The 72,089-nt window shown below is 39.2% G+C and overlaps 1 protein-coding gene across 1 annotated transcript; it reads left to right on the top strand.

Annotated features, from left to right (window-relative positions):
* Positions 1-13,747: 13,747 nt before the first annotated feature.
* On the top strand, positions 13,748-71,091 carry LOC127643438 (hedgehog-interacting protein-like). The gene is made up of 13 exons (XM_052126191.1): positions 13,748-14,541; positions 17,234-17,426; positions 27,391-27,532; positions 29,350-29,551; positions 44,386-44,537; positions 45,435-45,608; positions 46,150-46,293; positions 46,467-46,588; positions 47,950-48,073; positions 48,770-48,900; positions 50,235-50,319; positions 68,132-68,280; positions 68,429-71,091. Exons 1-13 carry the CDS (start codon positions 14,272-14,274, stop codon positions 68,623-68,625), a joined length of 2,085 nt encoding a protein of 694 aa, XP_051982151.1. The 5' UTR covers positions 13,748-14,271; the 3' UTR covers positions 68,626-71,091.
* The last annotated feature ends 998 nt before the right edge of the window (positions 71,092-72,089 follow it).

The following is a 72,089-nucleotide window of genomic DNA, read 5'->3' as shown; positions in this document are numbered from 1 at the left end:
TTTATCAGTTGCCTATGAGTTCAGAAAGGAGTGAGTTTTCTCAGATCAAATAGCGAGAAGCTGGTAAATGCCACATTGACTACGTTTACATGGACACCAGAAAGAGAGTTATTGCGAGAAAGTGGCATATTGTGAGAAAGCAGCGTTCCCGTTTACATGCAGTACAAGCTGCATAAAGCAGTTTGATGGGCAAGGAGGTGGCAAGAACCAGCTTGGCAATATAAATAAGATTTTAATGATGAACTTAAACAAAAGACAACAACACACACATGACGGACATGTCCGTAAACTATCTCTCTCTCGTCGCACCACCGTCTGCCATCAGCCTTTATCGAGTCCCTTATCATCGGCCTGATAAGGGACCGGGGGTGTATAATCACAATCCGGCCCCGCCCTCCGCCCTGCCACACTCTCATATACGTATGGCTCGGTCAGTAACTTCACTATTTTATTCTCTGTTGCTTCGCATTATTTTCAGATATTCCAGAGTAGTTGCTGTGTTTGTTTCCTTACCTTACCTTACCTTTCTATCACGACCTGCAGCGAACTGCTTCAATAGTGGGGTTTCGCTTTATGTAAAGCTCCATATATATTGTGCATATACCCGAGTGTGAGGGTGTCCATATTTTACAGTGGTGTTTATAAATGGGTATAGTTTATAGTGTATGTGCTTTTCCCACTGTACTCTTAGAAATGTTTTGTTGACTTGTTGTTGGGCTCCATCCTATGTCGTTTGTTATTCGGTCTGTTCATGCACATGCGCATTCTTCAAAAACCTGTTAGAATGCCGTTTATGTGTTTACATGGTCACATAAGCAGCTTTCGCTGGGAAAAACCTTGGTGTGTTAAACCACTTTCTCTTAATCCCTTAAACAGCGTAAGAAAATCAGTGTTCTCATTTACATGACATTTCAGAAAGCTGCTTCATGCAAAAACCCTGGAATAAACCGTTTTCTAAAATGCATGTAAACGTGGTCAGTGTTTGTGTTCAGTTCACATATTTGTAAGAGTCACTTTTGGCAGTAGATGTGGTCAACATTTGTCAAGTGTCCTAGCATTTTGGTTTGCACACAAACAGTAGAAGTCTTCCTGATAGGGATTAAAAGAGGCCGAATCGGAACAGATGGGTCAGGCGTGGGGTACTGCTGGGCTCATGTTGAAGGACCACCATCAATGCTACTACGCACAGCACACAAAGCTTGAAGGCCATTCCTCCCTTTCAACTAATTTGCTAAAAAGCCTAAGATGCAAAATCAGAATGAAGCCCCTGCTGCAATTTGCACTGACAGATGGGAGGCAAATCTATGTGTCTACTTTGGGTAGTGCCATTGGCCCCTACTGGAACCGTTTACAAATAATTAGCCTAGGGAAAAAAAAAATCCATCTGTATGCTAACCCTATGCTAACCTTTCAGGATGGGAAGCTTTCTGTGTGATCAGAATGAAATTTGTGAGGCCAAGCATAAAATGGACATAAATGATGTGGTTTATTTGATATTATCCAATCCACTAGACCTCATAGTAAGTAGTGCAGGTTCCTTCTGGTCTGCTGAGGAATCAAAAAGAGATGGTCATGGATGATGAAAGGCATGTGTGAGTGTGCAAGTGATTGGTTGGTGTTGGGAGTGTATGTGGCGGGATATGGTGTGTGTGTGTGTGTGGGGGCTTTGGTTTGGGTGGTTTACGAGGAAATTTGTTTAGGTTACAAACTGGTAATTACAAGGGTATTATGCTATAAATGTGGTTTATGAGGACATTTCTAGTGTCCCCATAATTCAAATCACTTAAAAAACATATTAAACAATGTTTTTTTGAAAATGTAAAAATGCAGAAATTTTATGAGGGTTAGGTTTAGGGGTAGAGTTAGGGTTAGGGATAGAATCTATAGTTCATACAGTAAAAAAATAATTGTCTATGGAGAGTCCTCATAAGGGTAGCCGCACCAACAGTGTATGTGTGTGTGTGTGTGTGTGTGTGTGTGTGTGTGTGTGTGTGTGTGTGTGTGTGTGTGTGTGTGCGTGCGTGCTCTGATGAAAAAACTGCATTGCACACAGGTCAGACAACAGCTTTGGGTATTGGTTTGGCAGAGTCTCTCAAAAGACCTGGTTTTGCCATTCTGATCACTAATCTGTGTTCTTTATAGGTCTAAGGCCACACTGATCCATTTCCATTCCTAGAGCAATACCACCATGCTCCTAACAAGCGGTATCATAGTTTGGCTTTGGCTTTGAAACACTGAAGAACTGAGTATTGTGCTAAAGGTATAGTTGCCCTAATAATGAAAATTCTGTCAACATTCACATGCCCTCCTGTTGTTCTAAACCAATGTACTTTTCTTTCTTCTGTGGAACACAAAAGGAGATGTTAGGCTGAATGATCGCCTCAGTCACCATTCACTTTCATTGCATTATTTTGGTAACATTGTTTAGTTTGTGAAGGGTTTATAAAAGGTTTATTAATGACTAATAAGTCATTTAAAAATTGCATTATTAATCATTGATATGCAGTTATAACAACATTAATAACTAGTGAAACTTTAATGCAATATTTTGCAAATAGTGAGCAATTTAATTTTCTTGTTATGAATGCTTAATAAATACAGTTATTCATACTTATATTAATCGAAATCATAAAATGCCCCGAGTCATGGATTATGTAACAATGCAGCAAAACAATTATTATAGTGAGATTAAAAAGAGTGATTGTGTCATTTTGCTACAGTCCGCTTTGTGTTTATATTAATTACTGTAATGCCTCGACTCACTTGTCTTGTCACTTTCTTTGTGATGTCAAAAGAATGGTGCTACTCTGAGTGGATTCCCAACTTACCCAGTCCTAGTTACCTAAAGTCCTCTGCAAAAACACTTTTCAGGTCCTCATGCTCATTCAAAACATATATCATATAATAAAGCATAATGACCATTAAATCATACAAAAATGTATACATACTGTAGGTTTCTGATGTTGGCAATTCCTTAAATTCTTCATATGTGTCTACTTCACTTAAGGTACATTTTTATAGGTTATTAATGTTGATCATGTGTTATTAAGCATTTATAACATGACAATAAATGGCTCACTATTTGGTAATTATTGCATGAAAGTGTACCTTTTATGCATGTTGTTATAACAATATCAACCAATTTTTAATGCATTAGTAAATTACTTATAATTCATTAATAATCACCTTTGTAACCTTTCATAAAGGAAACTTTAAAAGTGTTACCTTTCTTCCAAACAATGAAAGTGAATGTTGGCCGAGGATGTCATTCTTCCTGACATCACCTTTTATGTACTACAGAAGTCTTACAGGTTTAGATCAACATGAGGGTGAGTGCATCTTAACTTGCTTTTAGTATGTAGGATGTCTTGTTTCACTATCAGTAGCTTTTAAGAGGTAGGGCCTAATGGAAAGAAAGAAAGAAAGAAAGAAAGAAAGAAAGAAAGAAAGAAAGAAAGAAAGAAAGAAAGAAAGAAAGAAAGAAAGAAAGAAAGAAAGAAAAGGTTAACAGAGAATGACAAAAGAATGAAAAGAGAAGAGGGAAAGGATGTGACAGAGAAAGACAAAGGGATATAAAAAGCAAGAAAAGGAAGATATTAGAGAAGGGGAGACACACAGATGCCAAGGTGCAAGATTAAATGGAAGAGGGTAAGAGGAGAAGGCCAGCATTCGGGAAAAGATAACTTTTCCTCTTATTTACCGAACTCTGGTCGCATCGAGAGACGAACAGAGGCCGGGAGTCAAACTGAAGCAGAGTAAAAGGACAGGAATTAAGGAAACTTTGTGTGGTCTAATGGCAAAGGCCAATGATTTAGATGTTGTTGATCCTGGGCAGGCGGCCCAGCAGCTCAGCACAACTAATGACTCACTCACTCTCTCACAAACTCACTGGGAGCTGGCTCACTGTCTAAGTCACTGCATTTAAAACATCCTTATGTGTTTAGAGTCATTGAAGTGGAAACCAGGGCCTGCACCCATTTCTGGAAAGAGCTACTGAATCCCTCTCTCTCTCCTTCTCCAGAATGTTCATAAACAGATGGCCGGACCTCATTAGCCATGTAACAACTACTGAGAACATCATGAACACATTCCATTCTCTCTGAATATGAAAGTCTGTACATGAAATGTTAGAAAAAAAGCATTAGAGTTGAAATAAGAATAAAGGATAATAGGTCATTCACTGTTAAAGACAAAAGCACATGTTTTTGTCTCTTTCGTCAAGGCTGTAAAAGACAAATTAAAATTAAATTATTTCACTGTTAAATTACATTCCGTCCCAGATTAATTTTCAGAGGCGACTTTAAGTAAAGCTAGTTCACGTATGGGCACAATTTTGTCACCTGAGACCATTTTCAGGGATTGTAAAATATTTGTATTGTCGTTGGAAGGGATGGTCAACCCACAAGGCAACATAGGCAATTACCTAGCGAACCATTATTTGGGGGCACTGATCAATTTCAGCATGTGTCAAATCTGTGTCAAGCGAAGTGCTTCGATATCATGTGGTGCTGCTCTCCCCAGAAAATCCTCATTTGAGCAGGGACTGTGTCAGAACCAGCGATGCCCAATTCGTGAATGAATGACTCTTTTGAGTCAGTTCATTTTTATGCATTGGTCTGCCGTGCTGGACAAACATTCAGAATCATTTAGGAATTTCATGCATGGACTGAATTTTTTGGGGCGGCTTCTTGCTCAGTAAAACTGTAACGGCATACTTTGTAAGACAGAGAACAAAATGTTAGTAATTGGAGAAAAAAATGCAAATATCAAAGTGCCCTGGTATTACCATCTGTGACCAACACTATGCACAGAGTTGCAAAAACAATAAATGCAATGTATTCAATGCATAGGAGCGACATATTAAGTGGTGCCGGAAGCACACCAAGGGGGTCACGTTCATGTTCAGCAAGTTCAAGGGGGACAGCATCTTGACTTTCTTGTACGTAGGATGTGCCTTTCTTGTATGTAGGATGTGCCTTTCACCCCCCAAATGGTGAAAACTTTCAGGGGGAACCCCAGCTATCCCCCGAAGAGACCAAAAGGGGGGCGCCAGTGTGTTGTTGCATACATCCTCGAAAATAGGTAGTTGCGGTCTTGACTGTACAAAGGTATTGCCACAAAGGCTATTTTTGTGAAAGGTAATTTTGATAAAGTTCATCTTATGCTGTGTCATGTTAAAAAGTGTAGAGATGTTTTAATCTATTGTAACATTAATGTTACACAATATACTCAAGAAATTGGGGGGGTCTTGCCTTGAGTACAAAAATGGGGTAGGTCCGGCTCTGGTCATAGGGCAAAATCACCAGTCTTTGATTAGTGTGATATGTTCACCAATGGCCAATTAATTGCCTTTGTGATTAATCTTCGGAGGCTAATCTCCAATGAAATTCTGGCAGTGTCAGAATTTTTGCATCACAGCTGTGCAGTGTGACTAATCCTGCGACGACCAGATGAGATCAAACCCCCAGTCAGCGCTGTCAATCGGGACAACTGGGACCAAGTCTTGGTTAAGATGTCTGTACAGTCTGACAATACATTGCACAATGTGCCATGGCTTTTACTCAAGATTTCACTAGGATCATATTGTATAGTGTGTACAGTTGATTTTGCTCTGTGGCACAATCACAACATTGCTCTGTTTGTCTAAACAATGGAAGATGGGGAGTGTTCTTTATTAAACTTGTAAGAAAACATTTGCAATTATTTTCATTCACACTAGTGGCACTAGTAAAGGAACTATAATTGTTCTACTTAAGGCCCCAATATGCTAAAAGTTCGACACAGCCGAGCTATGGTAAACTGTTTGCAAACATTTAGACAACTGCCACACCACTGTGTGAGGTGTTTAGAAGTACATTTAAATATGAGGACACTCAAGACGCTAATGTGACATTAAAATGTGTTATCGACTTTATGACTTATTCTGAGTAGAATTCAAAAGGGATCATTAAAAGAAGCTGTTTTAACCACTCTATAATGATTTAAAGTTATATACACAGTATATATATATATATATATATATATATATATATATATATATATATATATATATATATATATATATATATATATGATAAGATGCATATCTTACTTTGGGCAGATGTGTGAATGGGTTTCGCTGCAGATGGTACATAAGTAAAGCAGCATGTTCTTGGAAAATATCTCTACATGAACGATTTTACAGTTGTAGATACATTTGCAAGAGCTGGTTAATAAATGCATGCTGGTGTGTTCATGTTGACTGATCTTGACTGATCTTGACTGCCTGCCTCAAGGTAGGTGGAGCTCCAGGTCAAACCTACTGATGATGTGTGTTTAGAAGGTGTTTAGCAGCTGGTAAGACATTTTCCTATAAGTTTGTCCAGGTAAGCTGTTACTAAGTACTGAAACGAAAACACCTTCTTTTTGGCATTTTTTTTTTTTTTTTTTTATTAATGACATCTCACCTATTCATTCTTTGATTTTGTAGGAAGTATATTGGGGCCTTAATGCTTCATTTACCTCTGTCAGGGCATAGCAATGTATCCACCCACAATAATCAATGGAAATAAAAAGACCTTGTGTATTACATTCAGGGTCAGAGAATTCTTTTATCAGTCCACATGCCCGTAATTATGATGATAAAATTCAGAGTGAAATACACTCACTTTGCCATGAACACTTGCTAAAAGAGAGAGAAGTCTTTCTGGTGTAGTTTATTTGAGTGCATGTTTGCTGGTTTGGCCTGCATTACATGGTACATATGATCCGGAAAGGTTTTACCCTAATGGAGGCAAATGGTTCGCAGATCTCCTCCTTGCCATTAAACAATGTTGTGTGCAAAAAGAGATTTGAGGGAAATAGTGTAATCCACAAACATATACCAGTTAGAAGAACATTGACAAATGGGTGTTGACAGGCCCATTGCCACCTTTTCTTATGCCTCTTAAGATATTTGCTTCAGTGTGGTTTGCCACTTCTGATCTGTGATTTCAAGGGTGTTACTGGATTCTGTGTGGCCTGGGACTATCCACCCCTTGGTGGGAAGTATTTTTCTTCGAAGGCTATTGGAGTTTAGTCTTGTTATTGCTAAATGAGACCATAGATCTAACCCAGGGACTTTCCCAAATGACAAAGCAAGAAATCAATTCTGCAGTCTCCAACCTCAGTTGATGAAAATAAATGTATATAAGTTTCTGGATAGGGCATAGATTTAATTTAAAACCAAAAAGGATAATGCAGATCATTGGTAATGTTCTCAGTACTAAATCATAGCATATGTGAAATTGTAGCTTTGTTTGAGAGCTTTTCATAAAAATAAAAAAATCTGAAACTGGGACCTGGAAAGGGTTATACATTACTCATAATGTCTAATAGAAAGATTAAATATTTGTAATGATGTTGTAATAGTCAGAATGTGTTTGTCATAACAGCAGTACTGAACATTTGGGCTGAAATTATTATTTTAGAGCTCATAAATTCATATTGAGTCATCAATGAGAGAGTTGAAAATGGGGAACAGTTAGTATTCTAAAATGTGTATATATGTATCGCCTTCTGACATTGAATTGGTAATGAATATCATAAGCCAAGAGGTGTATGGTGGACTTTTAAAAGTAGAAAAAATATTGCATTTCAGAGTTCGTTCAAAGTCCAGTGTTAATTACTATTTCAGTTCCAATTGATGTTTACACAGTTTTCAGGTTATACCCATACAGAAATCTGATATATCACAACATATGTAAAACACATATGCCTATAATATGTATGTTCATGTATGGTTTTCAATAATATACTGTAAGTGACATACCAGCACATACTGTATATGCCACAACATATATTTAAAAAATAACAGTAATTGTCTGGCTTCATATTTGTAACATCTATTTTCCCAAATCATAGTAGAATTTAAATATGTTGCGTACATATATGCGCAAATATATAAACGTTAATTTTATCCATATATTTATATGAAAAAGCGTATGGAAAACCTTTTATCTTACACAGTTAAAGGGATAGTTCACCCAAAAATGAAAATTCTCTCATCATTTACTCATACTTTCTTTCTTCAGCAGAACACAAACGAAGATTTGTGGGTGAGAAACAGATCAACATTTTCAACCAAAAATCTTCATATTTTGAAAGTAGATATTTATGGTAAAAGAGGACTTAAATATTGGTCTGTTTCACACCCACACATATCATATAGCTTCTAAAGTCTCATCAAGTTTATGCATTTTACTATAATTATTATATTTACATTGCTTCCAAAATTATACCTACAGTCATACTGTTACGAATGAGCAGCGAAGGCAGACGAGGAGAGCGGATCTAAACGCAAACTTACTTTATTGGAATAGACAAATGAACGAACACAAAGGTAAACCCTCAATGGGGAAATAAACATAAAGCTGAAAACACGGGCAGGGAAAACATACCAGGCTAAACAACATTCAACGATTGACAGCGACGAAACAAACAGACAGGGTTTAAATACATGGACATAGGAAGACAGGAACCAATGAACAAACAGAACTCAAACAAGATAACAATTGGATAAACAGAAACCAGTGGCAAATTAACGAGGGCAGGTGAAAACAATGAACGGAGAACACGAACGCTAACAGGGAGACTGTGGAGCTACAAAAGGGACAAAAGTGAAAACTAAGGAATTACAAAAGTGACAAAAATGGTAAACAAAGGGCTACGGTGAAACAAGACGAGGTATGCCTAACAGAGCCCCCCCTCAAGGATCGGATTCCAGACGATCCGAAATAAAAAGAAACAACTATAAAAAAAAAAAACACCAAGAGCAGACCAGGGGGGGCACGAGAGCAGGCAGGAAGTCCAAGGGGGCACAGAGGGCAGGCAGGAAGTCCAAGGGGGCACAATGGGCAGGCAGGAAGTCCAAGGGGGCACATAGGGCAGGCAGGAAGTCCAAGGGGGCACAGAGGGCAGGCAGGAAGTCCAAGGGGGCACAGAGGGAAGGCAGGAAGTCCTGGGGGGCACAGAGGGCAGGCAGGAAGTCCTGGGGGGCACAAAGGGTAATGACAGGTTCAGGAGGCCTGGGAGCTGGCCACAGGTCAGGGACCAGTTCAGGTGGTCTGGGAGCTGGCCACAAGGCAAGGACAGGTTCAGGTGGTCTGGGAGCTGGCCACAGGGCAAGGATAGGTTTGGGTAACCTGGGAGGAGGCCACTGGACAGGGACTGGGTCAGGGGGCCTGGGAAGAGGCCACAGAATAGGGGCCGGGTCAGGAGGCCTGGGAGGAAGCCACAGGATAGGGACCAGGTCAGGAGGCCTGGGAGGTGACCACAGGTCAGGAACAGGGTCAGGGGCCCTGGGAGGAGGCCACCGGACAGGGGCAGGTCCAGGAGGCCTGGGAGGAGGCCACAGGACGGGAACAGGGTCAGGAGGCCTGGGAGGAGGCCACAGGACGGGAACAGGGTCAGGAGGCCTGGGAGGAGGCCACAGGACAGGGACCGGGTCAGGAGGCCTGGGAGGAGGCCACAGGACAGGGACAGGGTCAGGAGGCCTGGGAGGTGACCACAGGTCAGGAACAGGGTCAGGGGCCCTGGGAGGAGGCCACCGGACAGGGGAAGGTTCAGGAGAGCTGGGAGGAGGCCACAGGACAGGGACAGGGTCAGGGGCCCTGGGAGGAGGCCACCGGACAGGGGCAGGTTCAGGAGGCGGAGCCGAGGGAGGTAGCGGCGTAGGAGGCTCTAGAGGTGGAGACCTGGAAGGCTCTGGTGGTGGAGCCGATGGAGGTGGTGCCATAGGAGGCTCTAGAGGCGGAGGCCTGGAAGGCTCTGGAGGTGGAGCTGAGGGAGGCTCGGGGGCCTCTGGAGGCGGAGCCGTAGGAGGCTCGGGAAGCAGAGCCCAGGAAGGCTCGAGAGACTTGAGGAGCGGAGCCCTAGAGGGCTCGGGAGGTGGAGCCGTAGGAGGCTTGGGAGGCAGAGCCGTAGGAGGCTCGGGAGGCGGAGCCGTAGGAGGCTCGGGAGGCGGAGCCGTAGGAGGCTCAGGAGGCTCTGGGAGCAGAGCCATAGGAGGCTCGGGAGGCGGGGCCGAAGGAGGTTCGGGTGGCGGAGCCGTAGGAGGCTCGGGAGGCGGAGCCGTAGGATGCTCGGGAGGCTCTGGGAGCAGAGCCATAGGAGGCTCGGAGGGCGGGGCCAAAGGAGGCTCGGGAGGCGGAGCCACAGGAGGCTCGGAAGGCGGAGCCGCAGGAGGCTTGGGAGGCTCTGGGAGCAGAGCCATAGGAGGCTCGGGAGGCGGGGCTGAAGGAGGCTCGGGAGGTAGAGCCGTAGGAGGCTCAGGAGGCGGAGCCATAGGATGCTCGAGAGGTGGAGCCCTAGAAAGCTCTGGAGTCTCTGGGAACAGAGCCGTAGGAGGCTCGGGAGGCGGAGCCGTAGGAGGCTCGAGAGGCGGAGCCGTAGAAAGCTCAGGAGTCTCTGGGAGCAGAGCCGTAGGAGGCTCGGGAGGTGGAGCCGTAGGAGTCTCGGGAGGCGGAGCCGTGGAAGGCTCGGGAGGCTTGAAGGGTGGAGCTCTGGGAAGCTCGGAGGGCAGAGCGCTGGAAAGCTCAGGAAGCTCGGAAGGCAGAGCTCTGGAAATCTCGGAAGGCGGAGCTCTGGAAAGCTCGGAAGGCGGAGCTCTGGAAAGCTCGGGAAGCTCGGAAGGCAGAGCTCTGGAAAGCTCGGGAAGCTCGGAAGGCAGAGCTCTGGAAAGCTCGGGAGGCGGAGCTCTGGAAAGCTCAGAAAGCTCGGAAGGCGGAGCTCTGGGAAGCTCGAAGGGCGGAGCTCTGGAAAGCTCGGGAAGCTTGGAAGGCAGAGCTCTGGAAAGCTCGGAAGGCGGAGCTCTGGAAAGCTCGGGAAGCTTGGAAGGCAGAGCTCTGGAAAGCTCGGAAGGCGGAGCTCTGGAAAGCTCAGGAAGCTCGGAAGGCGGAGCTCTGGGAAGCTCGAAGGGCGGAGCTCTGGAAAGCTCGGGAAGCTTGGAAGGCAGAGCTCTGGAAAGCTCGGGAGGCGCTGGCTCTTGGACGGTCATGGCTACTGGCGCTGGCTCTTGGACGGTCATGGCTACTGGCACTGGGACGGTCGAGGCTACAGGCACTGGCTCACTGACATCGGAGGCCACAGGCGCTGGCTCACTGACATCGGAGGCCACAGGCGCTGGCTCGCTGACATCGGAGGCCACAGGCGCTGGCTCGCTGACATCGGAGGCCACAGGCGCTGGCTCGCTTACATCGGAGGCCACAGGCGCTGGCTCGCTGACATCGGAGGCCACAGGCGCTGGCAGGCTGACATCGGGGGCTAGCGGCTCGCTGACCGTGGCAGGCGTGGGCTCTGGCTCGCTGACCGTGGCAGGCGTGGGCTCTGGCTCGCTGACGTCTGAGGCTACAGGTGCTGGCTCATTGACATTTGAGGCTATCGGCACTGGCTCACTGACGTCTGAGTCTACAGGCGCTGGCTCACTGACCGTGGCAGGCGGAGACTGGGGAGCAGGAGCCTTTCTTCTTCACCTCCTCCTCCGGGCGGACGAAGCTGGCAACGCTGGCTCGTTGGCCGTGGCAGGCACGGAAAGCCCAGAGGCGGAAACCGGGATCGAGAGAGGTGGTTCCCCGGCAGCGAGTTCTTTCAAGGTTAGACTCACATATTCCCTCCACGTGAGGTCTCCGGAGTCCGGCAATTCCCTCTGCCGGTGTGTTGGTACCCCGAGCCGGTAGATGGTCTTCAGGAATGTGTCGTCGAAGCCGAGGTGGATGGCAACAGTGGAAAAGAAGTGGGAGTATTCGCGGATGGTCAAATCCGCCTGGGTCAGTTCTGCAAAGTAAGCTGCTAGATCCATATTTGGTGGTCAATCGTTCTGTTACGAATGAGCAGCGAAGGCAGACGAGGAGAGCGGATCTAAACGCAAACTTACTTTATTGGAATAGACAAATGAACGAACACAAAGGAAAACCTCAATGGGGAAATAAACATAAAGCTGAAAACACACCAGGCTAAACAACATTCAACGATTGACAGCGACGAAACAAACAGACAGGGTTTAAATACATGGACATAGGAAGACAGGAACCAATGAACAAACAGAACTCAAACAAGATAACAAGGGGATAAACAGAAACCAGTGGCAAATTAACGAGGGCAGGTGAAAACAATGAACGGAAAACACGAACGCTAACAGGGAGACTGTGGAGCTACAAAAGGGACAAAAGTGAAAACTAAGGAATTACAAAAGTGACAAAAATGGTAAACAAAGGGCAACGGTGAAACAAGACGAGGTATGCCTAACACATACAGCAACAAGCATGTTTCATGTCTTTTTTATCTGTTTGCCTTTTATTTTTTATAAGCACCTTGTTTTCAGATCAGTTATCTTCTTCTCTGTAATGATGCCACGGAGCTGTACCTTTAAGATCGAGTGCTCACTAAAAACCAGCTCAGACCATTTGATGTTTCAGGTCATTTTAAATGTAAGTTCATTTTGATTTGGAAAGCAAAAGTCGGTCATTTGTTTACTCTATAAATAGTCTGTCCGGTTCCATCAATTCATCCCATTCGTGCCGATACGCGGATGCATTACCAAATTGATGGAATGGCGTAATGAGCAAATCAGAGCTCAGTGGTGCTTCTGCACCTTTTGCACAATGGGAAGGGTTATATCTCTCCAAGCAGATGTACTCCCAAACCACAGCTGTACCCCACATGTTTTCATGTCACTCACCAATGTGGCAATACTGGAATGATCACAAACCAGTCTAAGCCTTCTCTCACAGACACAGAGCCTCAGCTTTAACACTGCACCCTGCTGTATGTAAGTCACTGTCATCTTTACTGTGCAAGAAGATAAAATATGCTGGGTCTGATTCTGAACACAACACAGCCCTGGCTGGATATGGTGGCGAGCTGATGAGAGTTTAGGGCCATTTCCATAATTACCCAGCAGTCCAATCACTGTGAATGCCTGCAGCTCCAGATCTCTGCTGATAATCAGACAGTGTTCTGGTCAGTGCAGGACCCCCAAGGATGAACAGGTGCGGTAATGCAACTGATTGCAACTAATGCAACCGAGGTCTGTTCAGAGAGGACATTCCCCTGTGGACCTGCAATCTGAAGATCTCTCTTTAGATGAAAAGAAAAGAGGACTTGTCCTGCATTTGGCTCAGTCTTATCAGAAACCCTCTGAAGAGCAAGAATGCCAGACATTCTCACAACTCTGTTAGCATAATGGTGTTGGATACTTTAATCAAAAGACTGTCCTGCTGTGGCCCCAGATCAGCCAAAAAAAGCAGTTAGAAGTTGTTTGTATCTAATAAAAAAAAAAAAAAAAAAAAACTATTAAACAAACAAGTAAATAAACTCTACGTGAGAGATAAGTCATTAGAGAGATACAGAAAAAGAAATAAAAAATATAGCCTACACTTCTCAAAGGATACATTTCTATTTGATCTTACCTTTAAAAATTCCTTTTTTGTGTGTTTAACCTAATTTGTCAGATTTTATATATATAAAATTGTTATATATATATATATATATATATATATATATATATATATATATATATATATATATATATATATATATATATATATATACATTGCTGCTTTTACTTTGCGATTATTTATCCTTGGCAGCTGCCACTCTCATCATTTCCCAAAGACTTGTCGATGACGCGCGTTCCCGCCGGACTTGAGATACGTCATCGTGCGCGTTCCCCTTCTCGCGCGCTAGTTAAAAAGAAGGTGGAAAGAGCTAAGAGTAACATGTGAGTGCACTGTAGAGCATGCGACAGACAATTTAATGCAACTTTTGATCACACGCATCAGCCTCTGTGCACCAACGGGATTAACTTTTGGGAGAAAAAGCTTACAACGATTTCTGTGTAGCCTATAACCTGATTAATTTTCTTAATATATATAATATAGATATAGATAAATATATGAGAGTGGCAGCTGCCAAGGATAAATAATCGCAAGGTAAAAGCAGCAATGTCTATAATTTAATGATATATATATATATATAATATAATCTATATATGTATATATATTTGTTTTTAAAAAATGCGCATTATACAGAACATGTTTTTCCCACAGCATTAAAATTATAACGATTAATTTATTATCGTGTTTTTTTATATGTTTGTATATATAAATATATATAAACTATTATTTAATTAAGACTACTTTATTAGCGCATCGTTGCTTAATTAACCTAATTAGTTATTCTATAATAACTTTTTAAAATCTTGGGGTTATTTCTGAGCAGTCGCTTTACGCTTTTGGTTTAATCCCGGTAAAAAAAATGAAGCATTTGAAATGTGTCCTCCTGTTGGCCATCGTGGCAAATTTTTGGGAATGTAGTGAATTCAAATTCGGCGAGAAAGGAGAGTTAAGTCCAAGGAGGAAGAGATGTTACGATGGAAGTCTGCCGAAACGCTTGAAGAAGAAGGAGAGAAAACTGTCACTGGAAGGAAGCAGCGGAGATGAGTTTTGTCACGGGCTTTATCCTCGCATGTCCTGCTGTACGTCCAGGAGGGCTCCGTTTCAGATACTCCACCGGAGAGATGCACGGGTATGTTGAGTGTTTCTGCAGCCTCGTATTTATTAGTCAGACGAATGCTCTGATTCTGTACAGGTCAGGATCTCCCTCAGCTATGGCAACGGATTCGTGATCCGATTTTAATTGAATGAACAGTCATGTAATGAATATATGGATAGCCATAAGCAATTAGAATGCACACGGTAGGGGCCGTTCACACCAAACTTGTTTTTTTCGTCCATATGCGCTGTTTATAATTGTTTTTCTACGTAAACACGCGCCAGGCGGACGTATTTGACCGTTGCCGCTTCTCGCGATACTAGACACCGTGTCAAGTTTTACAAACGCCTCTCGAGACACCTGCGTTCTGTTCTTAGCGCAAGAACAAATCCGATTTGAACGGCCCCTTACAGTGTTTCCATCGTGATCTGCTCCTATCCGGCAACACTGACGCCCTGTTGCAAACTACAACACGAGGCGCGTGAATTATATCAGTTTTAACGAATGATTACTGTGGGGATATTGTTGTGGATCCATTATCTTACTCGCTCTTAAAAGCGTTATTTATGCAGTAATGTATTTGTGTATAGAAGTTTATTTGGATAACTTTTTAAGCTGATGTTTCAATGACAGCATGTGCTTTTCTCGCGGTGATGGAAATTATTTACATAAGACAGATGTGAAGCCAATGTCTCGTGCACGCAAAACATAATTTAATCTAGATTAGTAATAAATTGCACATTTATATTAGAAGATTTATCTCACTAGTAGTTTCAATAGTTTTATCAATGACCACATTCGATGCCAAGAGAAATATCTCTAGATCTTTTCTCATGTAAACAAGCTCTGCCAATCGTCATGTGCGGCTGGGTGGCATCGCATCTTTGTAACAAAAAGCCATATTGCATAATTGAATGTGCTCAAATCATGCAAATAAGAACTGAAGCTGAATGGAATAACAACGAAAAAAAAAGAGTCGAGATCTCCTCCTCCCCACTACACTGCCCACACACAGTGTCTTTTTTGCTTATGGCAAAAGAATAACAACAACACCATTGTGTTTGTTAGTTTCACTAATGGGTGAAGCTGGAGAACATCATTCTCCCCCAGTCCTTGGCTCTGTCCAAGTGTTAATGCCTTTAAGGGAGTATTTGTCCTGCTCCCCACCCCCTCACAAACTTACACCAATTCCCAGAGGGCCAAAATTGTTTAACTTAAAATGTTTAAAACAAGCTAGCAGGTTTTGTGGTGAAGTTAGTTCAGGTGTGGTTTTAGTTTTTTGAGTTATTCTCATGAAATAATCTGTATATTGACTCGTATGACTGTTGTAACTTTATGAATTTCCACTTAACACATGCTAATGGGGAATACCATTCAATGTGACTCCAAGTTGTCCTGCCACCTCAGTGAAAACTTGTGAGACTGTAGCTGTCCACTATATAAACTTTAATGGCAACAGAGATACAATAACATTAGTCACCATGAACAGATTAACTGTAGATAGATTCAAATTGTCATGCCTTACACCACTATTTACATCAATTCATGTCATGTTCTTACTAAGAATCTACGATTTGCGAGATTCCAAAAAGTATTGTTGAGTAATGACAGTTGGACCTAAATTCTTATGCCTCTTATTTGCACTGGCACGCTTCATCAGCAGTTATGTATGGCCTTAAAAGGGTATGATGTAGACCATGCTGTGATTTGCAACTTTGAACAACTTTTGGCATTTTTCGTAAAACACAAAAAAACAAAAACAAAAGTCCTCTTGTTTCTGGTGTGGGTGATGGCAACATTGGAGCCCATCCCAGCAACATATGGGAACAGTGCATGGTTGAGAGCACACAAATGCTTCTCTCCATGGACCATGTGCCAGTCCATGGCTCACTAAATCAATGGTCAATTTAAAGCAGGAGAGTTGCCACTCACAGACCAGCGAAACACACCGACCACTGCAAGACTGAGACTGAAGAGAGCTTGAAAAATGTCATCATTGTTTCAATGAAGAACCGTACACAGGTGTTGACTAAATTATATCTTGCAGACAAAAAAGATGTGTTAGATTCACTCAAAAGAAAAGAGATAGAGAATCATAATCAAAGATATCTGTAGAAATGGTTTATGCTCAGCAGGGCAGCGGCTGGGGGGAGAAGGTGGGCAGTCTACAATGGTTGTACTTGTCTAATTGACTCGGACAGACTGCTAATTTGTTGATACCAGCATGGGAATGATGTGCCCGTCTATCTGAAAATTGGTGTTTACACATGGACCTCACACAGAGAGAGGGAGGTTTACCAGACTGCTGCGGCACAAGCGAATGTCTGGAGAAGGGAGCAGATTACATTGTTGTTTTATTACAGCAAATTTGTTACATAAATAAGCCTGCTCATTTTCTCGGCCCCAATCTATTGTTTACTTTTGTTTGGTGACTTAAGAAACATTTTCAAGGATCCTCCTTTCGGTACGGGTTCGGCTGCCATGCGAGGTGCAATTTTGGCTTAGCTGTTTGTGGAGCCAAATAAACAAATCAAGAGAATCAAGTCCACATGGATGTGTGGTGTTTGTTAAGAGATATGTTTAGAATGTTACTGGCCTCCAATTAACATGAAAACATTCCAAAAATGTATTGTACATCAAACCACAAAAATACTTTCTAGCATTTCAATGAACTTGTAATTAAGAAATACGGTTCTAACATTTTCTGGTTGCTTTTGGTCCTCAGGTCTTCTCAACCAATAACACTGAGTGTTCTAGGCTGCTCCAGGAGATTAAGTGTGCCCATTGCTCACCACATGCCCAGATGCTCTTCCATTCACCCAAACTTGACAAAGGACCACACAGAGAACAAAACCTTCCCCGTTTATGCCACGACTACTGTCAAGAGTTCTACTACACCTGCCGTGGGCATGTACCAGGTACAAACAAGATACATACAATATTCTTACGAAAATAAGTATCATAGCTCACAACTTCTTCATCAAGGAAATTCCCTACCCAATCTCATCAGAAGTTGAAAGAATGCATACAAGTTGGCAAAATAAAATGAAATCATACAAGTTTGTTTGTATGAATTTGTACGCATAATAGACGTACAAATAGCCGGAAGTGTAATGCGAAATAAAACGAAAGTTCCGCGTTTTAGACATTGTGTACTTACTTATTAAATTTATGCCCTAACCAAAACCCCATATCTAAACCGAACCTCAGAGTAGAGTCTGTAAGGATGATCTGATGAGTAAAGAGTATATTTTGTAGGATGGAAGAAAGTAATTGTCTTGTTTTAGAAGGAGACGAGGGATAGTCAACTGATTGACTGTTGCAAAAGTCATACCAACTTGTATGATTTCATACGATGTAGCCAACTTTAAGACTGTGCAATTTCTCAGTGATAGTGTGTTAGAAATTCCTCTTCTGGCACAATTATTGAAATTAGCTTAAAGTCAAACTGAGCAAATAACCACAGATTCAGAACTATTCATCAGACTGCAAAATGTCATTTTGGGGGAAAATGATTGATCTGTGGCAGCTCTTGGCCTTCTAATGAAACAGAGTGATTTGTTAAATGAGTGTTTGACAAATGGCATTCAGGAACACTTGTTGCTGTTTCTTGTTTTTCTATTCGTCCCTTATAATGACTTACAGATCACCATTAAATTAAGGTTATTTTAGACATAGTTCACTCAAAAATTCTAATTCTCTCACCATTTACTCATCATCATGCCATCCCAAACTCACATGACTTTCTTTCTTCTGCAGAATACAAATAATGTATAATGCCTTTTTGTAAATACAATGTATGTCAATGGGGTTCAAAATTTTCAAGCATCAAAAAGGCATCTTAAAATTAATCCATACATCTTGAGTGGTTTAATCCATGTCTACTAAAGCAATAAGGTTGCTTAGGGTGAATAACAGACCAAAAGGTAAGTCCTTGAGTAAATGATTAGAGAATTTTAATTTTTGGGTAAACTATTTCTTTAAGCATACCCTTTAAAATAATAGAATTGCTAAAATTATTGCAAACAAATGGATGTGATTGGATAATTTTTTTAATGAACCCAATGGCAACGGGAGTCGGGCTAAAGGAATAACTGTTTCTGCATTCCTGGCTTGGGCCAGACCGTCAGTCACCCCTCAGATAACATACATATTACTTGTGCATATAATACAGAAGGTGATTAATCAAAACAAGATAGTAAAAAGACATAATCATGAAACATACCTTTAAATATTGATTTTGAGGAATGATAAAAAAGAGAATATGTAATGGGGATCAAAAACCTATACAATCATAAATCAGCGTACGCTAACACTTTTAATCATTCATCATTCAGAGAAATGCCATTATATTGACATTAGAGCTCATTTCCGTTTTATCAGTTTTGATCTCTCCAAAATCATGAAATTAGTCTTCTAGCTTTTCAAACTCTTATCATAGTTTTTAAGCACACATGTAAACACACATCAGCTGACACATGCCCCAAACAAAGACACAAAAACTGTGGCTGTAAATTATTTATTTTATGACCTGTTTATTCCTGTCAGTTTTTTGGCAAGCATCATATTTTATGTCAGTACAGCCTGCCAAGATGTGTTAGAGTATGTGTGTGCGCACAGTCTAGACATGAATGACACACCTCACCTCACCGGCAGAACAAACACACACGCTTTACAGGATGCAGCGCAAAACTAGGCCTGTTCAAGGCAGTGCTAACATACTGTAATCAGTTTGTTTTTCTTGGTGGTATTCTACGTGAAAATACATAAAGACACAAAACATTTAGGCCTCTGACATGTAAGGAGGAAAACAGATGGCAGCAGGGAGGAGTTCAATGACCTAAAAATCTCTAAAGCTGTCATAAGGTTTGTATTTTCTCCATAACATGAATGACATCAGGAGCAAACATCCAATAGTTGCCGGGCTGTGCGGCTGTATAGTGTTGCAACATTCGCTGCATGGTGCATTCCATCTGATGGAATGGTATGTGAAAGCTGGCCGCCAGACCAAAACTTCTTCCTATCTGCACAGCCATAACAGATTAGATGGGGGCCGATATGCAAACAGGGAGCAGAATCCAGAAAACGCAAGCCACACGCACATACACACCCACAGAATTACAAATGGATGACAAATCAGACACTATATACATACAGTTTATGTCTTACCCTTTAAAACAAACAGATAAATAAGGGTGTGCAGTCTGTTTCAACTCTTTGTAGAGGGAGGAATCACATAGGAGTGAGAGCGAGAGAGGAAAAATAGTGATCAAGGCTCTATCGAAGCAAGAGAACAGGAGCCGAGGCCAAACGACTCACCCCACCTTCTCTCCCCCTCCCAAATCAGCATATGTGGTGACGAATGACACATTTGTTTTTCTACAAAGGTTGTGTATATGTAAAACTGCTGAAGTGCATCAAGATGTCAAGTACTTTGGGTGGCCACCCAGGTTGCTTTGGAAGATAACCAGATGGAAGTATAACTATAGTGCTGAGGACGTAGAGTCTCTCTCTTTCTCCCCATCCCTGTTTTTTCATTGGCCAGTACAATAAAACTACAACGTATTAAGACACTATCTGAGGCCACACAGTGATTTTGCTATATTTAAGGAAGTTGTAACCATACATTGTTCATATTAGACAGCCCTCTAAGTACTATAATTCATTCTCATACTTATTTTGTATAGGGCTGGGTGATATGGCCAAAGTTGTTATCACGATAATCTTTTTCATATTGTTCGATATCGATATTTATCACGATATACATTTACACATTGCACTTTCTTTTTTTTAATTTCAAAGTTGACGGAAGAAAAGAAGAACAAATAAATTCTAAACAGTCAAAATAGTCTCTGCAAAACTGCACAGGGGGTCCAGAGACGGCCATAGCAGTGGGGTCTGCGGGATCTTTTACCTAAATATTAAAATATTTTATAGTTTATCAATTGAAAATGAATGTTAAAAGATCATCTGTTTGTTCTGAAGCATAGTGACATCAGTCCAGTATTTGTTGTAATATTTGTATATTAAAATGAAATATTTTTTATATTTCTTTAGATTCAGATACCCAAGTATGGGGGCATAGAAGCCCTTGTGAAAATTTCTAAAACATTTAAAAAAACAAAAAAAAATTTGTTTATTTTCATTAAAGTGAGAGACTAGGCTACCAACTAGTAATTTTAGTCTTCCCTTATCCATTCCAGACATCTAATTAATTTTCACAAAATTAGAACAGAAATCGATTTGTTTTTTATTATAAGGCTCGTAACATGCTGATTAATAAAGATGCATTTAGAAGGGAAAAACGTTATGGTCTAAAAGGTGCTTTGAAACCACGTTTACTCATACGGCGCTTCATGTCTACACACATGCAGGGAAAAGAGGCAACACGGGCGGAGCGGGACAGGGCAGAAATGATGCATGTTTGGTGCTAGAGAACAATATTCATGATTACAGCGCAGAAAGATCAGAGCTGTTGTTCTGTTGCGCTCTTCACTAGAGACGATGAGAGGGCACAACCGTTGTCATGAAGTCTTGCGGTGCGGATGGAATCAATCCGGTGTCCGACATAGCCTAATCGTTAGCAAGGCAGCTAGCATTAGCAAGTTCATCCAGTCTGACCCTACGTTGCCACTGGTGCGTTGCGAGCGAAGCTGAGAGCATTTTCAATTCATTCCTATGAAAGCCGAGTGTCATGCTTGCAAGTTGGATCGTAGGATTGGAGCGGTGCGGAGCAATCCCTCTCCTAGCGCTGTGAGCGCCTTTGAGCGGATTTCTTCAGCCCCAGTGGAAACGCAGCCTAAAAAAGCCTAACTGCTTGTGTTTTAGCGACACGTAGTAAATATCGAAAATTTCTCAAAAGCTTATCGTGGATTTTCTTTATCGTGATAAATATCAATATCATTTTATCGCCCAGCCCTAATTTTGTACCATGTTTTTAGATCATGATTGCAGATTTGCTTTCATCAGTCTCTTGTGCAAGACTCAAGCAAATCATACCTCCATGGTATTTACTTATAAAAAAAAACTAATATCAAAGAAAATGTTTCAATGCTTTACTATTCATTTTATTAATTGGTCTTACTCATTTGATTGTATGATGATTAAGCTATAAATTGGTTTAATTAAAGGGGTGGTTCACTCAAAAATAAAATGTACTCTTCTATAAGTATGACTTAGGACACGTCCACACTAAAAACATTTTAATTTAAAAAAGCATTGATTTTGCTACGTTTACGCCTCTCATCCACACTAGAATGGTGTTTGCCTCCACCGACTTCCGAATACACTCTCCATTACCGCATACTATGGCTGGGCGATATTGCAAAAAATATTATCACAATATTTTTATTCATATACTTCAGTATCGATATTTATCATGATATTGAATCACATTTACATATCAAGAGAAAACAAAATCCTAAAAAGTCTAAATAGTCTTTACAAAACTGCATTGGGGGCCCAGACACCACCAATGCAGTGGTGTTTGAGGGAACTTCTATGAAAATATTACAATATTTTATAGAGTTTATCAATTGAGTGCAGTTGGATATAAATGTTATAAATGATCTGTTCATTTTGAATTATATATATATATATATATATATATATATATATATATATATATATATATATATATATATATATATATATATATATATTTTACATTAATATTATTTTCATATTTCTTTACATACAGATATCCAAGTATAGGGCATAGAAGCCCTTGTGACTGAGGAATGATACTGTATGGGGGTTCAGGGGAGAGAAACATTTGAAAATGTAAAAGTCTGAATGGACCATTTTTCTATTTTCATTAAAGTGAGAAAGACTAGGCTACAAACTAGTAATTTTTTTGTCTTTCATCCTTTTTTGTTAGAGATTATGAAATCTGAATAATTTCACAAAATTAGAACAGAAATCTATTTGATTATTATTAAAGTCTTGGAACATGCTGATTAATAAAACTATATTTAGAAAGAAAAAACGATATGGTCTATAGGCGCTCTGGAAACTCCAGAAAAGTGGGGAAAAGTGGAAGCGGGTGCGGACCGGGACAGGGCATCAGTGAAGCTTGTTTCAGTGCTAGAGAAAAGTGCTGAAGTGCTCCTCGTCTCTAGTGCTGCTCACTAGAGACGAGGAAAGGGCGTAACCCTCATCATGATATCTTGGAGTCAAGATGGAATCAATCTGGGGTCTGGATCCAGAACGCGGTCACCTGCGTGGTGGGGCAATAGCAACTTCATACAGTCTGAGGCTGCATTTCCACTGAGGCGGAAGAAATCCACACAAAGCCACTCCCAACGCTATTGAACCGCTTGCTCCACGCTGTTGTCAATTTTACAGTCCACCTTGCGAGCTTGACACTCTGCTTCCATAGGAAGGAATTATCGCTTGCTCACATTCGCTCAGCACGCGCCAGTGGAAACATACGACAAGAAAGACAAACTGCTAGCGTTTTTAGCAATACGCATGTCTAGATGTAGAACACAGCATAAATATTGAAAATTACTCAGAAGCTTATTGTCGATATCGTGGAGTTTTTTATCGCGATAAATATTGATATCGTTTTATCACCCAGCCCTACCGCATACTTTGGAAAATTATAACTTTATAAAACTGAAAGCAGAGTTTTGAAATGAAAAATAATTAGTATGAATGCGGCCTTACTCTCTTCTGTGGAACATAAAAAGCAGATGTTAGGCAGAATGTTAGTGTCAGTCACCATTCACTTTCATTACATATTTTTATGTTACACTGCATAACATCTTTTTTGTTCCATGGAAGAAAGCAAGTCTTACAGATTTGGAACATTAAAGGGGTCATTAAATGCTCTTTTTTATAATTTTATTTTCTTCCCTGAGGTCCACTGATAATGTTAGTAAAGTTTTTTTTTTTTTCACCAAAACAGTCATAATTTAGTAATATATTATAATTCTCCACCCTGTCTCTGGCCCTCTGTCTGAAACGCTCAGTTTTGTCCTAAGCACAGCCTTAAAGCTTCAGCGTATACACCCACTGTTATGAAGGGCTAACACTGTGAAGCCCCTCAAATACTGCCATATTTGAAACTCAATGTGTCACAAAACAAAATGTCAGGGTTTACACATAACGCACATCCAACACATTGAATCCAAATATATTAAACTGTTCATCTCAAGCAAAACTGTTAACACTCAGCACCATAAACTATCAAACAGTAATGACATTTGAAATATTCATGAATTCAATATTAATTATGTTTTTGTTTGGGTCCAAGTGTTTTTAAACTGCCCCTTCCTTCAATAAACGTTCCTTTGCAAAGCTTGAATGGTATAATGACACAAGCAATCCACACTGATATGAGTAAAAAAAAACTGCACATCCATAGTCCAATGCAGGGTGAATAGATGCATACAGTATCACATTGCTGGAAATGCATCAAAATGGTCAAAGATGTTCATCTAGTGACTGTTTACATATACCAAGAATTAAAAATAGCACAGATGAGCAAAAAACGCTTCCAGGATGCATTAGTTCTCAAAACAGTAAGAAGCAGCAGCTGAATGACAGAGAATTTCATCTCATTTTCAGAGTTGTAACTTTTAACTGTGTCTTTTAAAAGCAGTGCCAGATACAAGACAGTGGTCAAAGACATCTGTCTAGTGCATGTTTATAGACAAAATAGTACCTTTTGGTGTTCATAAATTGTTATGAGGCCTGTCTGTCTTGCTCTCTCTCTCTCTGTTTATGAACTGATGCACCAGTGGGTGGGGCCAAGGATGCGATGACGTAAAGTAAGCGTTAATGTTTTTTGCTGTAGTGGTGGACATGAATTAATGCGCCTCTAAATGATGTAGGGAAGTTGCGGAAGTAGAGAACGAGCCGTTTTTGCAGCGTGGTTTCAATAAATGCTTTTATTGCTTTGGGGATTAAGGTTTGAGTTCTGAAATTTACAGTATGTTTTTATAGTCGAATGACCTCTTATATGTCAAAATATCAATGAAGATTTGATTCCTCATAACATATGACTCCATTAAATACAGTTGACTAATTAGACTTTTAAATGACCTGCCTGGGGCTGAATTCACAAAACATCCGTAAGAATGAAATTCTTCTTAACTTTATATAAGTTTGTAATTTTTTTCTAAGATTTTTGTGAATCTGACCCCTGATTTCTTTTCATTAAGACTCAGACTGCGCTGATACAAAGTCCAGCATTGCTGGTCACAACCTTATGTTGTGTTTTGGGTGCTGGTGTGTTGGTGTCCCCACACTAGATGATGTTGGTGTCACTAAAAAGTCCATGCTGGTCAACTAGCTTCACCAGCTAGGTTTTGCTGGTGAAACACATGGCTATGCTGGTCCACCAGTTAGACTAGCACCTAACCAGCATGAACCAGCCTAGATCACTATGGGACTTGCATGTTTGTTTAGCTGGTCTTTTTAGCAGGGTGGACTTCTCACTGTTGCTGAAAGACATTGCACAGAGATGCACAAGCCCAATAAGTAGCCTTGGGAGGATACTGTATATCAGCACTCACAGCAGCACAGACACTACAGTGCTCCCATAGACATAGTGGAGACATAAATTCTAACCTCTCATAAGCAGTTACCACTGACAGCAACTCCCCGACCCTTACATCTCACACCAGCAGGTCCAAGATAACCACTGTGGCTGAGTATGGGTGGCATTTCGGTGTGAGTTGAGGTGGTGGAGGGGGTGTGTGTTTGATCTCACTGTTGTGTTTAGAAATTTAAGGATATCCTATCACCTCTCTTGTTGGTGCAGTCTCTTCGCCCCACATGCAGCCCCCCTACCTCAGCTTGTGGAGATGAAAGGAAGGAGAAGAGTGTGTTTGTCTTGCTATCACTGCTGTGTTTGCTTTCATCCTCCCCATGAGAGACTTCAGCTAAGGGGGTAACCATATAAGTGTAGTCCTGTTCGCTCTCCCATCGTTCTAACTGTAAGTCAGTCTATTGAGCCAGAAGGAAGCTCCTAGAAACCAACTGTGATTTAATGGAGTAGTTTTTTTTTTTTTTTAAATGACAATTGAAAAGTCTATTGTGATTTACCCACCCCCATTTACCCAAACCCAAACTTCATTGGAACACAAAAGGTGTTAGGCAGAACAATAGTCACCATTCACTTTCATTGTATGGAGAGAAAAAAAATAGGAAAGAAAGGGAATGTTGACTGATGCTAACTTTAAGCATTTTGTGTGATAAGTACTGCCACAACTTTAATTTTCATGTTTTTGGTCACACTTCTATATTCCCCAAATCTGGATATTTGAATCATGCTGAATTTGTTTTGGCTACTGTTCGAGAAATAAATGAGAGTGTTTCCCCTGAAAAGTAAGCAAGAAACCCAAATCTCTGAAATATAATCAATCAGTTTGGGTGTGTGCTCATTTAATTTGACTTGACCTGCATGTTTCTACTAAAATATGTATGTAACAGAAAATGAGCTACAGACAGACGGAGTGTTTGGCATTTTTGGTTTTAATTAAGCTCGGTGTTAAAGTGTGTAACATATCCACATAAGGACCACACATGTCTGAAACAGTTTGTAATACCTCACTGTGGTTCAACCATCACATAATTGTGGCACCCAGAAGTGAGGGTTTGTCAGTGTGGCTCTGTAAAGTGTGACAGTCATTAAAGGTGATGTGTGTGTAATTTTTGGAATGTTAAAATACATTGTTTCTCTCCTAGCTTATTATGCAGAGTCAACTATAAGTAAGCCATTTGTAGATTGATTCCCCTGAAAATATAAACACTGTGAATCAAAATATCGCCTCGTTTGTTTGATTATCTTAACCAATATGACATAGCAACATTGGCTTAAAGAAATATTCCAGGTTCAGAGCATGTTAAACTCAGTCGACAGCATTTGTAGCATAATGTTGATTACCACAATAAATAATTTTGACTTGTCCCTCCTTTTCTTTAAAAAAAGCAAGAATCAAGTTTGCAGTGAGGCACTTAAAATGGAAGTGAACGTGGCCAATTTTTGCAAGGTCTAAAGGCAGAAATCTGAAGTTTATAATTTTATAAAAGCATTTACATTAATTCTTCTATTAAAACTCATGTATTATTTGATTGTAAAGTTGCTTAAAACATTTGTACATTGATTTGATAGTTTTAGGGTTTGTTGACATTACATTGTCATGGCAACGAAGTTGTAAAATTGGCTATAACTTTACACAGGCAAGGTTAATAAGCGATTTTATCATTTATCATAGTAACACACATATTGTTTGTGTCTTGTGATTATACTTTTGAAACAGTGAGTATTTTAATGTTTACGGATTGGCCCCATTCATTTCCATTATAAGTGGCTCACTGGAACCTAGATGTTTTTTTATTACTTTTTTAAATAAAAGGAGGGGCAAGCCAAAATGTATTAATAATTATTGATTTTTGTGGTAATCAATATTATGCCACACATTCTGTTGATTGAGCTTGACTTGTATTGAACCCTGAATATTCCCTTAAGCAATGACTGCCATTTGGGGTGGAACTATTTGTTTTTTGACCAGTGGCCGATGGGGGGAGTGTTTGAGAAACCTGTTTGAAATAATTATTATTTTTGCAATTTCGTTCACATTCAGTAGTGCTAGTGGCGCAGAAATTACACTCTTGAATTTTGTATGAATGACTATGAATTATGCTGACATACACTTGTCAAATCTGAGAGCTAAAACAAATCATATCCAGTACTTCATAAATGCACCATAGGCAAAATCGGAATTGAGCTTGACACTGGAATCACCACCAAAACGAACACATAATAAGGCTTCTGATGGCTGAGGGCATTCTAAACTGCAGGGGACTCAGATGGTTTGGAGGTGATTACATCATCCCTTGGACCCTTGTCTGTCTGTCTGTGTTTTTTAGAACTGTTCCAAGCCGACGTGGATGAGTTCTGCCAGTACTATGGGAGAAGGGACGGAGGCCTGTGCTTTCCAGATTTTCAACGAAAGCAATTGCGCAGAGATTCTAACTACTTGTTAGATGATAACATGGAAGTGACAAACAGGTATACTTTCAAAATTTTACACATCTTGTTTTACAGAATCTGTGTTCTAATTTAAACTTAATTTGTTATACATTCTTCTTTCAGTCCAACCTTAAAGGGACAGTTCACCCAAAAATAAAAAGTCTGTCATCATTTACTTACCTTCGTGATCCAAACCTGTATTGCTTGTTTGTTTGTTTGTTTTTCTGAGGATCATAAAGGAAGAATGTTTGCCTGACAGCCTCAGTCACCATTCACTGTCATTGCATCTTTTTTACTTACAATGAAGGTGAATGGTTACTGATGCTTTCATTCTGCCTCTGTGTTCCACAGAAAAAAAAAAGGGCACATGGGTCTGGAACAACAGGAGGGTGAGTAAATGATAACAGAATATTCATTTTTGGGTTTGAATACAAAACTCCTCTAGATTTTTCTCATCGTTAGGCACAAGAGAAACTTCCTCGCCGTCATCCCATGTACCATGCCCAGTATGACAGAGCTATTTTGACTAGGTCAGCAAGGCAGACGGAACATGGTCACTACAGACAAGACACACCTGACTATCCTTCCATGTCACAACATTCCTGCATGTACTCGTTGACTGGTCCACTGCCCTTCTTTCCAAGCCAGAGCTTTGTGTCCAGCATGAGTTTAACCAGCTTTAAGAATACAAAGAAAGTGCTTATACTGCAGCCACTGTGATCTGCTGCAGCCAGAAGGCCTTTGACCATTTGTTATAGGACACAGGGAAAGACATTAGCTGGGTTGGGGGGTAATGACCGAAATTGTAAAATGAAATAATAAATGTATTAACAAATAAATTAATGTGTAAAATCGCAAAACCATTTTGCAGATAAATCAGTGTTTTGTTACCAGATTTTTTTATGTGAAATCCAAAAATGTGGAAAGAACCATGTAGATGGAGACCCAGCTACTCTTCATTCTCTTTTTTCGATTTCCTTCACGCCACGTCACTTCACTACTTCACTTCAGTTATGATAGCAATCTGATTTCATGACACCTTTCAGTGAAGTGTGCCCTTCATCCTGACCTCACTTTAGTGTCAACAGTGATAAACACATCACTTTTGTACGACCTTCTGAGGCCAATGAATGAACGTCATAATTCTTAATCAGACCTCCCAGTTCAAAGAACCAGTAAAACAGCATGTCTGATCAAGAAAGTTTGGTGCTAGCACTTCAGACTTACATTATTCTACAGATACCAAACATATATTTGCTCCCAGTCCACCCACTTAAAAACAAAATAATAATAATTCCAAGACTGCATGTTAACAAGAGTGCCCGCACCACAATGCATAAAAGCATAATGTGAGTTGCCATTTCCCCACATCAAATGTGAATTTTGTTTAATGGAAAACTTCGCCCAAAGGCTGAATATGTTAAATTAACTTCCACTGTGGAATCTACTTCCAAACCAGTCTGTAAAGCTGAACAGATTCTGTCAAATTCTTAAAGGGATGGTTCACCCTAAAATGTAAATTCTGTCTTCATTTACTAATTCTTATGTCATTCTAAACTATGACTTTCTTTCTTTCATGAAGCACAAAAGGCGGAATGTTAAGGAATTATAGCCTCAGTTACCATTCACTTTCATTGAATGAAAAAAAAATGCAATGGGTTTGGAAGATTTACAACAATTACACTTACTTAATTACTTTATACTGTCAAAATCTACTGTATTACCTATAAAGTCAATAAAAGAAATACAATTTCTAATAAAATTTGGATCCAATCTTCAAAGTAAAACTGTTGGAAAGTGTGATACATTAACTAACCCAACTAAACTGCTTATTTTGTCATTCTGCCTTTACACAGAAAACATAAACACAACTGCTACTGTGCTCAGGAGATCCTTAGTGGTCTTCGACAGTCGGTTGGTGTGGTACATTGTGGGGATGGGTCACAGCGCCTTTTCATTTTGGAGAAGGAAGGCTTTGTCCGAATCCTAACACATGATATGGAGCTCTTAAAAGAACCTTTTCTGGACATTCGTAAGCTGGTCCAAAGTGTCATAAAGGTAAGATACACTTACAGGGACCTCTTGTGTTTGGTGGAATTGTTTTAATGACCAGGGTCATTGTTTTCTGGGCTTTCTTTTTGTTGCTAATTAAAAATTATTCACAATATTGCAGAGAACAAATATGCTACTTTTCCATATACAATGCAATGGATTCATCAAGAGTTAGTACTATATTTATATATTTATATAAAAAAACTCAGTGGGTGAAGACATGCCTCTTGTTTTTGTCCTACTGGTGACTGATGTACATGTTTGGTTTGGGTGTAAGAAAGTCATTTAGTGTTATACATTCTAATAATAATGAGTTTTAGCTAAGCTTAGATTAGTTTTCAGTCCCCACAATGTATCTTTTACCCTAGCCTACACAGACAGCAGTCGACATTATTTGTGCCTCTGAAGTGGAATTCCTTGCTTAAAAGACCAGCTTAGACCAGCATAATTTCTTTTTTGAGCTGTTTTGATGCTGTTCTAACTAATGTACCAGCATTGACTTTCTGATGAAGCTGGTTGACCAAAGTAAGTTTGCTTGTAAAGCTAGTAAAAGGAATAGTTTACCACAAAAATGAAAATGTTGTCATAATTTATTCACCTTCATGCCGTTCCAAAACAGTATGACTTATGCAAAACGAGGATTTACATATAATGGCAGTTGATAATGATTGCATTTAAAATGTAAAATGGACTGAAAAATGCTATAAAAACATTTATGCGACTTGTGCGTCATATATCAAGTCGTCTGAAGGCATGCGATAGAGTTTGTTTTGAAGCATACCTAATGCACTTATGAGTGCACAAAGGACAGCCATGAAGGAAGCCAAGATTTTCAGTAAAATAACTTAAATTGTATTTCTTCAGAAGGCTTGGGATATGACACACAAGTTGCATGGAATACTGTTATAATACTTTTGGGACCATTTTTAAGCTTCAGAGTGAGTCACTGTCAACTGCGATTGTGTTGAAAAGAATTGCCATTTTTGAGTGAACTACTCCTTTAAGATGCCTAATAGGGACCCCAACATACATGCATTGCAAAACACAACATATGCTGGTGACCTCCGATGCTGGTCTTTTCAACATGTCTAGCACCTACTTGATATTCATGCAGCCTGACCTCCCACCATGAGAGAAGTCTTTCTTTTTTATAAATCAGAAAACCTGAAAGATCTGTTGTTCATTGGTTTGGTTTGGCACCTTCTTTGCCAAAGCTGAGGTGGGAAAAATTAAGCCCCCTAACAGAATCACATCTTAAAGAAGGACAATAACATGTTTTATGGATTGATTTCCATTTTTCTTTTCCTCCCACCGCAAATCAAATCCTGAATGGCGGGTGATGCTGAAGCCAAAAATAGTGTTGGCAAGAACATTTTATTATTATACAAATGTATTCTCTATGTAGGCTTCGATGTGTGTGGTTTGATTTCTGTCAACCTGACTGCCAGCAGAAGAAACCTGGTGTTTGGAAGCAGAGGATCAGTGAGAAATGCTGAAATGTTGCCAGCTGTAGCATTTGCTTACAAGCATGTCTGTCAGTTGTAGTTATGGCGTGTGTCACAACAGATGTTTATCTGCCCCCACAAGAATTTAGGCATTCTATATTTCAGAACATTTAGTTTACGAAGTGTCTGCAGATGAAGCAAGAGACCGGCTTTTTGACAGGAAGTTTATGTAAATTGCATACCTCTCGTTGCTTCATTTAAAAAAAAAAAAAAAGCAGAATGAACAATTATGGAGTTAATATGCAACAGGCCCACAGGAAAGGCCCCCAATGTGCCATATCATCATTAAACATAATTGGTTGTGGATAAAACAATCATTATGACAATTAGAGTAAGCTCAAGCACCGGCAGTCCCCAAGAGTGCCATTCTGTCAAGTTTGGCCGTTATCATTCCAAGCCGACTGTGTTTATTCAGAACATCAACAGGACATGTACCCTTTGTGCCCATGGAAGGCCTTGAAGCCACCTGGGACTCCAGCTTGGGCATGAAGAGGGAAGATAGTGTTTTATCGTGACTTTGATTCTAATGTTCTGTATTTCCTTTAAGCCTAATTCCCTCACTGCCAATTTAGCCAAACTGCCTGAAAACTATAGTATAGTTTCCATCCAATTTTGACACTGTTTTGTTATCAACAAAGTGAAAATGTGTAAAAAAAAAGTTTACTAAATTTGCCTTCTTCTGCTTGTTTCCATTCAAATGCCTGTTATCGCTAAAAATGGTGTGCGTGTGATGACGTCATGCTTTTAAAAAACATTCTGTTGCATAAGTTTGGTTTATCGCAAAAGAAATCTGCATTTATTCAGTTTCCATACATAAATGTGTGTATATTGCTAATTGTGTACCTTTTGCCTCTAAGGCTGAAACTGAAAAAAAAACTTCTGCACAGCTATTAAAGAAAAATGCATGCGTGATTGTAATATCAGGGATATATATATATATATATATATATATATATATATATATATATATATATATATATATATATAATAATGTAAAGGGATCAATGGAAAGGAGGAGGCTGAGAACCGGCTTGACAATATAAATAATAGTTTAATAATAAACTGAAACAAAGGACAGACACACACATGACGTACATGTCCATAAACGATCTCTCTCTCCCGCACAATTCTCTGCAGTCGACCTTTATCCATCTTGGAGGATCGATTAACCTAATACAGGACCGGGTGTGTAGGATCACGACCCGGCCCCGCCCTCCGCCCTGCCACAGATGCATTTCTGATATTCAATAGTTTTGAACAATTATTTCATCCAAAGCATCGCCATCACAACTGCATTATGTCCCACATATTTGTCCAGCAACTTTTAACGACCAACTAAACTTGATTGTCATCTAAAATGTATTTTAGCATCATAATGCTTTTGCATTTTCTGAAGAAGCTCAGCAAATGTGATCCGAGATAAAGAGGGTACATTTTTTAATATTTAAAATGTTTAAATGTTCAAATTCTAGTTTTCGTAAAAAGAACTCAGCATTGGACAAATAGTTCTAATAGTTTATAGTCTTGAAAAAAGTGTAGAACATTCAGCCGACTTTTTTTTGTCTACAAAAGAGGGTCATTTAAGTTTATGTACAGAAAAGGCAGTTATATAAGCCTAACCACATTATTTTTTCATTTGGTAATATATTTTTTTTATTTAATGCTTTTTTCATTTGGTAAATTATTTAATTTAATACAGGGAATTTTGCCAGCATTTCATGGAACATGTTAATGTTCCAAAAAAACACACTGAAGCTTTTCTCCTAGTATTAGAAATAATTCACTTGAGTAGAAGTACTAAGAAATATTATGACTCAAGTAAGAGTAAATAAGTAGTTTGCCGAAAAACTACTCAAGTAATTATATTACGAGTTACTTTATGAAAATTACATTATATATTGTTGTGGCAGGGCGGAGGCCGGGGCCGGGTCGTGATTCTACACACCCGGTCCCTTATCAGGCTAATCAAGCCTCCGAGAGGGATAAAGGCCAACTGCGGAGGGTTGTGCGGGAGAGAGAGAGATCGTAACGGACATGTCCGTAAACGATCTCTCTCTCCCGCACAATCCTCCAAACATTTTTAGAACACAAAGACATTTCCTTTCACCAAGGATGTATTAAATTGATCAAAAACACTGTCAAAGTCATTAATTGCCAATATTATTACGGTTTGATAGAATTGTTTTAAGTGATATTTATTCAATTATTTTCTTTACCCGTGATGGCAAACATATACTGTGTCACCTATTCCTTACAAAAGCATTCTTAAGTGCTAATTTGGTACTCAAGAAAATTTGTTCTTATTAGAACAATTGAAAATGGTTGCGCAATACAGTGGTGTTTTCCCCATTTGCTGAGCAATTTAGTTTTTACAAGTTGCTTTACACATGCCAAATTTTGGTTTTAAAAAAGGCAAAAAAAACATATTTCTCCTGAAATTCTATTTTCTCTGTACATTACTGTTTTGAAAAAACAATCTCTAACCAGGATAGAAAGGGAAGTGGATGACCAGATGCACAACAAAAATACCAGTAAATCACAGTCTCTAGTTTGAGAAACACCTCACAGTTCCTAAACTAGCAGCTTCTAAACGCCAAAGACCTGCATTGCTGCAAGAGGATTCTTGGACAAACAGAAAATTTGAGGAATACAACATTTATTTAAAGAGAAATAGCCATTTGTAACATTCTAAATGACTCAAAATCATCTATAAACTACATAATGAGCATTGTGACTGAAACACACAATCTCTTCACTCACCTCCCCCAGCGTACACACTCTCCTCCTTTCACTGATCATCTTCTCTCGTCTATGTGCAGCCAAGTCCTGGAGGGTGCTCTCATCTCACCTTTCGCCCATCCTCTGCGCTCTCATTCTTCTCACCTCAATGACATATCACAGGTAGCATAATTCTAATCCTCCAATGAAAGAACCAAAGTGTATCTCAAAGCACCTCGAATACTTTATTGTTTTTGGCTGTGTAGAAGCTTTTCTTCTTTTTACTCCATAGTTTCAGCATCAGGGCTGTTTAGACCGAATTTGTTGTTGCATTAAAGCTAGACGCATGCACCACAATCAATAGAACACTGGTGTCTCATAACACATTTAGTTTAAGTTCCTATACCTTGACACTGTGGGTCCTATTTTAAGAACACTATGTCTTAAGAGTAGTGCTATGCAGTATGCCAGATGCGCAAAATAGGGCATAGCCATAACGTTTTTTTATTTTCATACAAGTATGCTCTAATTCTAGGTTTAAGTGGGTTGGCTAAATCATGCGGGAAAGGTGTCGTTAATTGGGACTTATTGGATGTTGGCCCCCCGCCTAGAAACACATATGTCAATCATGTAGCCTTGTAAATGAGTGGTTTGTGGGCAGAATAAGCTACAATATGACCAAGACCTATCTTGCAAGGTGCATTGCACTGGCTGCTGTGGAAACATGTTGTAGAATTGTGGTCCTGTTTGATTTAGTACAAACTACTTAATTACTCTTTCACATCTGTGGCTGGTATTCAACTGCAACACTGTTCCAACTTGAGATGTGTTGCTTTCAAAAAAATTAAGAACACTATCAGTGAAGGTACTTTACCAGTTAACTATTTTTGGATGTTTTGTGAACTGGCTAACATATTCCAGATGACGAAAAGAAGCCCAGAGCATACAGTCACAAGAAATACCTTGAAGCGTAGGGTTTTGCATTTAAGTGTTTATCTTATAAATTTTTTTGTGAAAGAGACATTAAAAATTGAACCCTGATTCATTCCATGTTGATGTCATTGGTACACAACTTTGGTATTGCTCTGTTGTTGTCCTTGCTAGACGTAGCAAGGAAGACATCTGCACACAATGTGAGCGCAGTTCCATTGTGGTGTGTCAGCTAACTCAAGGGGGTCCAGCTGCAAAAAAAAAAAATTCTTACTGAATCAAAACCATCACTGCATTTTGTGCATTCTGTCACTTGACACGCACAGCTGTTGAGCGCTTTCAGTTAGATGACCAGGAGGGCTCTCAACTAACTAACAAATGGACCTTTTCCTCTCTCCTTTGACTCTTTTAATAGGTCTCTTTGAGAAATAGCTGCTGCTTTCCTGTCATCTCACATATCTTCCTCTTTACTGTATTGAGTTCCTGGCCAAGGTTTAGACTTGCGTGGACCACTGAGACAGGATGAGCACCTGTGATGAAGCCATTCATATGATTTGTGGATCACTCCAGAGAGCTGCCGCTGTAATGAGTGAGAATGTTATCCTACAATTTGATCTGCTCCTTTTCACCTCTTGAAAGTGAGTGATCCTCACCCAGAACTCCAGCGCTGTCACAGGATTAATGTGTGTTAACAGGTGGAGAAGGCGGGGTTTTGCTTGGGTCTTGGGATTCATTGTGTTGAAGTAAATAGGGTTCTTAATTAGTGTGTACAACAGATTGGCTTTGAGGTAGACAATGCGTTGTTTTTCTCATATCAGCTCAGATGGAATGCCTCTTTATGGAGTATTGCCTGAGCCAATAAGGATCAAAAGGTGCTCAGAAACAATGTGCAAGCCAGGCCATGCATCAAGCCCTGAAAGAAAAGAAGCTACCGGGGGTGGGTCCTGGTCAATGTTCAACGTTCAACATTCTTACAAAAATGCTGTTACATTTACATTTACATTTATGCATTTGGCAGACGCTTTTATCCAAAGCGACTTACAGTGCACTTATTACAGGGACAATCCCCCCGGAGCAACCTGGAGTTAAGTGCCTTGCTCAAGGACACAATGGTGGTGGCCATGGGGTTTGAACCAACGATCTTCTGATTAACAGTTATGTGCTTTGGCCACTACGCCTGTTACAATCTAATCTTTCTGTGCTTTTCTCTGAGAGGGGCAAGTCAAAGATTACTTACGATGTTAGTTAATGGAGAGAAAAAAAAACCTTGGGAGAAACCACGCTCAGCTGGGGGAGCCAGTTCCCCTCTGGCTATACAGCCTAAATATAATGCCAATATTAGTTATCTACGTACCTGTAATAGAAGTCAATTAAGAAGATGTAACAGTAGATCCACTGAGAGACTAATTATATTCTACCATCTTATTTTTAGATGTTTTTGGTCAAATAATAAATACATCTGTACAGAATTGAGTAGAAGGAAATTTCTAGAAATCCAGTCTTAGAAATAATTGATGTACTCTGCTAACTTGGAGAATTGGGAAATTTCACCTGGTTTCAAATAAATATGAAGCTGAGTATTGTCAGCATAACAGTGAAGACAATTTTCATGGTTCCTGATAATGTCTTCCAGAGGAAGCATATACGAGGAGAAAAGCAGAGGAACTAATACTGAGCCTTGCAGCACTCCATACTTTACTTCTACTTGATCTAAATTTTCTCATTAACACAAACAAAGCAGTAGCGGTCAGATAAATAGGACCTAAACCATGATAATGCCTGTCCTTAAATGCCTGCATAGTTCTCAAGCCTATACAAGAGAATGTCGAAGGCAGCACTAAAATCTAAAAGAATAGAAGAGAGATGCAGCCACGTTCAAATAAAAGTGCAAGTCATTTTTTAACTATGAAAAGTGAAGAATCTGTATTATGATGGGGCCTAAATCCTGACTGAAATTCTTTACAGATACCGTTCCTCTTTAAAAATGAACATAGTTGGGAGGACTCTTCATTTTCTAGTACTTTAGATATAGATGGGGGTTTTGAGATCAGTCTATACATAGCCAAATCTCCAGGATCAAGCTGAGGGTTTTTTGATGTCCTAAATATAGTGAGATAATAATATGGAGAAGAGCTTCTAAGATTACAGGAAACACCTCTTTCAGTAGCTTAGTGGGAATAGGATCTAGCATACATGATGCTTTTGATGCATTACGTTTTTTTTTAGCTCTTCCTGACCTATGACAGCGAAGGACTGAAGTTACTCGTAGGGAATACAACCTCAATTCCGGAAAAGTTGGGACAGTATGAAAAATGCTAATAAAAACAAACAGTGATTTGTAAATTATATTCACCCTTTGCTATATTGAAAACACTACAACTAAACATTATAAGATGTTTTACCTTGTGACTTTCATTGCTTTTTTTAATGTGCAGTAATTTTAAATCAGTTAATTGCAACACACTCCAAATAAGTTGGGACAGTTGAGTTTTTACCACTGTGAAACATCACCATTTCTTCTAATAACACTTATTAAGTATTTAGGCACTGAAGACACAAGTTTGTTAAGTATAAAAGTGGAATTTTCCCCCATTCATCCATTATGCTGGTCTTCAGCTGCACAATTGTATGGGGGTTTTCGTTGCTGTATTGTGCGCTTCATAATGCACCACACATTCTCAATTGGAGATGGTCAGGACTGCAGGCAAGCCAGTATGTGGTTTGAAACTGTCCTGCTGAAAATGCTGGGATGACCCTGGAAAAGATGGTGCTGGATGGCAGTATATGCTGCTCCAAAATTTGTACATATCTGTCTGCATTAATGGTGCCCTCAAAGATGTGTGAGTTACTCATGCCATGGGCACTGACACACCCTGGCCCATACAGACACTGGCTTTTGGATCAGACGCGGATATCTACTTGGATAGTCCTTTTCCTCTTTGGCATGGAGAACACAATGGCTGTGTTTTTCAAAAATGATATGAAATGTGGACTCATCGGACCAAAAAACACAGTTGCACTGTTCTACTCTACATCTAAGATGAGAACAAGCCCAGAGAAGTCGGTGGTGCTTCTGGACAGTGTTGATTAGGGCTTCTGCTTTGCATAGTAAAGTCTTAACTTGCATCTGTGGATGCAGCAGGTAATGGTGTTGACTAACAAAGATTTACTAAAGTAATCCCAAGCCCATGTTCATGTTATTCATTACAGATGAATGATGTTTTTTAATTTTTATTATTTTATTTTTTAAATTTTATTAAAGTTGAAAATGTATGTTGTGGTTGCAAATGCTTAAATCTTCCTACAGTTTAAGTGAAAAAAGATGCAACTCGCTTTCATTTTTCCACATAAAAGAGGGTTGTAAACCGAGATGTTCAATATAGTCTTCTTTTATTTTTCCATAAGTGCAAATCTGTGCAAATATAGTGCTCCATGCAATATATGAAAAGGACAACAAACGTTTCTGTCCAACAGGACCTTCCTCAGTGTTTGCCTTACATTTTTCACTTGATACTCTTATATACTAACTTTCCAACACACATGTGATCAATAATTCTAATACAAGCTCAACACATTAACGGTTTACATTAACATTACAGTGTCTGACATAGTTTTTGTAACACACCAACTCCGACCAGATATCATTAGTGCCGACATCAATAACAATCTTTGAAAATCTATGTTTAGCATTAGCCAGCACTTTTAACTTTGCTCTGATGTGAGGCACTCTCACCCCCAGGACACATCAGACAATGGCGGCTAGAGTCTCAATTTCATCGATCATTAAAATAGAATTCCCTATAACCAGGGCGCTTTCAACAGGAAATTCAGTGTGTGCGTTACTGAGTTGGGAGAACCTCATGGAAAACATTTACATTTACATTTATTCATTTGGCAGATGCTTTTATCCAAAGCGACTTACAAAAGAGGAAAAAACATCAGCGAATCATCTTAGGGAGACAGTGGTACAAAAAGTGCCATATTACAAAGTTTCACTATCATCAGAATAGTATACAAAACAGATTTAAGTGCAACAAGAAATGTAAATATATATATATATATATATATATATATATATATATATATATATATTTTTATTTAGTGACTAGTTAAGTGCTTTTGGAAAAGATGTGTTTTTAGCCATTTTTTGAAGATAGAGAGTGAGTCAGCTTCACGGATTGAGTTGGGAAGGTCATTCCACCACCGTGGTATGATGAAACTGAAAGCCCGGGAAAGTGTTTTGGTGCCTCTTTGTTTTGGTACGACAAGGCGACGTTCCTTAGCCGACCGCGGGCTTCAGGTGGGAACGTAGCTCTGCATAAATGTTTTTAGGTATGCTGGAGCAGACCCAGTGACTGTTTTGTATGCCAGCATCAGGGCCTTGAATTTAATACGTGCATGAACCGGCAGCCAGTAGAGAGAGACAAAGAGTGGTGTAACATGTGCTCTCTTAGGTTCATTAAAGACCAGACGTGCTGCTGCATTCTGGATCATTTGCAGAGGTCTAATAGCACATGCAGGAAGGCCTGCAATGAGAGCGTTATAGTAGTCCAGTCTAGTTATGACAAGTGACTGAACGAGCAGTTGTGTGGCATGTACAGAGAGGAAGGGTCTTATCTTCCTGATATTGTAGAGTGTAAATCTACATGATCTTACAGTTTTTGAAATGTGGTCTGTGAAATTTAGCTCATCATCAATGGTTACCCCTAGATTTCTGACCGTTTTGGAAGGCGAAGCTGTAGTTGGACCTAGCCTAACAGGAAAGGGAGAGTGGTGTCGCTTTGCCCTGTGGTTATGCTGCCGAGTCGTCACCCATTTGCTAAGCTGTTGGGGCTCTTCTTGCGGAAGCGAAGTGTGTACATGGCTCGCAGTACTGGCCGAGTTCGAAACAGTATATAATAGCTTCTCTTTCTCATTGACCTCCGCTAGCATTCAGATGTGTGTCTTTAACTCCGTGTAGAGTGTAGTTGTAGAGTTTTCAATATAGCAAAGGGTGAATGTAATTTACAAATCACTACTTTTTGTTTGTATTAGCAAACAAAAAGTCTAGAGTACTGTGGAAGCGAAGAGTGTACATGTCTCGCAGTACTGGCCGAGTTCAAAACAGTATATAACAGCTTCTCTTTCTCATTGACCTCCACTAGCATTCAGATGTGTGTCTATAACTCCGTAATCTTCTTCGTCAACCTAACTAATTCCTTAAATGTATTAAATGTGAATCCCTCACTTTCAGATGAAGCTATGAAAAACATGTGGCATGCAGGGTTGGTGATAATAACATGTGACGGTGCCATGACTTACCACAGTTGTTTGTTGAAAAGGTGTTTTTGGTTCCAGTTTGTAGTTCCTGTGCAGCAGGAGTTTGAAATGTATATGTAAAAATGGATGCACGCAGTCGAATTATGATAAATCACAATAAAAAGGCAAAGTGGAGAAAAACGCAGATGCAATGAAATCGCAACAAATCTCAATAGAAAGTAAAGTGCAGTAAGTGTTTTAATACAAAAGATAAAATAGGGAAGGCTTAGCAGGCTTAAAACACAAACTTGAGCTGCGTGCCATCAGCAACATGAACAGCAAGTGACAGTCGTGTAGTCCAAACCTACAGGACTGTTCAAAAGAACAAGACTGTCAAAGTAACAGGCAATCATAGAACCTCTGAATGTAAAGTTACAGAACCATATAGCAGCTACAACTTTTCATGTAGAGTGCAACAGTGCCCACCAACTTTTTCAGCCATATTGGTTCTGGAAGTATTTTCCCCATTAAAACCTTCATTAAAGAGTTTTATGACATAAACCAAACCAACAAGCTCCGAGGTGAATCACAACATTACAAACATTGATTTAAAGCAAAAAAGTGTTGCAAAATCAAATAGAAAGACAAAGGTACAAGACTGTGTTTTAACATCTGTCATGAAAGAATGAACTATAATCCCATGAAGTATTGAAAAAGTATCTAATTAGAAATTATAGAAAATATAAAAAAGTTGTTGAGAGCTTTTCCCGCAATTTGTTTGCTGTAGTTCTCTAATTAGTGGATCTTTCTCTTCAGGATCATAGGTACAGTAATTTTTCACTAGGAATTCCACTATTAAACACTTTTTAAATATTTCAAATGTTTTAAATATTTAAAAAATTAAGTTGAAATAACATAGACAGACAGCTTCAACATAAGCATACCATAGATTAACATTCTTGGAGTTTACGGTAGGTCTGTCTTTTAAAAGTCAATTGCTCTATGCTTAAAGTGAATGGGATCTTTACTTCCGGAACCCCACTGTAGTGTTTTTTTGACAACAGTGTGATCCAAGTTGTAATTAAAGAATGTCTATATGAAATGTCTAACATAATTTGCTGTGACTGCTAAATCTATGAACTGTTTCAGTGTTACAGAGCAATGTGTAATAGCATTGCTGTTAAATGTGTCTACGGCAAAGGATTACATCTGCTATAATGGATGGAGGGAGGTTATCATGGAGTTTTTCTTCTCTTAATTTAAGTTTTTGGAAGCACGCAGAGTAGGGTTGGGCGATGTCCCCTAAATTGGCAGTTGACGATGTTGACAGTAAAACATCGCGATGGACGATGATATCGTCGGGGGGGGGGGGATTATATAATTTCATATAATTTTCAAAAATTATATGAAAAATTATAATTTCGTTATTTTACTAACCCAACTAATGACTCGTCGGCGCTTTATCAGTAGGTTGCATGACACGTGAAGCATTTTTTTTTTTTAGCTTTCACTTAAGAAGAGTTGCGCACTTTTTATTTTAATATATCTCTTTACATAAATATTATTTTTCACTTAAAAACTATAATTTCGTTATTTTACTCACTGATGAGCAAAAGGTCGAGGCAGAAATGACCATGTACCTGCAGGAAATGGCCATTGATGGGGAAGAGGACCCGCTGACTTGGTGGAAAACGAACGACAAAAGGTTTCCGTTCATGGCAAGATTAGCATGGAAATATCTGTGCATATGTGCTACCAGTACTCCATCAGAGCGGGTCTTCAGCACAGCGGGTAGTGTAGTTACTCCAATCCGCAGCTTATTAAAACCAGATAAAGTGAATATGTTGGTATTTCTGGCCAGAAACATCGAAATTTAAACATGGTCTATGGTGAAAGATATTAGACTTCTTTACGCATTTTTCAGCCATCCGTTATGGAGCTATTCGATTTTGCATATTATTTTTTAAACGTTCATTTGTGTAGTTCATATGACCACTTTACAATATTTCAATAACATAAGTTATTTTGTAGCCTGCGCTGAAGTTAATTGTGCTGCTAATTATAAGTGAAATGTTAATGCCGAGTTTCGGTCTGAGTGTTGTTCCCGTTTTCTTGTTCTTTATTTGTTGTTCTTCTATGTTTTAATAAATGTGTGTTATTCATATTCACCTTGTTTCTTTCATTTGATTTGACATTATGGATTTATGGCCAAGGAAATTTTTCTTTAAAAGTATTAACCAGACAAAAGTTATTTGACGTTCAGCTGGTCTGGGTTTATCTTAAACTGCCGCTTCAGTGTATACAAGAGCTATGTGACAATGAGCAAGATTTTCTGAGACACTACAACTACTAATAATTAATTAATAAAGGCTATTTTCTTGTAGCCTACAACATAAAATATTTTAATCTAAATGTACAGTGTAAGACATGTAAAAAAAGACAAGAAGCTAACAATGTCAAGATCAATATTTGTGTAGCCTGCCTGACACGGTATTTTCACAGACTAACACGTCACGTCTCTGGCATATACTACAGTATTTAAAATAGCATATATGCATTAGTTATATTCTCAATTTAATTTATAGAGCAATCCCTGCAAAGTTTTTAGGTTAACTATAGAACAGACTAGGATTAGTGAGTCACACTAGCAAGACTCGCAGAAGGGGGCGAGGCATCACGATGGTGGCTCTGATGATATCGTCCATCGGCACAACCCTAACGCAGAGGAATGATCTTGGAAAAATGGAGCTTGTTTCATACAGTCAGGGGTGTGCCTATTTGTTGAATGAACGATCATTAGTGGAAGCTAATATTTCATTACATTTACATTGTTCTTTGGTGGTCCCTGCCCTGAGATCATACGACACGCTGGAATTCTTTAGTTGACCTGTTCCCTCTGCATTTGTTTAGGGATTCAGGTCAGTAATTCAAAATCAGGAGTCCAACATATAGGTACATTTTTGTAAGTTTCTGGAAATTAAGAACTTTCATATGAGGAGATATCGAAAGCCAATTACCATTAACCTGCTGTTAATTCAACTGAACCCTGTTGAGACATTTAACAGGCATAACAAAGTTTGGCTCATGTGAACTTGACTCATAAGTCGTTATTTAGCTGTCACCAACTCTTTCTGTCTTTTGTGGTCTGCTCAAGAGGACTCTTTGAGTGTTATTATTCGTGTCCCTACAGACCCAATTTGAACTCGTCCAGAGCATTCCAGAGATAGAGTGCTTGCACTTGTACCCTATCTGAATTGGATTACATTAGCGCAGTCCAACAGAGCCGCTCTGACCAATTTATGATCTGTGTGTTTTGGCGTGTACAGCGAGATGAACCACACCGTTAACTTGAGCAATCTACAGAAGACTTCTCTCTGGTGAATTCCTCTGAGAAATCAGAAAGGAATGCTGCAGAGATGACACAGCCAGTTAATTTCATGAAAACTTGATTTGTTTACGTACAGCCAGTATCATTTAATTGTTAGTTTATGAGCTATAATTAAACTGATGTTACGTCTCATCCCAAAGCACTAAATCATCATAATTTCTTCAGAAAAATGCTTCAGTTTTATTCATTCATTCATTAGGCATACGATTGGCACTTAATCATTATCTCTTTTTTTTTTTCTTCAAAGAGAAGCCTCAAACCCATTCATTCATTCATTCGTTCATTCATAAGGCATTCACTTGGCCGTCTGTTCATTCAAGTTTATTTTTTTTTACCAGAAAGAAATTGACTTTTGGAAAGATGAAAGGGAGGAAAGCCCAATCATATTACTTTCCCCAGAAACTGAAGCAATATAGCTGCTTATTATGGTCTATGATGAGTGGACCACCTTAGTAGTGACAAATCATGTAGTAGCCTCCGGGATGAGAGGTTTCACCTATTACACAAGCAATGTCAATGTTTTCTAAACATGTTGCCAAGACAGTGGGAGTTGGCAGTTCAGTCCTTGTTTAGTTTTTTTTTCTGTCCCTTCTTTTTCTTGCCTCTCTCAAATTTTGCACGGATTTAAAACTAAAAAGACAGAGAGGCGCGAGGGGGGGGCGACGACTTTTGTGCTCTCTATAAACTGCGAGCGAGCTAATGAATTGTTTCAGCCACTGTGCACTGCATTCACGGATATCCCCCAAAGATTACACACACAAATCACTTGCACAATGGAGGACTCAAGGAGGGCCTGGGCATCCCAGAGGGGCCTGCTCCCAAATGCAAGTGCCTATAACCAAGACAGGTGGGTGAAAGGGTGGGTGTGGAGGGGGCTTTGCTTGAAGCCAAATGTTTTATAATCATTTGCAATGCAGTAGTCAAGGAGAGGGGAGGGAAAAAAGCAAGGGGCAAGAGGGCATGGAGTAACTGGCCCCCCTTTAGCTTTTTGCAGCCCATGCCGGTAAAAAAAGAAACATAATTAACTTCTGGATTCTTTGTGCTCTCCATCTGACTTGCAGGGAGGAGATGAAAGGGGCTTGCTAAGCCTTGCATTCCATCCCAATTATAAGAAAAATGGAAAGCTCTTCGTCTCCTACACAACCAAACAAGAGCGCTGGGCGGTTGGACCACACGACCACATTCTTCGCGTAGCCGAATACACAGTGTCCAGGTAATGAGGACCTAATCATTGCTGTCTCAACTTGACCAATTAAGTTAAAAATGTGTCCCCCATATCCATATACTGTATAGTCAAATTGTCAATAATCAAAATATTTCAATAAATATGTCAATAAAAAGCAATTAGGACATACAGTATAAGCTTTCTGCTCTGCAAAGGCAAAATGCAGTAACTATGCATTTTGTTAAAATTGAGTTATACTACGTATGATCTATATTGTAACAGATGGATTTGGCTCTACTATGCTCAGATTTAGATCAATCTAAATGAGTCTAACTAACAATCCACAAACTTTGGAGCCATTTTCCTTAGTTTCAGCATTGACGTAGTTACTGCGTTTTGTTTTTTTAGGGCAGTAAAATAACAGGAAATAAGGAAATAAATGTTCTGGTGAGGACAAAACTGAGTCCTAACCACACATTTAGTCCCTCAATGTCAATATGTGGTTATGGCTTTGGATCAAACATTACACATGGACATGTATGTGCAAAATTTGTTTTCCATGCGGTTTTGGATCAGTTTTGAGAAGCCGTGCTCATTTCCATTGGACATTAATGGATTTTTTATAGAGATATGTAATCATGACAACATAATGAAATGATCTCTCACGAAGGCTGAAATTCCATTCTGACTGTGTTTAGAATCCCAGCTGCATTAAAAAAAAAAAAAGAGTTTTCACAAAACTAGTTGAAATATAGTATACAGTATATATATTGTTTATATATATAGTATAGCCTTTTTGATGTCAAGCTTACCATTGTCATTTGGCTGAGAGAAACACATGATGCTAAAAGACTAATTATTTTTGTTTATTAAAAATATAAAAATTGGTAGCTTATTTTTAGAATAATTTTTATGTCATTTATGTAACTCCATTTTTGGTTTAAGGAAAAATCCCAACCAGGTGGACACGAGGACTACCCGAATTCTAATGGAAGTAGCAGAGCTCCACCGCAAGCATCTGGGAGGGCAGCTTCTGTTTGGGCCTGATGGGCTTCTGCACATATTTTTAGGCGATGGCATGATCACTTTGGACGATATGGAGGAGATGGACGGTCTGAGGTAGAGTATTGAATGCTTGAGCTGTCATAATTTACTTATACTTTTGGACACTTACAATCACACTTAAAATGTCACACTTAAAATATAAATTATATATAAGTGGTATCTTTTAACAAAAGCTGCCAGAAATTTCAGCCATTTTTGCATTTACTGGTGTCAAGGTCATTTTAGTGTAAGTTCCCATTTAGTTCACTCAGGTGTCATAACAGAGTAACAAAAGATAGGTCATATGTTCTACTAATGTTTGACATCTGCAAAGTGTCACAATACTTTTTATTCATTATCAGCACTATATCTATTTCTTCATCATTTTAACCTTATAAACTTTTTTTGTGTGTGTTTGTGATATGTTTGCTTGAAAAGTTTGGTTGTGCTATTTTTCTTTAAAACAAATGCCTCTAGCTTTGTTATTTTGTTTTATTTTGTAAAGGTATTTTTAAGTGACTTAAGTGTCTAAATACTTTTTGGGGCCACTGTCTATGTTGCTAATTATTCATATCTGCATACACAGTGTGTTCAATGGAATGTATTTGTGCCATAGTGATTTCACAGGATCCGTCCTTAGGGTGGATGTGGACACGGATTTTTGTAATTCTCCCTACTCTATACCCAGAAACAACCCCTATTTCAACAGCACCAATCAGCCCCCTGAAATCTTTGCCCATGGACTGCATGACCCGGGAAGGTAGGGTAAATTAATTTACTGACTGTTTTTTCTAAAAAATACATTTAAATAACTAGTTTGTCAAATAACAAGTTACATCAATGTTGTCTACACTGCTGCTTTCTTGCAATATGTATTTTCTGTTTGGTCTTGCCCCTTTTAAGTCACTACAATCAATGTACTAACTTTTCTAGGTGTGCAGTAGATAAGTTTCACATGGACACCAATGGAAGTCTGCTGATCCTGTGCACGGACACTGTTGGCAAAAATACAACAACAGGCAGGATCCTGCAGGTCATCAAAGGGAAAGACTACGGTATGGCTGTTAGAGGTGGTTGGTTACTCAAAACATGATTAATTACTGTACATGTACTGTAGAAAGACATTTCAACTAGCCAAGTAGTTTTTCCAACAAGGCAACCACTCACTTGCATTTCTCAAAGCATTAAATTATTGTTTCGGTCCATGTAATGCTTATGAAGTGCTGTTAAACTTTTATGCTGAGAACAGAATGTCTTAGATGGAATGAGGGTACTTTCCCAAAAGATTATTGAAGACTTTTCTGAGAAACACATTAATGCTGTTTTCAAGGATATTGTTTCAATCCAATAAAAAAAATTGCATAATGCGAGAACACACTCTAGAAAAAAAAACATTTATAAATATATATGCTTATTTTTATTCCTCATGGGAATTCAAGCACATATGCATTAATAAATATTATCTCTGTCAAAGAACATTTGGTCGTTTAGTACATTGTTGAAACACAAAATGACCAACATGGAACTTCATCTCTCAGTTGTGATGACTGAGACCCTAAAATCAATATCTGAAGCTAATAAATATTATTTTCAATGGCTTAAATAATGTATTCCTTTTCTTGCACTCCTCCTAACACATTGGCATCAAACAATGATGGCTCTCTCCCAACCAATGCATTTAAACCCCCAAGAAGATTGTTTCACAAATGTGCCAAATTACCCCAAACATCAGGCCATTTACGATGTTAAACCATCACTATGCAGAATGAGTTAGTTCATTAAATCACATTTTATTGTTTTATGGGGCTCTGACTGTAACATTATAATACTCACCATTCCCTAAACTGCTGTAATCTGTGTAGCCATACAAACATACACAAATATACACAAACACTTGATAGTAATTGCAGGATTACCTCACCATTTCTCTGTTCTTCACACATCTATTACTTCATGTAAACTTAACAGAGCTCAAACTCAGTGTTATCGAGGACATTTAGTGAAATGAACATAGGCATATCAAGTTTACATTTTTTTATTTTTTTATTAAAACCACCCTGTGTGAAGTGCTAATGTTCTCCTGACAGACTGTGGTATATATGAATATCCTTTACACACACAAAACAACCTGTTATTATTGACGTAAATCAACTTTGCATTATTGTGCAACATAGGGGTAGAAAGGTGATTGAGGTGATAAATTGTTTCTGCAGACACTCAGTTTGTCAAATGCATAAATATATTTTTTAAATATCTTTTTATATATATATATATATATATATATATATATATATATATATATATATATATATATGAAATGTATTTGTTAATATTTTAATAACATAAAAGTACTGTTTTTTTTCTTCTTCTTTTTATTATCTATTGGTGAATTGTTGGTTTGTCTCTTTGCCTTTAGAAAATAAGCCATCTATGTTTGACTTGGGGTCAAACGGAGGTGCAACACCAATCGGTGGATTCATCTACAGAGGGTGTCAGTCAAGAAGACTTTATGGAAGTTATGTATTTGGAGATAAAAATGGGTATGTTGTATAATTTTTGTGATCAGATATTATAATTATTAATTATGATAAACTACTTGGTACAGTATATGCCTTGCATTACCTTTGCACCATTTGATGTGTTATGAGATTTGCAGCTTACAGGTTATATCTTCAGTTAAACTCAAATAGAGAAAAATTGCTTATGTTAAAAAACAATAACAAATAAAAAATCAGATTTTTAGCTTTCATTTGATAGGCCTCTTGATTTTTGGGTTTTTGTGGTAATCGTTCAGCTGCAAATGGAAACTGCCCTCTTTCCTGTGTTTGTGACTGTGCCAAAAAACACACCCTCCACACACCCCGGTGAGGAAAAATTGTTTTTTCAGTGTAAATTAAGAGAAGGTTTCCTGCCAGGTCAATTGGCCACCAGAATATGTTTTTTACACTTTACGTATGGTTGTAATCCATCATCCTTCACTATCAACGTGCTCTTTTTTTCAGCAGTGAGAGATAAACTGTGGAAAACTGAGAAAATAAATTGTTCCTGCCAAACCGGAGCAGTAAATTCTTCCCATTGTTTTGTCATGTAATTTTGTGTTTGGTAACAGTCGTGATGCTCACTCAACTCGGCTAAGGCATTATGGAGGAAACTATGATATAAAGCAAGGAAACTGGCACCAATATGAAACTTCACAATATCTGTGATTTTAACCCTTGACTTTGTCATTGTTTCAGGAACTTCAGAATTCTCCAGAGGCCTTCAGAAGACAGATTGTGGCAAGAGAAGCCTCTTTGTCTTGGTAGTAGCAGCTCCTGTGGTTCCTCGCTAGTAGGCCACATCCTGGGGTTTGGCGAAGATGAATTAGGTCAGTGAGCTCTCAGTAAACTTTAGTAAGAAAAAAAGCAAGAGTGCTCATTATACTGTACATTTTGTAAACTTTTGTAAGTGTCTTTGTGGTTTTCTCATAGTTTGACAAATATATTACACAAAATAGATTTATGTACAGGATTTCTCAAAATAATAAATACTGGTAAGACTTTACAATGAGGTACCATGAACTGAATGAATAGTACATTTTAATCATAGTTCATGTTTGTTCATAATGTTAACTACTTAACTAATTTAAAAAAAAATAATTGTTTATGTAGAAATGAACAGTAACCAAGATTAATAAATGCTGTAAACATGTTAAATAAGTAAACATTAATTTCAGCATAAAATAAAGTTACTGCATACAACCATATTGTAAAGCAGTAACAAATACTTGCAAAAGAACAGAAAGGATTTGTTTTGTTTTGACAGGGGCTATTGATGAAGTTATCATTTTACATCTGGATAAACAGTATACTGTAGGGTAATGTCACAGAAAGGAGAAAACAAATACCTCTAAAATTCAAATGTCATCTGAATGATACAGAACAGATAGAGCCAACGGGGGTCACCGTGGAAAACCAATCCCTTGTCCCAATTCCCACTTTAAAATAACTTTCCTCCAAGGCACATTCTGGTATGACATTGTACTTCTTTGGTTTCCTGAGAGATTACTTCCTCTTTTTTGCTGTTGACTGACATAACGACTAGAAATTGAAGGTCAACACAATTTGTCAGCAGATATGGTTTATATCTGCAATCTCCGTTTCCCTACTTGCACATTTAACATTGGTAACAATTGATTTTTGGCTCACTGGTGTGGTAATAGGGTTCATTTTATTTGAACTGTGTGCCAACCCCTCAATTCACAGTGCTTCAACATGGCAGGGATCACAAAGCAAGTTATGGCAACTCACTGCTAGGCTGTACTCTCTGCCACCATGTACATAATATCCCCACAGCTCAGTGCATCACAAGGAACATAAACTCTCAAATCCAAACACCAGGTCAAGTGTGGCAGAGAATAAATCCCGTGCTTTGCCAAGAGTGGGCCCCTGTGAGGGAGAAATAGCATTTGTTACTGATTTGTAAGAGGGATTCATTGGAAGGCTGCACTGGAGGCCATTATGGCAGTCTACTGATGTTTACAATCTGTGCACAGAGCTGCAAGCTTGCTCATCTTTAAATTACTTGCTTGAGGATTTAATGAGCCCCTCTTGAAAACCTCTCATGCACCAGTGTCCAGTGCAACAACAAGAAGGAAGGAAGGAAGATGAGATAACACAAATGAAATCCCATAAAGACCTACATGTTTTCTTTCCTCTGCAGGTGAGGTCTACATCCTTGCCTCCAGCAAAAGCATGGCAACACAATCACACAGCGGAAAGCTCTACAAGTTGGTGGATCCCAAAAGGTACATTAAGCTCCAAATACACATACAAGCATATTGGTTCTATTCCAAAAACCTAGTTATCTACCTCGCCACCTCCTGCCAAGATAGGCAGCTGCCTTTTATGGCAGCATCCTAACTGAAATTGAGCCTCATATGTGACCGTTTTGGAATGAGCATAAATATACACATTACACACATTTTGGGTAAAATAGTCAGATTCTATCATTTTAAACTATTTTCTACCAATAATTTTCAGTAATGAAAGGATAATGGTGCATTCAAATCCTCCTGGGAAGTTTGTACGTACTTACAAAGTCGAAAATCGTATAGATGGTGTGTGTTACGAAGTAATTTTACTCAGAAAGAACAGACCCATTTTGCGATTTCATATTTATTTTTTATTTTGCCTTACTAGTGAATCCAGGAACCTTTTTTTAGCACCAATGCCGCAAAATGAATAGCAAAGCCAAGTATTAGGTCTGTAATTAATGCTTTATCTATCTATTTTATCATTCTTATGTGGCCACATATACTGTAATTATGGGAAATGTAGTTTTGTTGCAAACTCTTGATGTTGCATTAAACATCTAAACAGCTAAATAAGGCAAGTTTTATTGTTATACTCCATTAAAAGTACAAAACGTGCTTACAAACTGAACTGCACAGTCAAACTCCTCAAGTAAAACAGAATTATTTCTGATAGCAATTTGCTTCCAACTTGATTCTTAAAATGACACACCCCAGCTCATAATTTTGACTTTGCAGTGGCATTCATGTGCGTTCAACTTGCAAATACGATAACTTTGACATGACTTGAATGCATATATTAAATTCAATATAATTAATTATACTGTATAAGTATGTAATAAACGTTTTTGCCACCATCTTGGATTTATTTTTCACCAAGCTCATTATTGATGTCTGGGATGGTTTTCTTTGTGAGTGATATATTTGATACATACATCTTAGAATTTGTTTGAAATGAGGTACCTTAGAAGGCAGCATAATTAAGGTTCCTGGTACCTACAATGGAACCAGACTGATCTCAAAGGACAAAAAATGTCTGATGGATGATGACGCTTGTCAATAATTTGGCAGAATGGGGTCATTTTCAGGGTTCATCAACATTTGGAAACAGCATGCTGATCCCCTGTGTGCTCCTGTTGTTGGAGCAGCCTTCGCATCAGGAGTGTGCATTTGATACCTTAAAATGCTATCTCTTTAGACAGCTCACTTGGTTTTGGAACAGACCCTTTGGGTATAATAGGATTCATGCAGCAATCTTCCTGTCTCTCTGGAGTTCATTTCTCGTTGCTGTTCTCATGTGAAATTTGTGATGTTACTGCAAAGCAATGCTAATATTGAAATTCACATAATTAATTCAATTTATATTCTGCTTTACAAAAACATCCCCTACACCCCCCGGTATTCTTCTTACGTGCTACGGCTTGAACATCTGTGTGGTCAGTTCATAACAAAAAGAGAAGAACATTCTCTGAGAATCAGAGCACGGAATCAGATAATTCTGCTTTCTCTCTTAACACATTACCAGTTTTCTCTATTTTTCTCTCACATTCATGCATAAGGTCTCTAGCTTCCTTTAAACAAATCATCACACAACTGTCAGTCTCAGCCAACACAAGCCTCAGCCATAATTGGAGAGTAAGCATACCATTTCCAAATGTTAGTCCAAACGTATTTCTAACACCAACACAGTCAAGGTGGCTCGGACAGAACCGGCTGACTAGGAAGCCTGTGTGGTCAGTTGAGTGTTTTCCTTGCTTTGACAGGACTTACACACCTGTCTTCAACAGAGTTTAATGTTTTCCTTTAAAACCTTAAGTACATACATTATGTTAGTGAATCTACGACTGAACCAAATTTATCCAATTGACATATATGTGCACAAGTTCGTTGTGAGAAATTTAACACAAGTGAATGGGGTCGGTTGATGGATTTAATGATTTATTTAGGCTTATAGCCATTTGTAACGGGTAAAGGATGGGCAAGGAGTCGGGAACATTAATTACAGAAATAATCTTAAAACAACATAAAACATATAGACGCACACACACACAGCGGCCGCGTGTGTCTCTCTCTCTCTCGAATTGGTGTCCCTGGCTCCCCTTTATCTCTCTCTCTACCGCTAATTAGGTGGCTCATCACCAGCCGTGCACCCTCATGGCCCAGCCTCGCCCTCCTCCTCGTCAATATGTCCTTCTCTTCAATCCAAGTACATATGAAAGATATATCATCTATTGGAATCAAGCATATGGATTCCCACATAACAACTGCCAAAAATTTTAGCATTTTTTAATCAAAAAGATTATTTCCAGAAAAAGGACATTTCATTAGACACAGGCAGGTGACAAGCCTCTAATTCAAACAAATTTTTGTTTCAATTTTCTTCGCCATTCAAAATCCTTTTATTAGGATTTTTTCAACCATGAGCACTATGTAAATTACCCTTAATTTCTTGACAAACAAACAAAGTTTCTTGAATAGTTTTTTCTATTTTACAATACGGCAAAATATCTCCTTGTTAATGACAGTGTCTTGCAACATTATTCAGATCCTTAACCAATTCATTAATTTTACTGAATTACAAATCACATACATTTAAATTTAGTTATGCATATTTAGTCTGTGAGATGTCAAAGCACTAAAACATAATTTGATGTCAAAGCACTAAAACATAATTTAATGTATTTAAATATATTTAATATTTTACAGAGCCACCTCTATTGCGCTAACATGCTATATGCGGCCATGATTTGCATCAATTACACATTGGAATTTATGATAGCACTGATACTACTGCATAGATGAGTGTATAAAGGTGTTAATGTGCAGAATAAAGATAAAAGAATGGTGATAGGGGCTTATCTATGGGCAGAAGTGTGAATGGCTTCACCTGGAGATGGTAAATGTGTGAATGGGAGTATTTCATTAGATTTGTTTCCTTTTGTAGACTAATTAAACAAACAAAAAACCACATGACATGTTCTTGAAAAATGTATATTGTACATATGTAGGTAAATTTGCACCATCTTGCTAAAAATTCTATACACCAGTGTGTTTATGTTGACTGATTTTGACTGACCTAACAAGGTAAACAAAATTAGCTGTCATGCTTAAGGTAGGTGGAGCTCCAGGTCACACCTACTGATGACATGGACCAATAGCAGTAAGGTGTTTAGGAGCTGGTAAGAATTTTTCCTAAAAGTTCGCCCAGACGAGCTGTTGCAAACCACTGAAACAAAGGCAAAAAGGTCTTTTTGGCCAGATTTTGTTCTAAATGATGTCACACCCGTTCGTTCTTCAATTTCATATGCAGTATATCTGGGCCTTCAGTCTCATTCACCGTTCACTTTCATTGCATCATTTTTCCATACAATGAATTGTGACTGAGTCTAATGTTCTTCCTAATATCTCTGTTTGTGGTCCACTGAAGAAAGACTTAAGGATGATTAAATCATGACAGAAATTGTATTTTAGGACAGCTGTTAAAATGAATGCTGTGTACAAAACAGTATCTTAAGTTTTTGAATGTGTCAATGGGCATTGTTTGGTGGACACAACCCAGACAGACACTGTCCCTCAAAACTCTCTATACATAAAAGAAAGAGACTTGAAAGACAGAAAGGCTGACAATCACTTTGAAGGAGCTACAAAGTTCAGTATTTTAGAACCATTTTAAGATCCAAGATAAGAGCTCTTCATAACACTGACTTGTATAGGGGACTACGTCTGAAGTTTGCCTTTCAAAATCATACGAAAGTTACTGTTGCTAAGTCTGAGAAACATTTGTCTGATAAGACCAAAATTCAAAGCAATATGTGCTTTGCCCACATATCAAAATACACTACCTGCAGTAAAGTATGCTGGTGAAAGCATCATGCAGGGATTTCAGGTGTTATCTGACCTGAACAAAATTAGCCAAAATCTAATTAAACAGTGTGCAAAGCTGCTACATAGGTACCCCTGAAAGAAATAAAGCTGATATGGTGATTGAGGCCACATCCACACAAAATTTTTTTTCTTTGAATCCGCATCCTTTTCTCTACGTTTTGGCCTTCCGTCCACACTGAGACAGTGTTTTGGAGCTTTTCAAAAATGCTCTCCCAAGTGGATTTGAAAACATTTCTTCACATTGTAGTGTGGACTGGGGAAATGGAGATATCTGAAAGTGATGACATATGTTGTCATGTGATCCATTGAACCCAGAACACTCAAGATGGCGGCCCATGTTGAAGCAGCGTTGTTGTGTCTGCTTTTCACTTTGAAAACCTTGTTAAAGATAAATGTTACTTATTACAACCTTCACATTGCATTCCTTCAAAGGCGTTGGAAAGCTTACTCATAATTGCTGTCCAGTGATGGAACACAAGGACAATTTGCATTTCAGACCGAACATGGAACAGCAATTTAAGGGGTGCAGTAAGGGTTTTACGAGTTTTCTTATGTTTTAGTGTGGACGAGCAACCTTTGGAAAAGGCTTGAAAATGGCAGTGTGAACAGAGTTTCGAAAACGAAAAATGTATCCGGATTAATGTGGACGTAACCTGAGTAACATCTCCCTTTGTGTTCCATGAAAGAAAGAAAGTTAAATATGAGAATAAAATAATTTTATAAAACAGATAGTTCTGGTCCTAGGTGCTGATTGGTCAACAGCAGTGCTTTATTCATGATAAAGCACAGCTCTGACCTCTTCACAGAACTTCTATTTGAATCACTCCGCAGCTCCCATAGCAATTGCCTAGCAACGTTCTGTTTACTGCCAGGGAATATATTTTCTGGCAGAAAGATAGTATTTAATTATTTTACTCAAATCAACAAAATTTTATTTATAGAGCACTTTCAAAAACCGCACTGGGTATCAAAGTGCTGTACATGTTACAAAAAATAAAATCACATACATACAGCTTAAAAATTTAACAAGCATTTAAAACTAACAAAGACAGGATAAGATAAATTGACCTAGTACAATTTATAATGCAATTAATTAAAAGCTAGAGAAAATAAATAAATTTTTAAGGCACCTGGAAAGACAGTAGAGACGGAGATGATTTCATGGCCAACGGAAGGTCATTCTAAAGTCTAGGGGCTGCCACCGCAAAAGCTCTATCACCTTGAGTTTTAAGGTGAGATCGAAGAGCTGTCACCAGAACGGAGAGACCTTGAAGGTTGATGCAAACTTATTAAATCAGAGACTGTAGTGCTAGACCATGGAGAGCCTTAAATACATATAGCAACACTTTGTATTGGATTCTGTATTGGATTTTTAACCAATGGAGGGAAATCAGTACTGGGGTAATATGGTCTCTTTTCCTTGTTCCTCGCACCCAGATACAAAGCATTACAATAGTCCAAACGAGAAGAAACAAAGGCATGTACAAGCTTCTCCAAATCATCAAAAGAGAGGATGGACTTCAACTTTGCTATAGATCTAAGATGGGAATTTTTTTTTTTTTAACAACAGCATTACTTTCAAAATATATAATTTTAATGAACATTTGTGTCCTTAATATTTTTGTGGTGACCGTTGTATAAAACCAATAAGGCTTTCGATGCCATGCCATAATTGTGAAAATAGTCACGGCTGAAGGGGTTGCAGGAACTCTGCTTTGAATCGTGCTTAACAATGCACTTAAGCTGTGACTATATTTACAATATAGCACAGCCTCTCATGCCTTATTGCTTAAATCTAAACTGTATATTTCAGTATTTTTTTAGTATTCTTTATTACTTTTTAACAGGAGTTTTGTTGCTTTGAAATGCAAATATCACAAAAACAAATGTTAAAAGTGCTGGACGCAATTTTAGCCCTTCTAGAACTTCCACCAGACTAGCCATTGAATTAGCCATACACCCTCTTTCCAAAACCTGGCACTCCAAAGACATGCGCAAACACACTAGAAACTGTTGTGTTGGAGCAGGGGAGCATTTTGCCATCCAACCCTGAGAATTTTGCAGGGGGCAGGACACCTTTCAGGCCCTGTAAACGTGCATAATAATTAATAGGCAGAAAGTTTCTTGATTGGCTAAACACACAAATCTGACCGCGGCCCCGGCGGTCATCTTTTCCCTACTGTTTACAGAGCCTAGGACTGTTTCAGAGACATGTGTGATATTTCATAGCACCTATTTCAGTGATATTTGTCTGGTAATCAAGTTATTTCTGCATGTTAAAAATCACTTACAGCATTTTTAAAAGTAGGATCTTTAATTCGGTGAGAATTTGAGATAATTAATTGAGGGTCCGAATACCTTTGCGAGACCCAGGTGACGTCAGTGCCACCCAAGTCTAATGCTAATAATTAGCACAAATGTGTCCATGAGTCTCCTATACAAGACCCCTTAAATGTACTTTATTTATGTTTTCTGGAATTGCTGCATTTTTCCAAAGAACAATTCTTTCCACCATTGATTGGAGTTGTTTAGTCTGTTGGACCTGCAGTGTTGGGTTCACTGTTTTACACATCCTGTCAGATTTTGTGATCTAAATGGCCAAATAAAGGAGGTAATCTAACAATTTTGAGTTGACAAGTACTGTCAAGTGGGGCGGTCCAGCATTTATATTTCATTATACATACATTTACTGCTATACTGCACATCTAAGCCTTGTAACATGTGCAAAGGCTCTTTTTGCTCCTGTAGCTCTATCACCCAAAAATGACTGGGATTGAGGGCTTTAAAATGCCCACATCATATTTTAATTTTGATCTATCATGTTGCATTTTTGGGTGATAGAGCTACAGGATAGAGGAGAGAGAACGTAACATATATCAAGTAAAATGTTTGAGATAAACAGTAAACACATCTCACCTGAACCCATCTGAGATTGTTTATCAGTTTGCTAATGTAGAATAATAAAAAAGACCACCACCCACTGAAATGTATACATATCTGTGTCTCATATGGACAAAGGAGGGTCTGTAGGATTGTTTACTGGTCAGTAGCAATCACTAAGATGGTACTATAAAAAGTAAAACATGAATAATCTCATAAAGTTCAGTTGATGTTAAAACCCTGTCACATTAAACACCAGCTGACACACATCTTCAGTTCAGTTTCCTTTTTTTTTTTTTATTGGTCCAGTATAAATACTCATTTTTGCTATAACAATGCAATATTGATGTTTCTCAATTGGCATACTTAATGCTAGTAAAAGCATAGTGGTCTTTTACCTCAGTTAATTTCTACGTTCGTCACATGAGTTAGATCAAATTCTAGTAAAAATACATTTTTGAAGATGCAGTATGTTCTGACAGCTGTATGATAGAATTCACTCAAATCAGTTGAAAGACAGATGAGGAACACATCTAAGAAACAGCTTTCTTAGCAACTACACCAAAATATATGTTAGTGTTTTGCTTGAGTTTAGCTTGAGCTTTACGGCTACAACAGTTTATATTATTAACCTTGTGCGAACCCATGTACAGATGCATAGATGTTGTATTTTGGCTTTGCTATACACAACACATAATTTAAATTAATTTAAACCAAATGATCTCGAGACCCAGGTGACGTCAGTGCCACCCAAGTCTAATGCTAATAATTAGCACAAATGTGTCCATGAGTCTCCTATACAAGACCCCTTAAATGTACTTTATTTATGTTTTCTGGAATTGCTGCATTTTTCCAAAGAACAATTCTTTCCACCATTGATTGGAGTTGTTTAGTCTGTTGGACCTGCAGTGTTGGGTTCACTGTTTTACACATCCTGTCAGATTTTGTGATCTAAATGGCCAAATAAAGGAGGTAATCTAACAATTTTGAGTTGACAAGTACTGTCAAGTGGGGCGGTCCAGCATTTATATTTCATTATACATACATTTACTGCTATACTGCACATCTAAGCCTTGTAACATGTGCAACGGCTCTTTTTGCTCCTGTAGCTCTATCACCCAAAAATGACTGGGATTGAGGGCTTTAAAATGCCCACATCATATTTTAATTTTGATCTATCATGTTGCATTTTTGGGTGATAGAGCTACAGGATAGAGGAGAGAGAACGTAACATATATCAAGTAAAATGTTTGAGATAAACAGTAAACACATCTCACCTGAACCCATCTGAGATTGTTTATCAGTTTGCTAATGTAGAATAATAAAAAGACCACCACCCACTGAAATGTATACATATCTGTGTCTCATATGGACAAAGGAGGGTCTGTAGGATTGTTTACTGGTCAGTAGCAATCACTAAGATGGTACTATAAAAAGTAAAACATGAATAATCTCATAAAGTTCAGTTGATGTTAAAACCCTGTCACATTAAACACCAGCTGACACACATCTTCAGTTCAGTTTCCTTTTTTTTTTTATTGGTCCAGTATAAATACTCATTTTTGCTATAACAATGCAATATTGATGTTTCTCAATTGGCATACTTAATGCTAGTAAAAGCATAGTGGTCTTTTACCTCAGTTAATTTCTACGTTCAGTCACATGAGTTAGATCAAATTCTAGTAAAAATACATTTTTGAAGATGCAGTATGTTCTGACAGCTGTATGATAGAATTCACTCAAATCAGTTGAAAGACAGATGAGGAACACATCTAAGAAACAGCTTTCTTAGCAACTACACCAAAATATATGTTAGTGTTTTGCTTGAGTTTAGCTTGAGCTTTACGGCTACAACAGTTTATATTATTAACCTTGTGCGAACCCATGTACAGATGCATAGATGTTGTATTTTGGCTTTGCTATACACAACACATAATTTAAATTAATTTAAACCAAATGATCTCAGTTCAGGAGACTCTGTACTGCAAAGGGTTCAACTTTCGGCACACGGAGTCATGCTGCCAACCAAAGCGGGGTTTGTCTTTGGGAGAAACATCAATAAAACTACATCTGGTAAGAAACCTAATTAAGTTTTTACATTAAAACCTATTTGAGTCTTTAGTTTTCATATGATATGCCATATTTTAAATTTGAGCAATTTATCGCAAAACGCCACACTGCTAAACACTGTGTTTTGAGACCAGTGCAGAGAGAGAACACACTGGCAGTTAAGTCATTCACTAAATAAGGAGCAAGGGACCATCCTATAGCTCTCTATGCAGCAAGTGCATTCACTCCTATAAATCCGATCAAAAGTTCAGTTTCAGGCTGCAGATGATGTTTGGACCACTCAACATGTTTGGCAGACATGGGACAATGGTAATCAGTACATAAATTCAGAATTTATAATTTTATTTCAAACAAGGCTGGCAGTGATTGGATGATGCTGGCAATGACTTTAATGGAGACTTTCAAGAGCACTCTAGTACCCCTTACTTTGGAAAATGATAACTTTATGAAGTTTATGTATTGACGCAATATGACCACATGGGAAGCCGATATGTTGCAACCGAATGTTTCGATTCTGATGTTGCATTTTCCCTCTAAGATAACATTTTACTCCACTGACAGATATGTTTAGGGTTTGCGGATAGGTTTAAAAACAAATTGCTTTGAATTGAAAAATTTTCTCTGTGGACATTTTGCTCAGAAACTGGAGCTTCAGCCACTTGGGGCAGTCATTCAAATTTTGATGAGCATTGGCTGATTTCAGCTGAAGTAGTTTAGTTGACATGGCCTCAGAAAGAAAGCAAATATAACAGTGTATTTTTCATGACTTCAGGTTTTGTCAGTTTAATGTGAACTTCTTTATTGAAGGAGTTCATGAATGAGCTATTTTGGAGCCCATTGAAGTGGTGTATTAGTTATGGAAGTTCCAAATTCCTCTAGGTCTTTTTCCAGAAGTGTGTGTGTCAAGAGCAGGATATACAAACACTTTAAAAAGTGCTCTTTTTCTCTGGTTGCATAGTCCCCATTTCTTACCCAAAGGCTTCTTTATTTCACGGTCTGTCCTAAATCTTTTCCACTCACAACTATGTTCCACCCCTTGACAAAACCCCTTAGGGGTGGAACCGAATAGCTCACAGCTACAATACACAGTAAAAAATGTTATACAATGTAACAACAAAGAGATGCTAACAAAAGGAGAGATGACAAAAAGACAGAGGAGTCACACAGAGTGACTTGATGAAGCCTTCCTTTGCCATGCTCTTCTTATGCTTTTTCATCAAATAACTCAACTGTCTTAAATTAAGCCAAGAGATATTAAACTGTCTCCTCAAGAAAAGCTCTAAGCTACTGGATGTATTAACCATAAGAATGCCATGCATTTTAAAGGGACTTCCAATATTGCATCACATCCGTTTAGAGGAACTTACTGATCTCTTTAATTCCTCGTTCAAGTGTACATGATCAAATCTGTTTCAGCCTTGGTAGATTTGCGTAATAGAGAGACAAACTGGGATCGGGGCTGGCATATTGTGCCAAACAATCCTCCGGTGAACAAAAAGATGGGTTGGGCAGCTGAAATGGCAAGCTACAGGACAGGCTTATACTAATAAGCTGGGGCGTTCTTTTAATTTATCAGTCTGTGTTTTATGCAAGTGGCCTCACAGAGTTGATACATTCCCACAGTGCCTGTTGACCCAGCTGTCTTTGTCAAGTGCCACAGCAGCAGGTGTTGTTTTCACAGCCACCCTGCCAGTAATACAAACTGTTTAGTAGTGCCGCTGACCCCAACGTCATTAACAGTGTTAGCCCAATCCTCTGGGGAGCGCCTCTTTCTCTCCTTTCCCTCCCTCTCTCTCTCTTTCTTTTTCATTATCCATCTCTGTTTCTTTCTCTCCCTCATCTTTTCTGTCTCTCTCTTTTTTAACAACGTAACAGCCTGTCACAACAACACAAAAAACCCAAAGTGTGGATGAGAGAAAAGGGAGACCTGATATGGGTGCTGAAAGCAGTGGAGGGGAGCATGGGAACTGCTCTCCCACTAGACCCCCCAGTGCATCCTGCCAGAATTCTCCTGTTACCTCCCTACTCCTGCCATCAGTCACTGAAGCTGTCAGGGCAACTCTGAAGTCCAACATCCCACCCTCTCACATAGAGAGGCACGCACTCCCTGCTGCTGTCCCTCGTCTTCACAAACAACACGCATAGATCCAGAGGCAAGCCAGTAAGCTTCCAAAAGGGGCTTTAAGCTGGACTCAATTTTACCTGTACATTCTTCACTAGCCTACCCAGCAAGATTTCCTTGGTCAACCAGTTTCACCAGTTGGACTAACATGGAAATTAATGCTTTTGTAAGCTTCCCCTATTGTCTTGTATTTATTATTGTGACTATTTGATGAGCAGTACTAGTAGAGCGGTAGATTGGCTTGGTTTTGCTGATGAAAAGCATGGCTATGCTGGTCTATCAGCTAGATCAGCACCAAACCAACACAAGCCAGAATAAACCAGCCTAGACCAGCATGGGAATTGATCAGCGCAAGCTAATCTTTTTAGCAGGGATATGTAAACCGGGAGTAAACTAGGGTGAAGTACTTTGGCAAATGGCACAATATCCCAGTCTCCAGAATGTATTGGGTTATCAGCTGACTCAACCATGTGAAACTATAACAGTCAAAGCCTAAACCAAATATTGAATCTTTTTTTTTTTTTAACAAAGGAGGTGTGTTTGACAGTAACTTAATTGAAATACTTCAGACGCAGCACCATTTCAGTGCTCATTGTGCCTGCTTAAATTTCAGGTGGTTAGTTAATAAGAAGCAGGATTTTATGCTGAAAAACCATGCGCAATAGTGACACAACTGTTCAGTGAATTCACTCCTGAGCTTCTACCAAGTTTACGTCCATGTTTTAAGCAACCCTCCTTACTTTCCCATATGCCACCTCTAGTGAGAAACACAGGATGTGGTCTCACTAAGAGCTCTCCAGCCGGTTTCCCATACAATTCCTGCTTCACAGTGTGTTTGTGTGTGTGTTGGCCTGTTGGGTTTGTCAACAGCCCTGCTGCTCACTAATAGACAGCCTTTGCTTGGCTCATTAAACAGTGTGTTTAGCTGAGGCAGGCATAAGAATGTTTGGAGAGCTGAACTTCAGACATGTTCATCACAAGCCCCTTAGTGTGACACCTCAGGTTTTTCATTTGATATCCATTACACACAAATCAAAATTGTTTCCAGACATTTTACTATGGCAAAAATCCATGATGTCAATCATAAGATTGAGATGGCCCATCATAAGATGGCTCATTTGTCTCTAAACATAAGATGCCCATATGTATGCATGTTTGTGTATCTTGTCCAAAAAATAAATACCTCCTTGATGAATACATGTTTGCATGTTTGGCATGTTTAATTAGCAAGCTGGAAGGACAAACAGGTACATGAGACAAGTGGAAAGTCTGGAGGGGGGAAACAGGAACCAAAGGCCACTTACTCAATGCTGCTAAATACAGTTGTCACACAGTTTGGTAATGACGTGAGTCACAACTGCATTTTACTCCCAAAAAACTCCCAAAACATTTAGGTTGTCACAACCCAATTTTCAGACATCACACATAGTGTGCACAGAACCAAACTGAGTTGCTAAAGGAATAAATACATGAAATTTCTGCCATTACTCACCCTCATGTCATTCCAACCTGAATACTCTCTTTCAGAGCACAAAATGAAATAATTTAAAACTATTGGATGAATTCAATACAATGGCAGTGCATAGTGACTCACTTTAATGCCTAAATAAGCACTCAAATGTGTCATTAAAGTTAATGTGACCCTTGTGTCGTATACCAAGTCTTCTAAAGACATACAATCACTTTGTATTATGAAAAGGACATAATTCAAATATTTTATAAATAATGTCCATATACTCACTGACCACGTTTACATGCACTTACATTTACATTTACATTTATTCATTTGGCAGACGCTTTTATCCAAAGCGACTTACAAAAGAGGAAAACATAAGCGAATCATCTTAAGGAGACAGTGGTACAAACTGCATACTACAGTAGTGCCATACTACAAAGTTTCACTATCATCAAAATAGTATACAAAACAGATTTAAGGGCAACAAGAATTATAAATATTTTTATTTTATTTATTTTTTTAGTGACTGGTTAAGTGCTTTTGGAAAAGATGTGTTTTTAGCCGTTTTTTGAAGATAGAGAGTGAGTCAGCTTCACAGATTGAGTTGGGAAGGTCATTCCACCAACGTGGTATGATGAAACTGAAAGTCCGGGAAAGTGTTTTGGTGCCTCTTTGTTTTGGTACGACAAGGCGACGTTCCTTAGCCGACCGCGGGCTTCTGGTGGGAACGTAGCTCTGCATAAATATTTTTAGGTATGCTGGAGCAGACCCAGTGACTGTTTTGTATGCCAGCATCAGGGCCTTGAATTTAGTAAGTGCATGAACCGGAAGCCAGTGGAGAGAGACAAAGAGTGGTGTAACATGTGCTCTCTTGGGTTCTTTAAAGACCAGACGTGCTGCTGCATTCTGGATCATTTGGAGAGGTCTAATAGCAAATGCAGGAAGGCCTGCAATGAGAGTATTACAGTAGTCCAGTCTAGTTATGACAACTGACTGAATGAGCAGTTGTGTGGCATGTACAGAGAGGAAAGGTCTTATCTTCCTGATATTGTAGAGTGTAAATCTACATGATCTTGCAGTCTTTGAGATGTGGTCTGTGAAATTTAGCTCATCAATAATTACCCCTAGATTTCTGACCGTTTTGGAAGGCGAAACTGTAGTTGGACCCAGCTGCGTGGTGATGTTGTGTTCAACAGCAGGGTTGGCTGGAAAGACAAGGAGTTCGGTCTTGGCTGGGTTGAGTTGCAGGTGGTGTTCCATCATCCAGGCTGAGATGTCTGCCAGACAGGCAGCGATTCGAGCGGTCACTGTGGTGTCGTTGGGCTGGAAAGACAAGTAAAGTTGCGTGTCATCAGCGTAGCAGTGGTAAGAGAAACCATGTGACTGGATGATGGGTCCCAGTGATGTTGTGTATATGGAGAAGAGAAGTGGCCCAAGCACTGATCCCTGAGGTACCCCAGTAAGTAACTGATGTGGCTTGGATACCTCCCCTCTCCAGGCTACCTCAAAGGACCTCTCTGAGAGATAGGAGTTGAAGCAACCAAGCACAGTTCTGGTGATGCCCAGTTTAGAGAGGGTGGAGAGTAGGATCTGATGGTTGACTGTGTCAAAGGCAGCAGAAAGGTCCAGCAGAATCAGAACGGATGATCTGGATTCAGCTTTCGCCTGTCTCAGCGACTCCGTGACAGACAGCAGGACAGTCTCAGTGGAGTGTCCACTTTTGAAGCCTGACTGATTGTCATCCAGCAGCTTGTTCTGTGAGAGATTGAAAACTGCCCTTTCAAGTGTTTTTGCCATGAATGGGATGAGAGAGACTGGTCTGTAGTGTTCTATCTGTGTGGGTTTAAGTGCAGGTTTTTTCAGCAGTGGGGTTAGCCTGCTTAAATGTAGTGGGAAAAGTGCCTGCAAGAAGAGATGTGTTCATTATGTGTGTAAGTGCAGGTAGAATGGATGGAGAGATGGCCTGGAGAAGGTGTGATGGAATGGAGTCAAGAGAACATCTTGTGGGGTGGTTGGAGAGGAGGAGTTTAGAGACCTCAGTGTCAGTTAAAGGAGAGAACATAGAGAAAGAAGAGTTGCATACAATAGGTGGGTGTTTGACAGGGTGTGGTGCAGTGAATGTATTGCTGATGGCTGTAACCTTATTAGTAAAAAATGTGGCGAAGATATCTGCTGTTAGTGATGTGTCAGGTGGTGGAGGGTAGGGCAGAGAAGGTGTGTTGAATGTTCTAAACAAGCATCGAGTGTCTGTGGTGCTGTTGATCTTGGTCTGGTAATATGACGTTTTTGCAGCTTTAACGTTATCTGAAAAAGTTGCAAGCAGAAGCTGATATTTATCAAGATCGGCTGGATCTTTAGATTTCTGCCATCTCCTCTCAGCTGCCCTGAGATCAGTACAATGTTCACGAAGGACTTCAGACAGCCAGGAGCTGGGTGGTGTAGTACGTGCTGGTCTAGAGGAGAGAGGACAGTTGTTGTCTAGACAGGTTGTTAAAGTAGAGCTAAGTGTGTCTGTGGCAGTGTTTACATCAAGCATGGAAAATACATTTATTGTGGGAAGAGAGGCAGAGACATCAGTGGAAAGGCGAGAGGGTGAGAGGGAACGGAGGTTACGGCGAAAGGAAACCAAAGGTGGAGTCGGTTTTACTATGGATGGGAGAATCATGTTGAATTGAACAAAGTAGTGATCAGAGACATGTTAAGGTGTAACAAGAATATTTGAGGTGGTACAGTTACGTGTAAAAATGAGGTCTGTGAGTTACTGTGGTGTGTAGTCTTTCCAAGTCAAATGAGGTCAGAAGAGTATTCAGTTCAATGGCCTGGGGCTTGTCTTGGTGTATGTTGAAATCGCCAAGAACCACAAGTGGCCTGCCATCCTCTGGCAAGGAGGACAGCAGGACATCCAACTCCTCAAGAAAGCTTGTCAGCTGACCTGAAGGGCGATAGATAACAACAACATGTAATTTTGTGGGTTGCATTGTAGTAATGGCATGTAATTGAAAAGATGTGTTGTTACATAGTGAAGCCTGTGGTGAAAAAGTCCAGTTATTATGAATAAGCAAACCTGTTCCCCCACCCCTACCAGTATTTCGAGGGGTGTGGGAGAAGGAGAAGTTGTTGGAGAGAGCAGCAGGTGTTGCTGTATCCTCAGGACGTATACATGTCTCTGTCAGTGCCAGGATGCTGAGGGTGGACTGTGTGGCAAAAGCTGGAATGAAGGCAGCTTTGTTCACAGCAGACTGGCAGTTCCAGAGTCCCACTGAGAACGAGAGTGGAGCAGGTGTTGAAGTGCAAAGCGGCCAGAGGTTGTGTGGGTTGCGTTTTGTCTTGCATCTGTATCTTGTGAACGGTCTACATCAGATAACAGGGATGTTCTTGAAGGCATGTGTTATTAGTGAACTAGACATGTTAGTATGAATGTAAGTAAAATAATAAAAGAGATAGAATAGAAAAATACTTAAGTGCTTTGGTGAGTAGTGCCTTGTCTGTGTTCTTGCTTGGTGGACTCGCACATGTAGACTCGCTGGTCTTTACCCAAGTAGGTCTTCACACGAGGAGGGCTTTACACGAGGGCTACCACTTCCGCTGCCGCTTCCGCGTCAGCATTAAGTCCAATAAATACACACTTTAACGAGCCATCCAGTGGAAAAAGCGGCCACACCTTAATGCTACTTAGCACAACAAAGCTAGTCACTTGGTCACCTGAAACCGAAACTGAGGGTTGCGCGGGAACAAAGCAACTTAAGGAAACAGGGTGCAACGAGGAGGAGGGCATGACTCCAGAGAGTGCTGAATTGTTCTAATCAGCCGTGAGGAGGATAAAGATGAGCCGGAGGTGCCAGTTTGAGAGAGAGAGATACACTCTGCTGCTGTGTGTGTGTTTATGTTGATTTATGTTATTAAAAGTTTTGTTGACTGCTCAGCCGGTTCCCAACTCCTCCTTGCCCATCCTTACCCGTTACATAGGGGTTTTGTAGAAAGCGGCTTTCTGAAACGTTATGTAAACGAGAAGCCCGATTTCCTTACGCTATTTAAGGTATTAAGTGAAAGCTGTTTAACACACCTAGGTTTCTCCTCGAGAACGCAGCTTAATGTGGCCATATAAACACTTAAACGCTGTTCTGATGGGTGTTTGAAGAGTGCGCATGTGCATAAACAGACCAATGACAAATGTCATAGGATGGAGCCCAACAACAAGTCAACACAAAAATAATTTGAGTACAGTGGGGAAAGCACATATGCTATAAACTACACCCATTTATTCACACCAATGTAAAATATTGACGGTCCCTCACATTGGTATATGTGCATTCGTAAATATGGTGAATCCTGTAATTTTACGTATGAGGGAATCCCCACTATTACAGCGCAATTCTGCTGCAGGTTGCGATGGAAAGTTAAGGAAACTTAAGGAATATCTGGAAATAAATTGAAGCAACAGAGAATGATACAGCGAAGTCTTCCCCAGATGCCATGTTTGTTATTTACACAAGCATTGTAGGGAAATAGCAATGCTGTGGAGAAAGCTCCTTACTGACAAGACCGCATGTATATGGGAGTAAAGAGTACACCGCTTATACAGTACATGTAAATGAGAATGGCACTTTCTCATAATAAACTACTTTTCACAATAAGCCATGTCCATGTAAATGTAGTCATTGGTTCTTGTGACATGAAATCATGATATTTGGTCATGAGACATGCAAGAACTAATTAGACTTGTTGATGAGATATTGACAAGTATACAAGTAAATAATGACAGAATTTTCATTTATGGGTAAACTATTCCTTTAATGATATTATTAATAGCACGACTGAAATGTGTCTGTGTTCTCCTGGTGCAAATCAAAAACAGAGAGGTATGTATCTTTATTCATTGTGATGGAATGACATGCCCCAACCTTGGATCATCGTCACCCTGCATCTCTTCGTTCTTTAGCCAGCCCCACAATTGGAGTGGGTAGGGGAGAGGAGGGGTGCAGTGACAAACCTGTTCGGCAGCGTGATGAGGTGCACCTGATTTTAACAGCCTCATCATTTCTGTATTTAAAAGCTAGACACATCTTTCCACTCCTCTTAAAGCACTGCGCATGTACGATGGCGTCAATGCAGGTCGTGAAACCGGCCAAATTAGATGCATCGCCAGACCCGCTCCCTGGAACAGGTTAATCTGGTGGCATCCATGTTTCTTGTTCATAAGTGCTAGACAGTGCTTTGGCTATCACTTATCAATTGTTGCAATTTCGGGAGTAACTCCTGTATTCCGTACTCACAGAGAACAATAATTTAGGGGATTCTCTACATTTAAAAGTTTTTGTTACTTGAAAAACTTTGCATTGTGTATTGGCCAAAAAGATCCTTAGTTGACCATCAGTGTTATTTGACTCATGCAGGCCACAGGTCCCTAAGGAGTGCAGACGGCTTGTAGAAGATCCAGAGATGCTTAGCTCGGCTTGTTCCCGTGAATGCAAGAATGGCCATTGTACACCCACTGGCAAGTGCTGCTGTAGTCCTGGCTGGGAGGGCCCCTTCTGCTTACGAGGTATGGAGCCAAACAACACCTGAGTCTTTGATGTAGAACATGTCTGAAGTGCTTCTACTGCCTTCTGCACTGACAGTGGCATGTGAATTTTTCCTGGTGCACAAAACCTCATGTTTAGCTTGAATCTTTTTTTGTATGTACTTTGCAGCCAAGTGTGAACCCGCCTGTCGCAATGGTGGGGTCTGTGTGGAGCCCAACAAGTGTCTCTGCAAGGAAGGTTTCTCAGGCACCCAATGTGAGATAGGGGAGCGAGGCACACAAGAGTATGGTGAGAAAGACAGCTTCCTGGGGCACATAATTGACATGACATCTTACCTGCTGGACCTCACCAGTTATATCCTATAAAGAGCTAGGAAGGGTGAAAATGCACTCTACTCCAGTTTGCAGACTGAATGTTAAGGAGGCATTTCAGAGTTTGCCTTCAGGACACCATCCCCGATCTCCAACTGCCCCTCATCTGATTCTCCTCTCCCACCACTGTTCTCTTTCATAAGCCACAGGCTTTTGATCTTCAAGCTCTCCTGCACCATCTCCACTTCTCAACCCTATGCAGAAATACACACATAAAAGAATAACAGGGTGGCCGAACCTCACCACGCATAGCTGAAGGGATCACATGTTGGAGGTACAACATAGGATTTCCTGGAATTTTAGAGGTTATTCTGCTGGTTGCAACCCACAGTATTTTACAGCTGGTATGGTGCATAAAGTCTGATCCACTTTAAAGTCAACTGTCCCTGCAACAAAAACTGCCAGAGGACTCAGAAAGCACTGGAAGCCCTACATGATACCAACTCAGATGTTACATGGGCACCAGGTTGTACTACAGGACTCTAGAAATGGAAGGCTAATCAGTATTTCAGGGGCTTTTGCTGCATGTGAAGCATAGCAAAGCTCATTTAGGGAGGTCAAATGGACAGTCTACCAAACTGAACTGCACCATAACAAAAATATCACTATGGATTCACAGGTTGTTTGAAAAACGGGGGAAGTAGTATCAGAGAATCTGCTGTCAATACAGCATGCCACAATACAACTTTATCTAGCAGGTCTGAGTAGAACTGGAGAATGGGACTTGATGCCAGTTTACATGCCGTTTATAAAAAGGATCTGCTATAATGTCTTCAATCTTCTTGATATATTTGCTGAAACGATCAGTGAGGGTCGTGCAAAGTCAAAACTGAATATTGGTTGTATCCCATTGATGTTTAGTTTAGATGAAAACATAAAGTGAAATCATTAAGGATGTTTTGACAGTCACTTTGATTAATTTAATACATATGACCAGTTGGAGATGATGTGGTTTGGAAAATACTCTTATGAGGGCACTGCTCTGGTTAAAGTTGCAGTATCAGTATCAGTAGCAATACTATTTTTCTATAGTTGTTCATGACCAAGCACGCTGCTTTCATTGCAAAATGTATATCTTATCACATTTTAAAATGTTCATATACTGTATCTTGTTTATGTGTAAAGTAAAAAAAAAAATTCATATGGAAGGCCCTCTTAAGGTGGTTTTAAACAAATAACATCACAATAATCTCACTGGTTGCAAGTTTCATTTATTGTTCACCATGACAGTTTCTGAATTTGTATTTTATTTTAAACATTTTTGAAAACCACAAACCATATTCAGTTTTGTCATTTACAAAAGGGAACAAGACTGGTGACTGGTGTACATTTCACATGGTACTGTACTGAGAAGAGTACTACTTAGACTTGGCATTGTTTTGAAAGAGGTTGGTTTATTTTTTTAAGGAATAATATATGAGAGAGGAGTATGTAAGCAGTTTTGCATAAAACTTGTAAATTCCTTTAATGTATTTTACTTATAGATACTTACATAAATCCATTGAAGATATGATATATCAAATTCTAATTTAAAGATATAACATAATTCTCTCAATATCAAGAGTATTTTGACAGAAATAAAATTAAACATAGATCTTTCTTTCAGACTTGTTTCAGTGTTGATTCTCTAAAACGAGGCTCAAGCTATAATTTTAGAGCCGGTTATTCTTTTTAGTCAACCAAGAGCTCATGAATGAGTAGAAGATTATACAAGAGTGATGTCAAGATGTTATCAAGATTCCATAGCATCCCTCCAAAGTAAAACTTTTTTTTTTATACATATACATTAGGAGCTCTTGGTTGAGCTCCTACCAATAGATGAACTAGCAAAATGCACTATCACTCAAGTTATCCCATGCTTTATCATATTTCCTCATCAAATAAGCTGTATTTGTTTAAGCACACCATTTTTATTTCCTGATTCAAAATAGGAGAAACTAGACAATGGGACCGTCAATGCATTCTGTTGATCAGCTTTAGGCTAATTTGTAACCAGTTAGATTCATTTTTTTTCAAACTACCCTTTCTTTGATGTGCTTCTTGTAAGAGTGAGTCATTTGTTCTTCAAGGTCACCTCTAGGAGTGAGGTGTACTCATGTATCTTCACTAATTTCTCCCACAGAAAAGTATACCATCAGCAAACCACAAGTGTTTATTACTTTCTAGTCTGTGCATTTTTAACATTCTTTGTTACGGTAAGTGCGAGGAATCCATGCTGTAAATCTTCTCTATAATTTTTAGCACTTAATGTGAAACCTGCATTGGAGCTGCTGGGAAGGTGTCATGTGAATAGAGTATCCCTGTTTCTTTTATTATTTAAGTAGTTACACCTTCAAGTTATTTAAGTTGTCTACAATGTTTTTACTGTTGTATGTGAAAAAATATGATCATTTATTGTAAATAAAACTAGGGTAATCTGAGATTCTTCTCAGAAATATCAATATGTTTATTAAAGTTTATAGCATGTTTAAGAACTTATTTAAAGACTCCACCATTTTTTTCAAATATCTGATCTGAATATGCAACTCACCTTGGATTCATCACCCTTGTCTCTTGGGGTGGCTTCAAATGTATTTATTATCACTGAAAGTTTTTCATAAAAGGATAGGAAAATATGTCGTTTATTTAAAAAACTAAATAATTCTAATCTTTTTCCTCCAAAATTATGATTATTATTTTTAAATTTACATAAGAATAGAAGTAAGGAATAATTGACGACAGAATATTGAATTATGGAAACATAATGCACACTCGAGCAAAGTGACCGTTGCACCTCAGGTTTGCATTATTTTTCAATAATTCAACGGGCCGGAGTCAATTATTCCACTCATACCATGGTTACCACACCTTAATACATCTTTCAGTGTTTTATCTCAAGACATTTTCTGGTTTTCGTCCTTAAAACACGCTTGTGAGTGGAACTACATTCTTCCACCACAGATTCAGCGTCTTGCTCTGATACAGCTCAAGCCTTCATTGCTAGTTCTAAAACATTGCTTCAGAACTAGTTACTGGAGCACTTACTGGAGTAGTAAGGTAGTGCATTTGTGCATGTGTGTGAAGGTTTGTGTGTGAGTTTGTTTTTGGGGGATCGAAAGAGAGAAGCTTAGAAACTTATAGAGATGGCCTGTGGGTTTACTTTATTTGTTGCAGCCCTCGTCAGAACTAACATTGCTTCAAAATTGCCAAGATGTAAGTTTAAGCACTTCTCAGCAGCAGCAAGTGTCGGCATATTTCCGATGTAAACCTTAACAACTGTTTTCAATCCTACTGAGATTCTGGTGACTGACATGATGGCTATATTTCTCGCTCTCGAGAAAGTGTGTAATGCATATATGTGTGTGTCCACGTGTGTGTGTGTGTGTGTGTGATGAGAGAGAGAGAAAGAGAGGGATCCCAAGGACGCTTTTCAATCAAAATTAAAATACATTTAGGATATTATATACATTGTCATTCTT

This window comes from Xyrauchen texanus, chromosome 5, assembly GCF_025860055.1.
Source record: "Xyrauchen texanus isolate HMW12.3.18 chromosome 5, RBS_HiC_50CHRs, whole genome shotgun sequence".
Taxonomy (NCBI): domain Eukaryota; kingdom Metazoa; phylum Chordata; class Actinopteri; order Cypriniformes; family Catostomidae; genus Xyrauchen; species Xyrauchen texanus.
The sequence above is the reverse complement of the archived record's forward strand: the minus strand, read 5'-3'. Positions and strand labels throughout refer to the sequence as shown.

Excerpts from the sequence above, each read along its gene's own strand:
- LOC127643438 (XM_052126191.1), top strand. The coding sequence starts at position 14,272 with ATGAAGCATTTGAAATGTGTCCTCCTGTTGGCCATCGTGGCAAATTTT. Across the intron at positions 48,074-48,769 it reads GTATTTGGAGATAAAAATGG|GAACTTCAGAATTCTCCAGA; the intron begins GTATGTTGTATA and ends TCATTGTTTCAG. Across the intron at positions 50,320-68,131 it reads AAGTTGGTGGATCCCAAAAG|GCCACAGGTCCCTAAGGAGT; the intron begins GTACATTAAGCT and ends TGACTCATGCAG.